General features: G+C 44.1%; 1 protein-coding gene across 1 annotated transcript; it reads left to right on the top strand.

Annotated features, from left to right (window-relative positions):
* Positions 1 to 3,856: 3,856 nt before the first annotated feature.
* On the top strand, positions 3,857 to 51,017 carry lrp5 (low density lipoprotein receptor-related protein 5). Its single transcript, XM_037452467.2, has 29 exons — positions 3,857 to 4,170; positions 13,562 to 13,762; positions 13,850 to 14,066; positions 16,132 to 16,200; positions 16,314 to 16,442; positions 19,443 to 19,639; positions 19,757 to 19,888; positions 23,247 to 23,335; positions 23,416 to 23,634; positions 24,224 to 24,312; positions 24,728 to 24,899; positions 34,963 to 35,179; positions 35,262 to 35,415; positions 36,168 to 36,303; positions 36,843 to 37,087; positions 38,074 to 38,258; positions 40,081 to 40,229; positions 40,352 to 40,529; positions 41,584 to 41,780; positions 43,090 to 43,295; positions 43,413 to 43,603; positions 45,259 to 45,468; positions 45,622 to 45,747; positions 45,877 to 46,113; positions 46,869 to 46,979; positions 47,060 to 47,299; positions 47,404 to 47,546; positions 47,886 to 47,983; positions 48,166 to 51,017. The coding sequence occupies exons 1-29, from the start codon at positions 4,074 to 4,076 to the stop codon at positions 48,488 to 48,490; spliced, it is 4,959 nt and encodes a 1,652-aa protein (XP_037308364.2). The 5' UTR covers positions 3,857 to 4,073; the 3' UTR covers positions 48,491 to 51,017.
* Positions 51,018 to 57,070: the final 6,053 nt, after the last annotated feature.

The following is a 57,070-nucleotide window of genomic DNA, read 5'->3' as shown; positions in this document are numbered from 1 at the left end:
CGGATAGAAGGGATGTGATGGGGCCCATCAGGAAACCAAATGCAACGTAGCTCAAATGAGTCATTCCCGCAAAAGGGAAAGTAGCAGCTGTAAACAGAAGTGGAGCATGAATTCAACAACATCAGTTAAAACATGTATTTGAATCAGCAAAGTGTTAAACATACCCCCCCCCCCCCCCCCGTGGACCTGTTGCTGGTCTGTTCCAAAGAAGACACATGCAGAGGTTTAAGGTCAATCTTTGCGTGGTACAACGTTTGTTGTCTCTTCATGCCTTATGGAAACAATAAAAAACCATGTGTCACGTTGAACGTTGATTTCCGTGATGCAGGACAATTCGTTCCTGCTCTATGAAGTGTCATTCTTGTAATCTAGCAGATGTTGATGGTGGTGATTCACGCAAACCTCTGAGCACACCAACAGCAGCGGGCTGAGCACACAGCCCTGGGGGACTCCACCAGGTAACTTAGAGACTTTGCTTTGGTGAACCACATGACCAGCCTCAAACCAACAGAAAGACTCCTGTGAGTAGGGACTTAATATTAAGGATTCACCCGACTAACGACTCACATGACAAACTGTTCATTCTTACTCATTACATACATTCAATGGGCCCATCAATGCTTTAATGTGTGGATAATTGAGTCTGACAGGACAGTCATCTATCCATGAAGTGCATGTTTTTACATTTGCTTGCCATACATTCTTCTTCTGATAATTCAGTAAAATATTTCTGGTAGGACCTAATAGTATTTTCACATGGTGGTATTTCTACTTTGAAAGAAACGTACTTCCCCTGACAATGAAGCGTCCTGAAAGGGCCTCTGCAGCCTCATCTACCGCCCCTTCTGCTGCCAAAAGAGTCCTACCTGGTCTGTGCTGCATATGCTACGCTGTGGAATAACTGGCTGCCTGTCTCACCGAGGAGGAGAACATGTGCTTTGACTTTACGCAGCCTTTGGAGTGGAGGCCAGTTGGAGCCGAGGAACAAGGCCTGAAGAAAGGAGAGGAGATGTGCCAAGGTTGGCTTGGCTTCAGGTGAGTGTGAAAAGCTTTGGGACCTTTCTTCTTTTTTCCATCAGTGTGTGTGTGTGTGTGTGTGTGTGTGTGTGTGTGTGTGTGCTGTTATGATGCCATAAAGTCTCTCCAACTATCCTTATTGTTCAGGGTGTTCTGTTCTTGTATATTCTCAGAATATGTAATGGAAGATCCATGGTTAAGTACTGCAGTAGTTTAGAATATACATTAAAGTATGTTGACTTAACGGCTGATAGCAGCTTCCTGTCTTCTGGTTCCACTCGATGGTGGAAGGCATATACTGAAGATACTCAAAACATTGTTCGAAACATTATATTGCATTTCTGAGAATAAATACCCCTTAATCTTACCTTAAGATTTGACACAAATAACTCAGACGTTGGAAATGATGTGCAATTGTGGATTTACATTTTCATATAAATCCCCACTGGGCATGAGTGAGGATTAGAAAGGCATGACATGAGACAAACACTAGTATCTGTACTTGAATCTGATATTCTTCTCCTTCCTCCTTAACGCCTTAGGGAGGAAGGAAACGAGAGTCGGTTCCAAACAGATCCTTTAATTGGACCTTAATAATAATAACTTTTATTTATTAATGGCAAAGTCCAAAACCGAAAGAAACAATCTCGTAGCTACCGAGGGATATTGTTCTGTTTTACACGTTATTTGGTAAGGTTCAAAGATGATTATGATCTTATAATCATGCTTTTATATTGATCTCGTATTAAATCAACATTATTATATTTTCTTATCATTAACACCAAAGTATTGTGACCTATAGGCCCATTGACCATAAAACACCAAAAAAAAGCATGTCTGGGGAGTGTTATCTGGTCACAGTAAAGGAAGACAAACATCACAAAAATAGATTTTGGATTCCCTTCAACCTCACACAAACAAAGTTTAAGCTGGTTGATGTGTGTGTTTAAACCTCAACACATAGAAGACAAGAGAACTCTCCAAAACCTACAGGTGGTGCAAATAAAGTTGGATAAGCAAGGCCTTGATCTTTCCTCTGGCCTTATCTGCACTGGGATTGGCGGTATGTGCTCGTACATCTGAAATTACTGCAATAAATGTGTCCAAAAATAGAAAACGGCCTCACATCATGTGCAGGCGGTTTCCACTGAGTAGCAACAAGTGTTTTGCCTTGAAGCTGCAACCGGATGGTGGGCTACAGAAAGCTCTGGTGTCTGACTTTCTATCCCCACTGTTAAGGCTGGAGGAATAAAAACGTGTTCAGCACTCGTGTGAGATGAGGTGAAGGGGCGGCTGGGCATCACTAAAGGACACCAGCTGCTGTACGGTGGAAGCCAATTCCTGCCTGTGAGATAAAAGAGGCTGTCAGACATCATAATGAGAAAAAACATCTCAAAATAGTGAACTAGGATTTCAAGATAAAGAGAAGCTTTCATCTGATTTGGGGAAATAGGTTGCAACCAAAGCAGTGGATCCAAGCCTATTTGTGGAAATATGATGTGTGATCCCTCTGATATACCAACTCACTTGGAATAATAAGTCGTCATTTTCAGAAACTATTTCATTATTTTTATTATACTAACTTATTATTTTGAGATACTAAATAATTATACAAAATTCAAAATTGTTAGTCGATATTTTTAGATTATTTTAATATACTAAATCATATTTTACGATGCAAAATGATTAATTTGAGATACCTAAATGTTATTTTGAGAATTTTTAAGACTATAAGACACTTTGAGATTATAAAACATTATTTGGAATTATTTTAAAATAATAACACGAGACTTTCTTCTTAGAACTCGAGACTTTTATTTTGGACTTAAATGAATAATATGTGCATCACTAAGCCGTGCAGGCAATGAAACATTTATGGTGCAAGTATAAATTGTCATACATTTTCATCTTTTGTTTACGCTGAGAAACAAACATTGTGCAATATCAAATGTCAAACATTGAGCTGTGAAGATTGTTTTCTTACTGTATTTGATTTAGTCTATGTTACATGTAATAAGGGATAATTACAAATGAATGAATGCTATTCTCTTACTCTTTTAAGGAAACATGTTTTAATAACTGGCCCCAAAATTCAACCATGTTATGAATTAATTAGCGCTACAAATAATGCAGGTGTTTTGAAGGAGCCCGCCCCCCCAGGGACGAACAATGCTAATAAAGTTTTTTCTGGTTAAATATACACTTTTACTTCTGTCAACTATATACACCTATATAGCAGGGGAAGTTTATCACTTTGTCTGTTGAGGGATCCGAGGAGAAGTTAGTTACACCTTTAACAGATGTTTTAATGTTAATAACTAGATACAAATGCATTCATGTACAAACACTAGAGTGCAAACAACAGTATGTTTCATGCACTGGTCAAAGTTTGGCCTATTTTGATTACTTTTCTTCTGTCAGACTAGTGAAAAGAACAAATCCAAATTACACATTTTTGTTTTCGTACTTTGTTTATTTGCGGGTGTAGATTTCTGCTACATTTACCAAAAGCTGCCATTACATAACATCTCATTTGCATATTCAAATATAACATTCCAGAGAAGTAGTTATACAAACATGAAGTTACCAACTGGGAAATGTCTCTGAGATTAATCAAAATGAGAGCATATGTAAAAAAAATAAAACCATAAATAAGTTTAATGCAACGCATTTTGGAAAAGAGTAGATTGCGTTGCAGTTTTACATGAAATACAGAGTTATAACAATAACACAGAGGTCACTCTACTGAAGTGAAAAATAAAATCTTGCTGCCTCGTGTCGGATGACGTCACACCACGTCCGCCTGCCCTTTTCATCCGTGCGCGAGCTCGACAGTCCAAAGTATAAAGCAAGTAGCGCGAGCCCCGTAGCTGTAGGGGGGAGGAAAGTGAGAGAGAGAGAGAGAGAGAGAAAGAGAGGGGGGAGCGCACACTCACGCGTGCACACATATTTAGTAGGCGAACGGAATACTGGCCGCGCGCACACGTACACGCAACAAAGCGGACGTCTTTACAACTTAGTTAAGGAGAAAACCTCCAGACGATGGAGCGGGAGTTATGGATTTAACGCGCAGAGGACGGGAAATGGGCGCTCGGCTGCTGCTCGCGCTGCGGCTCGCGCTGCTGTGGGGCTCCCTGCTGTCGGCGGTTGACGGTACGTTGGACTTTGTTCATAACATGGATCCTCAGGGAAGCGGAGCACCGGGAGAAAGCCCCCTTTAGACTTTCGGCCCGCGCTGAGTGCTCTGCGGAGATGTGTCTCCTTGTTGTGGAAGTCGCAGGTTTGTTTGTGTCCCGAGGGGCCGCGCGTACCACAAACTGTTAAGTCCGCGGTGGAAAGTCTCGAAACTTTTGCACCGACTCACCGGGCGGAGAAAGCCGAGTGTGGCCGGACAGCGTCAGGGGCGAGCTGACGGAGTTGTAAATGTGTCGGAGGACGAATGGAGTGTGAAGCCTCCGTGTAGAGCTCATAGCTAACTTGGAGGCTGTTCTTCTCGGAGGAAGCCTCCTCTGAAGCTCTCGTTGAGGCTGTTCTCGTCGGGCCTCGGCAGCGGGAGCCATTCCCTGCTCGGTGTTGGGTGTCACGCACACTTTCCGCTTTCATAGTGAAAAGAGAAACCAGGAATGTCTTATTTTTGCCGGAAGAAAATGCTAAAAAGAACGTTTTATCCACTCCAGATGTGGAGTGTTGTGTCCTTCATAAGTCCTTTTGTGGATTTGTGGCTTTATTATTTTACCTCGGTTAAGAGGCGGGGCTTAGCTCCCTCGCATATGGAAGCAAGCATTAGCTATGTTCTTTCTACCTGCATCTTAAAACTAAAGCTTGCTATTTCATGCTTTGATAATTCATTCATAAATAAGTATGTGTATACATAAATAACCCACACAGCCCTGTTAACTCACCCAGAAAAAGATTCATGCTGACCTGAAGTCCAGATCTGGTGATGACAATGACAAAGATTTCCACTAAATGCATGATCTGTGCTTTCTCTTCATTTACCTGTCAGCCTCTGTTTGGGATTATTTGACATAATGTGAACGTCACCAGTCTACCCGATTCACCCTCCACAGACTCACCCCATGAGTAACTATTGATTTTTGTAATAAAACGTCACTTTGACTGCCCTTCAGATACATTTTAAAGTCTCCTTTCGGATGATAACCCTCCTTAAATCAGTTTAAAACGTGTGTCAAAGAGTGCCAAAGCTCAAACCTCATCATTGTATTATGAGTACACTTCTCAAAAGATTAGGGGGTTGTTTAGGATCATATAGATAGTAGAAGTAAGCATAATAATGAAATTCAAGCGAAATATTCATTCAACTTGAGGTATGTTCTTAAAGATGGGGTGTGTTTTCTCTTGTGGCTTCTGCTGGGCATGATAAAGAACAAAGCAAATGTATATTTCTGGGTATGGAGTGGGGTGCTACTGGAAGAGAAATCCACAAAACAATATTAGATCTTCGTACTGCTTTCAGTACTCTCTTTTATTTTCAGGATTTTATTTTATGTGGTTTGGCCTTCTGAGTCCTCCATTACCCATTCTTCGTTCAGATATTCACTTACGTGGATTAACATTGTTCTTTGAGTTGTAAGGCTGTTTGCAATCAGATCATTTTGTATCATCTCTTACAGGGACAGCCCTACATTTCTTAATAGCGTGGATAACAAGTCTACTAACAAATGCATTTATTAGAGGACAGTACTACCGCTCAACTAAGACCTATAACAGCATTATAACAATACTTAGTGGCTTATTAGGGTCAAACAAACTTTTACTCCAGTCAAACCATGCCACTAAACATTCTACCTGCACGAGAGTCAAGATTCAATACCAAAAGAACTGAATTACAAAAGCAATTCTTTACAACAGCAGGAACTTTTTACAACCGTCTACCTGACAGTAACAACACAAGGACCTTTGGTCAAATCACCCTATTTATTTAAGCCAATTCCACCAGTAACTCTCTACAGCCAAAGACGCCCGCTGACCATGAAACCTTGATAGCAACACATTGGTTCCCTCGACAAAAATAAATTATTTTTTATGATTATATTGGAAACATCTATGACGTTTTGTTCAGTGACACGAACCACGAATCCATGAACATTATGCTCATAAAACTTCATGTCAGCACAACTAAGCAAAAGGTGCAGTCACCATGGCAACGTTTTGTAGTACCATCTAGCTATGTATTACTTACTGCCTTTTAAACTAACAAATGATGAGTGGGTCTCAACTGAATTATTTTATGTTATAGAACAAAGAACTAGGCTTTCTTCCGTTTAAGACCTACTAGGACTGTGATAAATGCAAATGAACACCCCACGGATCTCTTTCTTTTATTTTTCACCCAGCATGTGCTCAGTTTCACTAAAATTAGATTTAACAAAAGAAATTATTCAATTTCTTTGAACCATAACTTGTATTGTATAACTAGATTATTAGCAATACAACAATGTCAAAACACTGTAGACATCAGCAGGACTCATCACATTATTGTTAACATAATATGACAAAATGGATCCAGGACACGGAGCGGCTCCCAGGTGTTTGAAACACACATTCCTTATATTGCCATAACAACAGGCGGCCCAGCAGCACGGCTCCTTTTTTCTCATACGGGTCGTGAATATAAATATGTTTATTGCCAACACCATGCAGCAGACATGAACGCTGAATGTCCTTCTCGTTTGTCCTGAACAAATAACAGCAATGTCCCACGTTTGTGATGGAGGTGACCACGTGTGCGCACACTTTCACACCGCCCGGCCACAAACACCACAGAGGTGTCAAACCCACTGAGGCCACACGTCACAGCCTTGTGACGGTGCGTGTGTGTGTGTGTGTGTGTGTGTGTGTTTTACCAACTGGCCGAACACTCAGTGGACACTGCGCTGTGTCATAAATGATATTGAGGCCACGTCACTGCATCTAATCTTTAAGGCGTTGCTTTCTTGTGGGAACTGAAGTACCAACGTGTGTCGGCCACACTTCTCTCCACTGGGACACATGTTCCTGTTGTCAGACAGCGTGGATCATAAGTACTCGACTATGTCATTCCCAAACTGCTGCCCCGAGGTGATGACCGCTGAGGATCAAGGGGTTTTACTTAAGTGCCTAAGTGATAATTCATCTAGTGATGAGGGCTTCCTGTGGTGCGTTCAGAGTCCGGGACGCGACAGCTTTGCTTCGCTATGACGACTTTGATTACCCAGAAAACATTGACATTCATTAACAGTTTGGCAACAGCTGGGAATAACTGGCGTAATATTGAGGGCTTGGAATTGTTGTCTTTTATTTCAAAGGTAAATAATGAACGGATGTGTCAACTTGCTGACTGAGAAAACAGAGCGCAAAACACTGTTTTCAAATGATATTTTTGACAGAACTACTCCAACATCCTTAATACTTGTATTTGGTATTTGGCCTCAATGCTGAAATGCTGCCTGTGGCTTTGAGTTCGAAAGAGAAATTCCAAACCGGGGTGTGTCAAAGTCTCATTTAGTTCACAGACCCAATCTGCTTTCAAGTGGGCCGGACAAGTCTTCCTGATGCAGTGAGCAGCTTTGCATCTGGATCAAGGCATGAGGAGGCAAAACATTGTTTTAGTGTCATGAATTTGGGATATAACTCATAACTGTTCATTGGCAACAGTGTTGAAACATTTTATTACCATTTAAGCCATACTTCTCAATCCCACATCCGGCCCACCGGGTCGTCCGGTGAGTGTGGATGACTTTGGCGTACCGTCAGCGCCACCCCTCCCTATGATTTTAATTGCCTGGCCTGCGTTCGGTCCAGGTGGGCAGTATCTGGCACCTGAAATGAGTTTGACACCCCTGTTTCAAGCCCTTTGATAGCAATGCAAAAACATTCTTGACCTCTTGTTTTCTTTGATGATCAGCAAGTAGAATAAACGTTCACCCTTTACTGCCCTTTTTTTCCCAAATTTACAAGAATGTGTTCATGTTTGTCTTTCGTGTTTGCCGGCGTGCACGTGGATCGACCCGTTTGGGGGGGAGAGGACGGGATGCACTGCAACGCAATTGGTCTGAAACGATGCACGGTATACCGGTTCAAACGGTATTCTCACACCCCGTTCGTACCTGTGTTACCATAACAACGTCATCACTGAGGGCCCTGGCGGACAGAGCTTCTTGTCTTACGTGTGTTGAGAATGATTCATGGTTTTAACTTTATAACTACAATGAACAACCCACAACAAACTCTTTACAGGGTGAAACACCACAACACAACAGCTTGTGACACATGAACATTTTGTAATACTAATAATTGTACATTTCTAAAAAAAATCCCTGCCAAACTGCATGCTGGGTACAGCTCACAACCAGAAGTAACTCTGTTGCTACATGAAAACTCAGAAAAGAGCGACACAGGAGGAACAACGAGAGACCAGAGATGCACCAACACAACTTTAAAAAGCAATACGGTGATATACCGGGATACCGTAAGAATGTTTCTTAATACCGTGATATGGATTTTTGGTCATACCGTGCAGCCCTATTCACAATTCCTCTCGCTTGGTGAGGCTGCATCAGCTTTACTAGCTGCCAGTACAGAACAGTGTTTTGGTCTGTAGACTCTGGGGGGATTTCCGTTTCCATCTTTTGCCGTCGGTAAAACGCTGCCTTTATTACTTCATCACCTGCTGCAGCCGTGTTTCTACTTCTAACCGTGCAAAGAAGAAGTCCTGTTCCTATGACTTGATTCATACAATAATGCATTTAGGTTTTTACTGCAATAAAAGCTCAAATGTAAAGCAACAGGTTCTTTCAGCGAGGGTGCAACTTACCCTTTTTTCATAACATTACATTTTTAAATATTATTTGTCAAACGTCAGACAATTTTAAAGACGTCCTACAGGTTATGATGTCTCTACTGGGGTTTAGACGAACTGCATTTCACATATAAAAGGGAAAAGTTTGGTTCCTGTATTGTCTGTGTATATCTCAAAGTGTGAATCCCTGATTATCGTTAGCAACACTTAATGTATAACACTAATCAATAAGCAGTTTTTTCCCCCAGATTATATTTTTTATTCAATAAAAGACGCCAAACTTCTCATACGCTAATTGTTAAACACGAGCAGCTCTACTGGCGTGTGAACGTGTGAACAATCTTTCTTTAGAGTGGGGGCTGCTCTATTTGGGTGTGCCACTCGAAAAAAACACATTCTTTGCAAACCTGTGTGTTTTCTCTTTTCCCCACTGAGACCATCCAATAGGTGATTTCCACAGCGCTCTATGTGGAACGGCGCATTCACTGCATTCAGACGCAGTCCTTTGTCTACACCCAACCACACAGGCAAGATCTGACAGAGGTCCACGAGATGGAGGAGAGCCAGAAGCTTGCAAGCATTTCTATTTGTCCATCAGGAAATGAAACAAATAACCAATAGAACACAATCAATACTCTTTATTTTACAGTCAACAACCGTAACCGTTCAACCACTAATAAGATGTCTATATAGAATACTGTTGAGAATGGGCAACACTGTGACTCAAGTTAGGAGACGTCTGATTGGTCAGAACATAAAGGTCTTGAGGTTTGACGCTCAGCCCTGCAGATGGCAGCGAATGAGGTACAAAGTGGACAGAATGGAGGAGAGAGGGAGAGAGAGAGAGAGAGAGGCAGTGAGGAGGATACGGTTGAGACAAAGACAGGAGGAAAGGAGAAGAGAGGGAGAAATGGGACGAGGGAGCAGAGGTGGAAGGAGAGAGGAAGTCTGTGGCGGTTTACCTTGATTTCTCTAGGGTCCGTCCGCGCACACACACACACACACACACACACACACACACACACACACACACACACACACACACACACACACACACACAGCAAGGCTACACAAATATGCTCCCTGTGCTCGCCGCAAACATTTTTCTGGTCCCAGCTGGGGAGGTGTGAAGAAAATCCCTTCCTTCCTTGCATCCCTACCTACACACAAACACGCACACACACATGTATACACACACACACACACACAAACACACATCCTCACAGAGGGTTCTGTTAAGATGGCCTCTGATAAGATGTAAAGTTAAGGAGCCTGCTGGCTTTCTCCAAGCAGAACAAAGCGGGAGAGATGAGTAGTGTGTGTGTACGTGTGTGTGTGTGTGTGTGTATCCAGAATGGGGTGCAGCAGTGCATTGCCTACGCTTTAGAAACTTCTTTTGGGACCCTTGGTTCTTTTCGTTCTTTTCACACTGCCACGTCAGTATGACCTCCCTCCCCCAAACACCCCCCTCTCACCCTACTCTAAAGGCCCCCCATCGTACTTCAATTGCTAATCCCATAGACAGACTCAAATGTAGTTTTATGGTCTTCTTTTGTGTGTCACACCCATCCACGCACGCACATACGCTCACTCTCACACACACACATTCATGCAATGACGCGTGCAGTGATGTCATTGGTCTTCAGACACATCCTCAATTTGAAATTTAACAACATTATTAGCGTTTCACAGATGCAAAGAATGGGCAGATTTTGATTTTGATTCCGTTTTGGATGGAATAACGATCATGTATTTGAATGATTACTGTGTTAACAATGAGCATTGAGCTGGAAAGTTTGCCAGTGATCTTTTTCCATACGTTAATTAAGCAATAAGGTACGAGAAGCTGTACCCTATCGCCCATTATAATACGGGTAGATGAAATCCAGTGTTCTGATTGGTTGAGAGTGAGTCACGGGGGGGGGGGGGGGGGAGGGTCATTATTCAGCCATAATGTACAGTAAGTGTTCACATTGACCCATTGTTCCGCGCACTCACAGTAACATGTTTTTGTGCGACTGTGACATTTTAGCTTTTATGTCGGTGGCGATCGCCAGAAAAAAACCGGAAATCCCACAAATTATCATTTTGAGGCAATGCGAGGTTTCACGACCGGACATTAAGGTGGACGTCATGAGTGATGTGAATGAATGAGATGGTGAGGGACTCAATTATACATAGTTAGTAAATAGCTGCCTTTCACCACAAATTAACTGTAGCCACCAAACGTTGTGTCTTGCATTTCAGTAGCCTAGCCTGTACATTTGTATGTTGCTGTGCAACAGACCAACAGCAACAAAAAAGCAAGATTGATTGCGAAAGCTTGTATTGCCCGAAACCGAAAATTAGTGGGATATTTTCTGCTATCGCCATCGAGCTAAAAACTGAAATTACAACTGACGGTCACGCAAAATGATCAACATGAACAGCAACTGTACATTTCTGCTGATTAATACACACCCCGTGACTCACTCTCAACTAATCAGAACGCTGGATTTCATCTACCCATATTACATATGTAATAGATGTATGTATACATACGTATACATTACAATATAAATTTATGTTCACATTTTTGGAATTAACCTTAAATATATCCAGTTTGAAAGAGATGTTTTCACAGCATGGAAATATTAACATCATTTCTAGAAAAAGTCCTCTGCGTAAACAAGTGTGTGTTGTGCATGTGTGAGTATAATGGATCCAGCAGTCCTCTCAGTCACCAGGAAACCCCACGAGGCCCAAGGAGGTTAGGCAGCACTAATCCTCACCACAGCGTCTCTGTTAGGCCAGAGGTGACCGTAAGAGGCCCCCTGGTGTGCAGGCTGGTCATATTTATTTAGACGTGTAACTTCCTATGGACGGTCCTGTCTGTGTCCCTGATGAGCCTGTCAGTGTACGCTTCCATGATGTTGGGGGGGGTGCCCCGCCCTTGTCATCTTAGTAGATAGAAGGCATTTATTCGATTAGTTTGACGGCTCACTTTTCCCACAACTGCTGCAAGGGCTACAAAGACTTTTATAATCCAGGCTCTTCCTTAGTATGTGTTTTTTATCATATCATCTGATGCCCTAACGTATCACAGACCATTAAACAATAAAATAAACAGAGAAAACCTGTTAATGACGACTGACTTCACGTTGTGTCTCTGTGAAGGACACCTCTGTTTTGGCACAGTGTCCACACTGACGGAGGCGGTGTGTCTTAATGCTGTGGGATTACTGTAGGCACGCGGTGCCAAACCGCAGCGTAGCGGCGCTGCCGCCCTGCCAGGCCCAAACCACTAGCTTCCCCCAGAGGCACCGCGGCAGCTGCTGTGACAGCCATGGCCTCCGACAGTAGGAGGTCATCGTCCCCGAGTCACTGACACACACACAGTCATGGAATCTGGACCCCGACACACACACACACACACACACACACACAGTCATCCAACTTTAGTTTCTGGTATTCTGTGAACTGCCAAGAACAGAAAAGTAAAACTTGTTTGTGTCTTTCTTTGGGATGGACTAGATTGTTGCCAGATGGCAGTAATGTCTGCCATCTTTTTTTTGTGCATCGAAGAATCAGGCTTTGTTCCAATGAGGAGAACTCCTAATTTGTGGTATTTAGGTGTTCCTGTGGCACTCTGGTGTACAGGTAATAATGGAGATACACGTAGTCCAGGTGAAGTTATCAGGACAGGAGGGTGAATGTGTGTTGTTATCCAATTTGTGACGTAGCCCTGTGACATTCAGTGCACGTTAGCACTGCTAACTGCGCCTGATTGGTAAAGACTGAACTACTCAGCTTGATTTCTCCAACATTTCTCAAAAAAAGATCAAATAAAGATCAAACAACTAATGCTACAGTTCATGGTCATCGTTAATCTTCACGTATATTTATTGAGGCCAGACGGGTCACTTCTTTTTAGAAATAAAGTTGATGCTTCCAGTTCAAAATGGAAATGCAGCCTCACCTCAGGAGGCCATCAGATGGATTAGAAGTGGTCTAATTTGTATGTTTCCATTCTGCAAATGTTGTCATGTTTGTTTGGCAAATGCATGGGTGAACCCCTAATCAAAACAACTTGTAGCTGTCTGTCAAAACACACCTAACATATTGAAACACTCAAGTTCAAATTCAAATGATAACGATAATAGTTTGAGGATATAACAGTCCAAATAAACCATCAGTCATCTTATTCCTTATTGAATACTATCTTTGATAACCCATACAAGCTCAGAACTTCCCAGTACTTTTGCAGAAATTATTAGAAATAAATATCTAACTGTATGTATTTTTCATATAAATGTATATTCATGCAACATCTGTTGCTCTTTGGCAAGCAGCAAAATATATTGTTCACCGCTCCCCACTGAGCGCACAGCGGTCAGGCCTGTGCACTTTGTAAGATTCTGACGGTATCCCGATATATCACGGTATTTTTTCCCCGAAAAGTCGAAAAGGTTAGCGTTTGTAGCTGCTAGTGTTGCCAATTGAAATTCCAGCGGCTAAACTAACTTAGCCATAAATCATTTTCTGGTCTAACTTACGTTGGATTTTTTCTATTCCAAAGGCCCCTACGTGGACGGACTGTTCGGTGAACAGCTGTCCAGTTGGCTGGCGGTCCTTTATTCAATGAATAAATGTACTCAGCAAAAAAATACAGTGAATCCGTCCGAATCTTACAAAATACTGTGATATGAATTCATTGCCCTACTTGGTGGCCGTTTGTAATGTTTGAAATGTTCTCTTCTCCAGGCTCACCTCTGCTCCTGTTCGCCAACCGGCGCGATGTACGCCTGGTGGATGCCGAGGGCGTGCGGGGCGAGTCGGCCATCGTTGTCAGCGACCTGGAGGATGCGGCGGCGGTGGACTTCCTGTATTCTGAGGGTCTGATATTTTGGACTGATGTCAGCGAAGAGGCCATCAAACAGACCCACTGGAATCAGTCATCCAACTGTAAGGCGGTGTCCTGCTCCCAGCAAACAGTCGAGTGTAGATAACGCTGTGTTTCTCACACCGCGGACGTGTCTGTGCTCTTTGCAGCCCTTAGAGAGGCGCTGGGAACCGGACAGACCGTGGTCGTGTCGGGGCTGGACAGTCCCGACGGGCTTGCCTGCGACTGGCTCGGCAGAAAGCTCTACTGGACGGACTCGGAGACCAATCGGATCGAAGTGGCCAACCTGGATGGCACCTCCAGGAAGGTCCTGTTCTGGATGGACCTGGACCAGCCGAGGGCGATCGCCCTAAACCCCGCTCAAAGGTGTCACAGTGCTCCAGGACCTTAACGGTTCTTTTAATACTGATGTTCGCTGTTCATCCACGAGGTCTTTGGTTTTGTATTTTATGTGCCGTGAGCCTTTTAAATGCGACATTGTTTGGAGTTGGTTAAAAGGCTCTTTGATGTTCTGGTGGTTCGTCACATCCATTCAGGTGAACGCGACTCCTCAGCAACGTCTTGAGTTATTTTTGTTAATATTTGGTACAACTATCATCCTGGACTCAAAGAAGAGTTTAGATTTTTAATGACAAATGAGAGATTTTCTGTGACCTTGTTAACCCTGTTCTCATGACTCCCCAGACCGCCCTGAGGGAATTTCTAAACTGCTTCCATTAAAGGTTGAACTGATCGTGAACTGAGCATTGGTCAGAGATGAGTGGGACCTCATGACAACACGTTTTGGGCCTTAACTCAATTAAAATTTGATTCTAATAATGAAGTTCACACAGAAAGTCTATGAGGATAAAATGTGTTTTAAGATGTAAGAATAGTAACAGGCCAACCACAGGGTTTGCCCTTCCATTATATCAGGGGGGCGCCCTGCTTTCTTTAATTGAACATGTATAGATAAACAGTTGTGGTAATCTTCTTCCTCTCTTGTCAGGGCAACTGTAAACAAATGGCACAAGCTCATTCTAGTTAACAGTTCAGTAGCTAATAGTTAGCCTGATCGCTCTCATTTAAGCAACCTTGATACTGATGGACAAATTCCTCATGGAAAAATGTGTACCATTTATTTATTTTGTTATTTTTGTTCTTTGGAGTTTTCCTCCACCAGTTTTGCAACGTCAGCAAATGTAATTGTAGGTAAATCTGTGAGCAAAGTTGTGAAGACTCCATTGTCTCCTAATGTGTTGACGCTTGACAGGAAGTCAACTTCCACGTTGATTACGCATTTCCGGTTTTTGTGAAAAAAGTCTATGGGCAAGCAAAGTAACCCGGGAGTAAACCCCTTCTGAGGGTCACCGAGGGTCCCTCATTGTCTCTGGAGCAGCCTGAGCACCACGTCATCCCCCGGCCCATTTGTCCGGCTTACATTGACACAGGTGGAGGCAAGGGCTGCAGTGGAAGCACGGAAACTATGAAGTTCAACCAATTCAGTTAAAGATTGAGTCCTTTGATAAAAAAACAGGGATTAACAGAGTGAAACTGCTAGTCTGGATTCTATATTTAAACGGATCCCATTCATTTATTCATTTTGAAACTATAGGTACACACACATTCTGTACCTGACACACACACACACACACACACACACGCACACACACACACACACAGGTAGCATTCAAACCAGTAAGTATCGGTTGTCTGACAGGCCGATTTATAGTGCAGCGTATTTTTCTTTTTTCATATAATTGATGGTGTCTTTTGGTGCTGCACTTATTTACCGGTTTATCCACTGCCTTTCCTATTGTTTCATCCTCAATCTTTTGTGTCAAGTGACTATAGATTTATGGACTAATTATAAAATAGAGGCAGTAAAATGATGTGTGCCTGAGAAACAGATGGCGTGAGAAACATTGCGAAAGCAAAACAAAAGCATTTAAGATATGGAGATATCTCACAAGGGAATAACTACACAACATAACTGCACAATTTAAGATTTGTGTATCATTAGCAGAGGCATTAGGCTCTTCCACATGAGAAAGGAATCAGGATAGGGCGTGTAATCAAATAGTTTATTACTTTGATTAATCAAAGGATAATCTGCTAAAAATGTAATGTATTCCTCATGTTTACTACACTTTCCATTCAAATATTTGTAATATAAGCAGTATATAATATATATATATACTCCCAAACACACTTGTGCACATGCTCTAAATACAGATTATTATCACCTGACTATTTTCATAACAATAATAATCCATTCAAAGGATTCATTGTTGCTGTTTCATAATGTGTTTTGGAGGAATTTTATTGTGAAGAATTTGTAGGAAACCAAATTAGCTTTGCGCTGTTAGCAGATATTCATCAATAGAACAAGTACACTCATACTGTAGGGTGCAGGAGTGAGCGTTCCACTGACATCTATCTTCCCCTCCAGCTACATGTACTGGACCGACTGGGGAGAGGAGCCCAGGATAGAGCGTGCTGGGATGGACGGCAGCAACAGGTACTGTAGAACTGCACGACCTTCCGTAGCCACGGTGATTGAGAGCGCAGCCGCATGTGCAGAAGCTGAAAGCTGCCATTGTAAAAGCATGTTGTGGTCTCTGTCTCCAACAGGAAAGTCATAGTGGTGGTGGACATCTACTGGCCCAACGGTCTGACCATAGACCTGCTGGAGCAGAAGTTGTACTGGGCAGACGCCAAACTCAGCTTCATCCACAGGGCCAACCTGGACGGATCAGCACGGTACGGCTCTTTTTCTGTGAATTTATACAAATATTCAGAAGAATAAAAGCTTAAGTTAATCGTAAATACCTGTAATCATAAATAAACTTAAATGAAGGGATAGGATTTCAACTGGTACAGTTCAGTTAAACAAGGGCACTGTTATGAGAACATTGCTTCGCTGTCCTCGACCCTTCAGCAGCACTCACTGAGGCCAGAGGCAGACAGATGAAATATCTCCCCCTCCAGCCCGGTGCAGGCGGGAGGCCGTAGCAGTAATGATGCTAGCAGAGAGCGGCAAGGCTCCGGCAAAACGCTTGGGTGACGCTTGGGAAATGTGTCAAGAGCAACAAGCGCATGTAATTGGAAGAGAATCGGGTCATTTAAAAAAACAAAGACATTTTTCTTCAAAAAAATGTGAAACAAATTCAAGTCAGTTTATTTTTTCTCTGCGCCTCGCACCAGCTTGCAGCCCAGTGGTTGGGGACCGGTGCCATAAACTACTTGAGTGGACTGTCTGAACCCCCTTCATGGCGTGTTTCTCAAAAACTCTTGGCTGTGGAAAGAATCTTTGAAAAAATGCAAAGAAAACATTTCCTGGAGGATGAATTAAGACTTGGCGGTCACTCATCATCAACATTTAATGTTCTTCTACACAGATTACTTTAGATAGGACGTCATTTAAAAATGAACATCCTGCTGTTTGGAAGAATACTTGACTAGTGATTGAGACCATGAACTAATTAAATCAAGAAATAAATTCTTTCTCATACACTCCTATACATTCAGACTTATGTTTACTAACCTGATGGCTGGTAGAGCCATCAGGTTAGACAAAGGGTTTAAAAATGACATCATTAGATGTGGCCATTAGATGTGACAAATGACATCATTAGATGTGGTCATCTCATTGATTGACACATTTACATTGTGTGTTGGATTAAGGTGGAAATAATTTTGAAATATAACCTCAATCTGCAGGAATTTCTTTCGAGTTTTTGCCTCATCTTGACTTCTTCCTACCAGAGAAAGGGGAGGAGGGGAAGAGAAAAATAACTGCACAGACTGAGTAAAAGACAAATAGAGAGAGTATGAGAGAGTTGTGCAACACAAACAGAGACTTGGAATGGAGGCCCCAGTAAAAACACAGAGGCTCTCTCACACACACACACACACACACACACACACACACACACACACACACACACACACACACACACACACACACACACACACACACACACACACACACACACACACACACACACACACACACATTGCTTGTGCATCCCTCTCACAGCTCAATCGGTCTCCTTTAGTCCGCTATTGTTTTGGCTCATTACTTAAAAGCAACATATCAATGTCATTTCCAGGCTCAAACTCATATTTTAGGTTTCTACTCAAATATTTAAACAAACGTTTCTATTTGTCTCACACTGTCTTAATAAACATGTATTCAGCTAAAGAGAAAGAGTGCAGAAGTCGACACATTTACAATTCATTCTTGACACCACCAATGTAGCGTTTAAGCGTCACAGAATTAACAAACTAGTTAGCAAACTAGTTAGCCACCTTGTGGAGCGCTAGCTAGTTAGCCTGGCAGCGGACTGGTGGTTTGCGGCTTGGCTAGGTCCAAGCTAGCTGCCCAGTTAACCATCACGCCACGGCGGCGTTTTCATTTTTGCGTACGCAAACAAACTAGCTGAACCTAAAGGAAACGCTGAAATCTGGGGCTGGTTAAATTGGTTCCTTCTGTTTCTGCCCTTTAACTACTGCTTGCAGACTTACAGAGTGCTCATCCATGCACACACACACACACACACACACACACACACACACACACACACACACACACACACACACACACACACACACACACACACACACACACACACACACACACACACACTAAAGACTAAAAATGATGATTAATGGAAGCCAGTTTTTGGTGTGTTGATATTCTAAATAAAAGGCTCCTTTGATCTGGTGCCTAAGTATATGCAAGTGTCCTGTAAGTGATTTCTAAAGTGTTCTTAGAAAAAATCCCCTCTCTCCTGATCAAATCTAACACACGCTACTCGGGTGTCAAGCTCTTTGTAATTCTTTGACGGAGAAAGTATCGCTAAATGTGTCTCAATGTGTATATTGCTGTGGAATGTGGTGTACATATTTGAGGTGAAATAGACATGACTGGCCTTAGTTCTAGGGCCAACATGAGGTACTTTACAAAATCAATCTAATAATCAGATTATAATATGTTGTCACAAAAATGTGTCCACCACATTTAAATGAACACTTTTTAAATCCATCCTCATGCTAAAATAAAATGCTGCTGGGATTTGAATGGTTTTGCCATGCTGGTCACACATTTAACACTCACATTTAAACTGTAATGAGCCCAAATCCTCTCTCATTGTTTTGTGTTGTTTAATGAACGTTCTCGGGGTTAATTGACGGTCTTCAGACTTTTAGGCCTTTGTTTTTCTTACAGTAACATGGCTAATGTAGTCACAAGGTGGTTTTGTTGCAAGTTCCTCAAATAGCTCATTGAGGCTGGATCCAAAATTGAGTCAATTCTTATGGACCCTTATTTTAAAAGGCCCAACTTTACAGCGGAAATAGACATCTTTACAGCCTGTTTGTTCTTATGACTTTCATTTCAATACAAATATTTGGGCATTGCAACAAGACGTGCAATGTCCTTCCATTGCACACGTCTAATAAGAAAGGAAAACCTTGCTGTTTATTCTGGCACCATGTCAGCTACAGCGCGTTTATTCTGACACTGGCTCTGGCATAATAACGCTGTCTTGTCCTAAAAAACGCAGCGCAGAATGCAAATTTTATGGATTAACCAAACAACAGCGTCTGGTTTTCCAAATTGTGAACACGGTTTGCTCACAATCATGTGCGTTTGACTGACTCAAGATCTGCTAAAGTATTAATAGCAGATGAGTAGCATTTAATAATATGTAAAAAAAAAAAACAAGATTCTCAAGACCATGTGACTGTGTCCTGCAGCGAGACCGTGGTGGAGGGCACCTTGACCCATCCCTTTGCACTAACGCTGTCCCAGGAGACCTTGTACTGGACCGACTGGCAGACCCGCTCCATCCACGCCTGTAACAAACACAGCGGAGACAAAACCCGAGAGATCCTCAGTGGGATTTACTCCCCCATGGACATCCAGGTCCTGGAGTCCTACCGGCAGCCTTACAGTAAGTCCATCGCCGTGTTTGTGTTTAATGCACTGTGCCTCTTACACGCATAAGGCTGATTTCCTCCTTCCCTCGTCTCCTCTCCTGTCTCTCTCTTTCTGCTCGATGTCCTTGCAGTCCAGACTCCCTGCAGTGACAACAACGGAGGCTGCAGTCATCTGTGCCTACTGTCTCCAGTCCAGCCCTTCTACAGCTGCGCCTGTCCCACTGGAGTCCAGCTGAAACCAGACGGAAAGACATGCAAACCAGGTACGGATCCCGTTCCCTCGAGTATGTGTGCTAATAAAACAAACCCTCTAGGGAACAGTACTTTTGAACCTGTTGTAAGTGTCAGAAGCCCAGGAGAGTTTGCTAAGCGTGCAAGATGATGGAGTCTATCAAGGACACTTTTCTCAAGTAAACAATGTAATCATCCTGACAGCCAGCCACACCCAGATAGCTTACTTTACAAGACAGGGCTCTATTTGTTCAGAGATTAGGACGGTGGACGCCCCCGCACCGAGAGAGAGAGGGTAAGCACTCTAGGATCAGGTACAAGGCAGTGGGGAGTTGGGGCCTCTGACTGCTTTCACCACGTGCCCAAAAATATATAAAACGTTTCATTATGAAACTACGGCAGATCTATCAAGCCTGTGGGTAACTAACACTGGACCGCTCGTGGGAGTTTCTTTTTTTTAATTCAAGGGAGAAAACGTTCCGAAAGAGTGTAAAGATACATTTATCTGGATCGACGAGTATCTAGTGCGTGGCCATTGTCTACGTAATGTAGTGTCCCAGCGTCGCTTGCTGCGAGCAGAGTCGGACACCGTCTGACTGATGGGCCCGCCATCTTAATTCCCACGGTGCTAAAACAATAGCGCCTTCTTCTGCACCGCTGTGTCCGAGCGCGTCTGTGTCTGTGAGGCTGCGTTATGTGAACATATTCAATTTGAGCGAAGCATGCCAACCAATCGCTTAGCCACTGTTGACAATAAAATACTACAATGCTCTATTGTAACAGCCTGCAGTCCGGGGGTGTGTGTGTGTGTGTGTGTGTGTGTGTATGTGTGTCTTTGTGTCCGTGCTTCTAATTTGTTTTGCTTGGGTGGTTAAATTGAAGCCGTTTGTTATTATGCTGGCAGCAGAGCGTGTGTGTGTGTGTGTGTGAGACTGTTTGTCAGAGGTCGTGTCTCAGAATGAAGTGGAGCGAGGAGAAGACTGGAGTCACAGATGCTTTCATTCCTTCCCTTTTCATTCTTTCCCCTCGTTTGCCAAGCAAAGTGATGGAGAGCAGCACAGCTCGGCTCCTGCTTCTAATCTTTTTCACTGCACACAGAGAGATGTTTTTTGGATTGGTGTCGATGACTTCATTCGTCTGCCGCTATTCACTGGCGGCCCTCCATGTAAATACTCATAGCTCTGCTAGTGCAATTGCTATAGTTTGCATTGTAAGCACCGATAACACCGCTAGCGGCTTAGCAGACCCCACATGGTGATGGGAATCCCTTGATCGTACGTAAGCTCTGAATTTCAACTTCACCACCTTTCGAAGTCCCAGTGAAAGGGACGTCAGATGTTTCCCCGAGGAAACGGAAAGTGTGAGCAGTGTACAGTACCGAGCGATTTACATCTAATCTGTGGCATTTGATTGGTAATTTACAAAGTGGGAGGGGTTAGCGCGATACCGAGGACTCGGGGCTCCACTTTTCCACTGAACCTCTTTTCGGCCCAAAAACATCCAATTATCCTACATTTAACATAAATATAGAAGCAGAGATTAGAGGAAAGTCGTCATGAAATAGACCTTTGTTTTATTTGGAAACGGATTGTTATTGGGCCGTGGGGTTTGGCTTGAATCCAGAGACCTCGACTCAGTCGTGGCTCTGCTCGGATGGGGCCTTGACATCTATACTTTAATGGCACGAGCTTTGGAAGAATGAACAATTTGACCTAACGGGAGGAAAAATGTCTGCTGTTCGTTAGGTTCACAACGTACTGATTGAACTGCAGAGGAGTCTTAGATGTGCACAACTTTCTTCTCCCCTCTATTAATAATCCTTCAGATTCACGGTGGGACTCCTTTGCAGTGGGCCCCTGGACTGAACTAGCTAACTGGGTATAAAGTAGTTAAATGTCCAAAAGCTCCAACAGTAGCATGTAGATACATCAGTATTAACAATCTGTTGAAGTCTATTATTCCAGTCACCGGGGATATTTTACTGCACAAACACTGCTTTTAGGCTGATGCTAAGTGCAGGGCTTAAAACGCTGTCACTTGTGGAGGAATATTGTCGATTCTAAAATCCACTTCTTTCATTCATACTCCACAAACTGCAAAGAACGGTACATTTGCAGAATATTTTTCACATGCTAACACACTGCTTTTAAAACTGATAAAAGCACATTCAAATCAGACAGATGACAAATTACAAACATTGCTGTAGTAATTATTTTGAAACATATAAAATCTTAGCAGAAAATCACAGTATTATCAGGCTAATTGCAATTTCAGCTCGAAGCTTAACAGCTACATAAATGGTACAAAGGTAGTACAGGTGAGATGGTACATAGTATAGTACCATTTTACAGTACAGTGATTGTTATAGGCACCGTTAACACTGCAAGCTGCAACGTTTACTGACTGATTGAACCAAAAAGTGTTTCTATTTGTTCCAAGATGAAAAGAAAATCATCAACATTGATTTTGAAGACTTTTGTCTCATCAAACTGATGGATTTGTATGTTCATGCCTCTTATCTATTTGCATTGCACCATTGAGAGCCTGTGGTATTTCTGTTGGTTCTGAAAGGTCGATCTTCCTGGAATTCTCCTGCTGACTGGCCTCAACCCAGACCATTTTTCTCCAACCACAGTGTACAAATGTGGGGAATTATAAGATGCTCTAATCCAAGACCTTTCTATGTATTTTCAAGCTATCATTATAAAACAATAACATATTGATTGAAATAATGTATTATGCAGGGACAGCCTGTTCATTGTATTGGCACTAAAAGTTGGGATATCTCAGTGTCTGCAGACTTGGACATACAAAACGGCATCGTCGTGTGTACGGAAATCAATCCTTTGCACTGCACGAAGTATATGGAATACACAGAGCAATATTTAAGCAATAAGCTACTTGAGGCTGTACTTTATTGTTCAATGATGTAACAGTTTGGGGGTGTTGTTAGGCCTGACACGCAATTATAAATAGTAAGTAAATAGCTGCCTTTCAACACAAAATGGTCGTAGCCATCAAACGTTGTGTATCACATTTCATCCGTCTAGAGGAAAATTAGTCCCCTACGTGCATGTAAACAGCATTGGGTCAATCACTTTCTCATTCATTCACATCTCTCATGGCGTCCACCTTAATGTCCGGTTGTGAAAGCTCGCATTGCCGCAAAATGATCATTTGGGGGTTTTGTGGGTTTTTTCCGGAGATCGCCACCAAGCTAAAAGCTAAAATGGTCGCACAATATGTGTTAGGTGTTACAGTGAGTGCGCAGTGATATAGAACAATGGGGTCAATGTGTTATGTTAGTGGTCTACATCGTTTTGTCCAGTGGGACAGAGTTTTAGTCTTAAAGTTTTTAGCAATTATCAACAAAAGGTATCTGTCTTTTAGGAGCGGAGCAGGTTTTGCTGCTGGCTCGGCGGACTGACCTGAGGAGAATCTCATTGGACCTGCCAGACTTCACCGACATAGTCCTCCAGGTAAATACACGCCCACACGGAGACGTGCCTGACAGCCCTGTCTCGTTGTACTCCACGCCATTGTTCCTCTGCTCATGCAGGTTGAGGACATTCGCCATGCCATAGCCATAGACTACGACCCGGTCGAGGGTTACGTCTATTGGACGGACGATGAGGTTCGGGCCATCCGGCGATCCCACATTGATGGCAGCAATGCCATGGTGCTGGTTACCACGGAGATCAACCACCCGGATGGTATAGCGGTGGACTGGGTGGCCAGAAACCTGTACTGGACCGATACCGGCACTGACCGGATTGAGGTAGATCTTTGTTATTAGGATTCTTCTACTAACTGCTGCTAGCACTATTGTCTTAGTATACTTTAATATTGTTGGATGAGTCAGTCACTCACTGATTTATGCTGTGCAATTTAAAACAGAATAATACCATCATGTGGGGATTCCCCATCACGGCATCATGAGTGAATTAGAAAACACAATATATGAATAAAAAAGCTAATTGCGACTATTTCAACAATTTGACAAGATTGCTTTTATTGGTGGGAATGATCATTTTTTTAATAATTATTCTCATTTTCATAGTAAAACAAGTTCAAATGAATAGAGCAGGGCATCTGTGCTACACGGAAATATTCCATGTACAATTGTATTTTGGCACAAATTTAATTTTAAAGTTTGTAATCTTGACAAATGTTGCAAGAATAATGATAAATATAAATAATGATCCCACATAAATTCCCTGTCACATTTGTTAACTCTTTTCCAAAGAAAATGGCATTTGAAGGAATTTTTGATTGCTGGTGGAATCTGGAGTGACCAGTTTGATGGTTATTACAATATTTTGCTGCAAATGTGTTGTATTTTAATACTGTATGACATGGTTTTCCAGGTCACCAGGCTGAATGGAACCTCTCGGAAAATTTTGATATCTGATAACCTGGATGAACCCAGAGCCATCGTCCTGGACCCCATTAATGGGTAGGTGTTAGCGTGTGTGTATGTGTTTGTAATGTCAAATTGTCGGATTGAAGCTGTAAAAAAAACAGTAAATAAAAAATTATATATACAAATTATTGTGCAAATTCTGACCAACAAATGCTAATAAATACATGCTAACTTTGGGGCACCTTCTATGGTGGCTCCACAGTCATTTGGTCAACCAATCAGAGCGCATCGACTGTTTAGTCTGGACCTCAGTTAGTTGTGCACAGCGTGCGGCTACGATCCGGACCATTTCTCTAATTCAGGTGGAAATTCGAATCATCCCTTGAGAATTTTCCCTCCTTGAAATTCATCAACTCAAACATCTAAAGTGCTCGGCAGAAGTTTATAATGTATGACTGGATGTCTGGAGGTAAGTTCCATATGGTCTTATCCACTTGGCCTTTTTCAGGTACATGTACTGGACCGACTGGGGCGAGCATCCCAAGATCGAGCGGGCCCACCTGGATGGAACGGAGCGGCTGGTTCTGATCAACAGCTCCTTGGGCTGGCCCAACGGACTGGCCATCGACTACGCGGCAGGAAAGCTCTACTGGGGGGACGCCAAGACCGACAAAATAGAGGTACGTCCACCTGTGGGGCGGCCACAGCTGGTAGAAATGTGATGCGGCCTGGGGAGAAATTGGATGTGTGTGCGTGCATGTGATATTTAATGGTGACCCAGTGGAATGTGGAGTTATGCAATAGCTGGAAACCCTTGCGCACCATTGTGTAAGACCGTTGTCATCTGGCCCGGTCTCTACTGGTCCGTTGTGATCCGGCCTGTCAGGTCTGGTTTGCTAGGGGCACTACAGGTCTAGTTTGACTGGTTGCACATTTGGCTCCCGAAAAGATACGCTGGATTTTTTGAAGGGTTGCTTCCAATTTGTTGATTCAACGAAGCGAAGACGAATTAGGGACTAGAGTAGAAAAATGGGTTATCTTTTAAAAACAATGTCAGCTACTCAGACAGACAATCCTGTTGACTTTTTCACACAACAGTCATCAACACCCTCTCCCCCAAAAAACAAACAAAAACAAAAATGATGATAAAAAAATGTTTCTTCTTCTGTAGTTCTTAAAGTTCTTAAATTTGAATTAACGTCGTTAAATTTGCATTTGCATTCATTAATAACGCGTTTAACTGACAGCACTAATAACAATATATATATATATATATATATATATATTTGTATTTATGTGCTTGTGTGGGAGAAAAGCAGACCTTCTGGTCTACCTACATATTTGTAACCCTGTGTACATACTTCTCAGCTGTGTCAGTGAGGTCATGAAGCAACAGTCCCATTCCAGATCAGGAGCCCCAGAGGAGGAGGAAGTAATGTGCGTGTGGGGGTTGGGGGGCTTCTGGAGGCCCTTCCCCCTCTTCTCGACCTCTCCAGTTCCTTTTAAGCAGGTGTCCTCCATTCCTTCCTTCACAAACTGTCCCTTGTTTTGGACATTACAATAACCAGATGTCCCGCTCCTCTGTTTTTCTTCTCTTTCTTCAAGCAAACTTTCAGCTCGTTCCCTCATCACTTTTTGGTACTCTTTCCATTTCTGTCTGCTCAGTATTTGTCTCTGATTTCTGTCAGTGCAGCGTTGTTGTCGCTGCCGTCTTGTGGTTGCTGCGGCGCCCGCAGAATGGAGCTCCACATATTTTCATAGCAGCAGAGAGGAGAAGGGTTAACGCTGGGGCAAAGTAGTGAATGCGTGAGCTTTCTGGCTGAATGCTCACCAATTGAAAAAGGGGTGGCTGCCCCCCTCCCCCCGTGTCAGGGTGAAAGGACCTACCTCAAAGCCCCCCCTCCCCTCCCGGTTGCAGACTTGTTTTTATCCCATTGAAAAGGAATCGCTGGGTGTGAAGACATTACCATTGTATGTCTGCCTTCATCTCTCTATCTGTGTGTTTAGTCTGATTTCCTTCAGTGTTTGTCGTGACACTCGCTCAGATGTTGAATTTACACCTCAGTCACGTACTGTACATTTAATGTGAGTTCAATCTATCATCAAATGAATCGCTGAGATCTTCAGAACATGCTGACACTGTTGGGGGGGGAACGCATTCAGACGATGTTTAAATGACTATTCACTATAAGGACTTGCTGCAAGGAATTGTTGATTAGTTGATTGAAAGACTATTTAGATAATCCCTTGCTTTCAATTAATCTCAAATGGGACTATTTGTTGTTGTTTACTTGGTCTCACATTCCCGTGTCACCTGACACTCATGTTACTGGATCTGTGGCGTGTGCCTGCCAAAATGCCAAAACATGAACAGCGGCCAGCATCTTACCTTTGGAAAGAAAGAAGAGAGAGAATGATAAATGACTGATCCAGGCCCAAGACTTTGTCCAAGAACTGGAGGAATGCTCTCTCTCTCCCCCACCCTCTCTCTCTCTCTCCATCTTTGTTTTCATGTCTTTTTAAAGAAATCTGACTCCCCTCTGGAACCTCCCACCCCTCCCCCTCCTGTGGAAAAAAGAACCCTCTGAAGTTACCGCACACCCCCGCCAACCCTCTAAAAAGGAGTGTGTGTGTGTGTGTGTGCATGAATGTGTTTGAGAGCGTTAGCCTCTTTGACTGATGTGTTGCTTTTGCCGAACACACACACACATAAAAACGGCTGCTTTGTTGTGATTATGCAGATTGCCTGTGTGTAGCGCCATTCAATCACTCTGCTGAGCCATATGGTAACGTCTTGTGTGTGTGTATGAGGTGGGGCTCAGGGAGGTGTATATGCTGGAATTTCCCCTGCTTAAGGCCCTGCACCTTGATACATTTGCTACTCTTCGTGCCTGTTTCTTGTTTCTGTCACTAACCAGCGACATTTACTCAAGAACGCTATCCAAGTATCATTTTGGGGAACTTGTTCTTTATTGAATGCTTCCATTTAATGGTATTTTAATTAACCCTATTTCTTTATATTGTACTTTTTGCTCTTTTTATCTGACAGTTTTTTAATATGGTGTTAAATGCACAACCACAAAAATGGGGCGCCCCCCTGTTATAATGGTAGGGGAAACACTACATGAGACAGCTGCTTTAAGCCCATATTCTACGTCCATATTGGTGCTGTAGGTGACACTTATTACAGACAGCAGAGATGAGCCAGTACCAGCAACAAATAATGCTCCGACGTCACAACAATCCAGCACCGCAAATACCACACATTGGTCCAACAAATAATGAAAGACAAAGAAAATTAAGGCACCAGGCCCAAAGCACCGCTTCAAGATAGAAATGCATACAAACATTCAACTTACTGAAAAGAAGCAACAAGCCGACACATTTTCTACCAGCTGAAAAACATCAGAAAAGAATCAAATGTCTTTAAGCAAAAATACCAGGAAAAAAGATGAGGAAAAGCAGTTTGAAGCTCTGCGTATTTTTCAGTAATAACGAAACATTTGGAAAGACCACACACAGATGGAATCAGCTTGTGTGTCCAGCAGCAGGTGAAGACCTTCAGAGGCAAAGGACGAGCTTCACCAAAAGAAGAGTCCAAGAGACCAGTGCGATAAAATATAAAGTACCTTCATGGAGATGAAGCACAGGCCTTGAAACTTAAAATTCAGAAATTGGACAAAACCACAGCGGTTCAGGACGAGGTGGTGCGCCAGGAAAGGATCCCGGACCTGAGCGAGTAGCTCACTTCTTTAACAGCAACTGCTCACCGCTCCAAGTTCTTACATCTGAAGATCACAGAGGACAATGCCCACTCCAGATCCAAATCCTTGAAATGAAAGGTAAACCTTCCCCACTCCCCAGAAGATCAATGCAAAAAAGTCATCAGAATAAAAAAAAAAGACATTGTGTTTTTTAGAAATGGTGAGGACTTGGTGAGATCATCAGAATAGCCAAAATAAATGGTGAGACAAGTCTTCGAAGGTCGGTACGAACTGTGGAAAATGGCCACAGAGGTGGAGGCTGAGCCGCAACCATCCAGTGTCCTGTTTTCAACAGGGACCATAGACACGAGACCCAGAAGGAAGCCCTCACTGCTGAAAACCAAAAGACATCAAAGGAACCAGTGGTGTTTGCCAACAAGCACCGAGACACACATAAATCCTTCTTGGCTGGACAGACCAAAGACAAAATATATATTTTTTGGCAATGCAGACCAGTTTTTAGAAGAGCAAATAAAGCCTACGACTGAAAGAAGGCGAAGGAATCTTTCAAAACAGGGTTACCAACGGATTTCAGAGCAAAATGTGCTCACTGGCGTAAGAAAACTGTGTTTAGGTCAAAAACCATGGGTCCCATTGCACGATACACACCCAAAGTGCACATACAAAAGCACACGAGTGATTGAAAAGGAAACAAATGTACCGGTTTAAACTGGCCAGCATGAGTCCGAATCTCAATCCCATTGAAAATCTTTGAGAAATCTGTAATCTGCCACCGGAGAAAGTAATCCTGTAACATGGCAAAGGAACACTGGGAATCTAACAGGCGGCCTTTATTACTGGCCATATTACTTTTTTTAAATGAATTCATTTTATTGCGAGGGGTCGGAATCTGGTAACAGAATTGTGAAGTATTGCGTTAGCTATGAATCAGATGTATGACAGTAGGACCACATGACTCTGCATCACAGTAAAATGGTGAATAAGAGAAAGGGAAGGAAGGATGAGTCCTTTGGACATGTGAGGGGGACGTTGACTTTTGTCCCTCATTGCGTTCCTTGAAACCACAGCAAGGCGATGCGGGGTTTGGCGAGCGGCGCGTAGCTGAATGGATCAATTGGAGAAGAGATGGGAGATGGTGAAGGACATCGGCCTCCGAGTGGGTCGTGCTGCCCTGGTGCTTTGTCCTCTGTGAATGGCCGTGAAAGACCCTTTGAGGCGGCTTTGTGAAACGGTGGGGCGTCTCTTTAAAACACTGGCAGCGGTAATAATCGCGCGTGCACACACTCTCACACACACACACACACACACACACACACACACACACGCACACACGCTCCCTGACAGCCGCAAACAAAATAAGTTGTCTGTTCAATGGTTTGACCAACCACCCGGAATGGCTTGGTGGACATATTAATAGATACCAGCCCTGCTATGCTGAGATATAGTTCACTCTATTGGCTATTTGGATATACGACACAATAAGCTTATAAGATGCTTGTGCATCATAGCAATTTGATTTAAGTCTCTTTCCAAGGTCGAGCTTGTTGTGGTTGTGTGTTGCCTTCAACCACTTTCTGAGTCAAATTCACTTCCACTGTCTCCTATGGGATACTTACTGTCTTAAACTTCATTTACGACTTTTAGATCGAAAATCATCATATGGTTAATTTAAAATGATTTGCCATTGTATTTTGAAATGAGGTCCCATAACTAATGGAAAGAACTTCCCCTCTTATATGAAAGTAAATAAATCCTTCTTACATAAAATGGAGTTCCATTATTTAACATAATAACATTGTATTATATGTTACATTTAAAGTTGGAAAGCCACATAAATACTGTGTGTTAATAACTAACTGTAACTAATTGATCGTTTCGTATTGCACATGAGATCCTACAAATAGAACATGACCAACTCCTTTATGTATGCAGCGGTGTAGTATCACACACTCCATCAGAATCCCATAGTCATCCACCTGCAGGTCTGTTCTTAAATCCAATCGGCTCCCGACAAATATCAGAAACACCTGCTGTCTCCAGGCCGTCCCGCCAGCTCTCCGTCCCCCCGGTTTCTTCCTTCCTGTTTCCCCGCTGTCCCTCGCTGTTCGCCACAGTGTGGCTGCGTGTCACATTTCCTCTGTGTGTGTCTGTATTAGGGTGCTAATACTGTGTGTCATGTAAGCACTGTTGTGGTGAGCACATGCATCAACGGCTAGTAGCTTACAAATGCGTATGTTTACTTATTTTCTATACAACAATAGCTTAAAGCAGCCTCACTAATATTTGACGTTATTTTTATTTAACAACCTGTACTACACTCTGATTGCTGTTCATCCTAAAGTCATCCTAAAGCTGCCACAAGTCCTGGTTTTGTCTTCTTCCAGGGTTAAGTCCCGGCCAGGAGAGGACATGTTTCCCCTCTACACCTCATGATTTATCCTTGAAAGACTGAACTTGGAAGACAGGACAGGGATGTCTTGGCATTATTAGCATTCAAATGTAAGATATAGATTCATGTGCAACCACAGCCAACACGCCAGGGGAACTGGTGGTGGCTGTTCGGGTCGGCTATGGGTTGTTCCTGGGTGTCCTGAGCGCGTCAGACGTTGGTGACTCTCCGGTTACACATTCCTGAGACATTCCTCCATTATTAAACACCCACACACTTGAGTAAACACTCCGAGGGTGTCTTTACGTTCTCTGTTTGCTTGTGTAGGAAACGGATAGCAGCGCTGTGTGTTGATGGGCGTGTGTTGTTGATGTGAGTCTTCTCACCACGGACCAGCGCGCTCAGGTTACTGAGTCGCCTCAAGTTCCATTGCTGTTCTATCAACTGAAGGGTTTTCATTTGCCCCATTGAGGATATTTCAATATTTTGATAGAGCACATTTCCCTTCCACTAACATGAAAGAGTTATAAGTGTGAGCAGCTAGATGCAATACATTGGAAAGTTAACGTCACATTTACTGTCTAACAGGATTTGCTAGGAGCTAATGGAGCATAAAGGCAAAGACATTCCACAGATGTTTATTGCTGGAATAATGTCAATGCATCTAATACTTGACTGGAAATTAATATGCAACAATTTATGTATTTGGCTGGAAAGACTGATGGATGCATTGATGGAAGCAGGGATGTCAGGTTGCATGGTTGGATGAATGGATGGATGTACAGGCTTTTGTCAGCAGGCTATTCACACATTAGATATTCATAATAATATTAGAGTTACATCAATAATAGATTAGACCAATGAAAGATTTAGGAACCAGTCAAAAGTTTGGACTCTTTTTCTCTTAGAGAGTAAATAAGTGTGAGGTGTGTCCAAGCTTTTGAAAGTGCCATATTACATTAGACGTAAGTGTGTGAATGTGTTCAGTTCAGGTTGTGGAAGGGTGTTTCCATGGATCTGAAGACGTTAGATAGGAGGGAAGTCCTTCTGTGGTTGTAGCTCCTGTTGTTTAGGGGTTTGCTGCTTTAGATCCCTGTAAACCTGGAATGTTTGTGTTTAGCTCAGTGGGACCTTTTTATTTACATTTTGTTTTCTTTCTCTATTTCACCACGTTTTAACGACTCAACCAATCTAAAGCCTAGTTGTGGGATGTAAAACAGTCAGAACCCTGCACCGGTGCCCAGTAAGCCTCTCAGAGGGGGACCTGTTGTGCTTCATCACCGCTGAAGTCAGCTGACAACGGAGAAAAAGGAGAATGAGCTGAGCTTAGCATACGGACGCACAGTGAGCAGTCCGAGATGTCGGGTCCTCTGCGAGGCCTCCAGGGGTTTCCTGTGATGAAACCCTGTCCAGCGTCCTGTGGGACTCCATTCATCCCCCCTGTTTCGTCGTGTCCATCAGAGGACAGCGTATGTGAACTGTCCCGCGACGGTCTTGACTTCTGCCTGCATGTCCAATGGGACCTTTTGTCTTTTAATTTTCCTTGTCCCGTTTTTTTCTTCTTTTTGGCCCCTGTATCCATCAAGAAATGAGACGTTCTAACACCCAAAATGGGAAAAAGACTGGGGGGGGGATAAACACATGAAAAAAATCACACTCCCAGTGCATAATTCTTCCTGAAAAAAAGCCAGCGCAGAGAAAGAGAGGAGAGAAAGGGAGTCTCTGCCATCTTTTCACTGGGATGGCCATGTCTAATTGTGTCACAGTGATAAATGAATGGGTTTTTTGTGGAGGGGTCAGGAACCTCCCTCGGATCAGAGGCCCATCAAAGTGAATGGTTTATTTTGATTTTTTTCCCTCTGTTTGCCGGCCCCCTGAATAGATATTTAAATGAGCATTCACTCGACAAATAGCTGCAAACACTGCTCCTCATCACAGCACGTCTCATCCTGCCCGTTTTAGGTTTATACCTGGTGATGAAATGAAACCAAGAGGCGTGTTTGCTGCACGCTCATAAACACTTTGTATGTGGTAGCTGGAGCAACCGCGTCACTACACTGGCCTCCTTTTTGTTTTCTGTGGGAGCACTTTGGTGTGTTTTCAGGTGTTTGGGCTCTGGTTTGAGGGAAATGGTCTCAACTTGAGACACCTCGTGGGTGTGTGTGTGTGTCTCGACAAAAGACGTTGTTCATATACGTGCAATACCAAAGATTTTTTAGATCCGATTCCAATACCTGGATTGGAAGTATTGATCGTTTAGCACACAGATCGAGTCCTCTGCGCGTAGGCGTCCATGAAAGTCACAAACAGGCCCGGGGATCAAGGGAAGCCCTGGCGGATGTCTAATGTCCCAGAGGATGGGGAACTTTCTTTTAATGATTAGTTCAACAGGAAAATAACTTAAATATTTGACATTTTCCAGCGTCAGCCCCGTCTGCACTGCAGATGTTAGCTACTACTACGCTGTATCAAGAAACGCTCTTTCTGGTTTCCCCCTGGCTCACTGCTTGGTACATTATCTATTCTCACAACCTGCAACTGTGGTGTGATATGTGCAGCTCGTCTGTGGCTCTGGGATCACAGCGGGAACCACTGAGTGCGTTGCCGTGTCACTGGGAGTCTGAACCCTTGCAGCACGGGGCCGACCACAGTAAGAAACACAAACGTTAGAGTTTCAGAGATGGGCCTGTGGTCTCACCCTGTGTGGGAGTCACTTTGTCATTCCTCATGCTTTAACATGGGAGAAAAGCAGCCGGTTTTAATGCTCAGCTCATGAAACCATCTCCTTTCAGCCGCTGCACATCACCGAGCATTCGCTTTTTAATGTCTCCGTTTAAGTGTGTTGCAAACCGGCAGGATTCCTTTTCCCCCATTTGTGAAATCTCTGGCATGGCACGCTGAAGAATTTCAGGCAGCGCGTGGCAGACACACACACACACACTGGCGGCAGATGACTGTAGCGCGTCTAAAATAAAGGCGCGCGTCTATTTCAGTCGCCGGCGGTCCAGTAATAGCGCAGGCGGTGAGGAGGAGGGCTGGACACCAGGTCTAATTGCAGCCTTGTCAATTGCAGCTCTCACTTTCGGCCCGCAGAAACACACGCACACAAAAATACACACACACACACACACACAGCGGGGGGTTTGCTGGCAGGGCGGGCTGTATCAGTTTTCAAGGGCCTAGTAATAGATGCCTTATGACTGATATTCACACACACACACACACACACACACACACACACACACACACACACACACACACACACACACACACACACATACACAGAACAGAGAGACGGCCTGTGAGGAATTGTGGGTTATGCATTTGTGTGTGTGTGTGTGTGTGTGCGTGTGTGTAATCAATGTTGGATTGAAAATTGGATGAAACAGAATTTAACACCCACTTTATGTGTTTTTGTATTTGTTGAAGAATGAATAGGATAGGATACAATAGGATACATATATATAATCGTCTATGTCTCCAGGCAGCATGAATCATTGAAGGACAATTGAAACCAATTCCTGACCAATTCCCAATTCCATCTTTTCTAATGGCTGTTAGACCAGACTGGTTTTTCATTTTAATTCCAGCCGTGTTCAAACGTGCATGATGCATTTCACATGGCTATCAATTGTTGATTGTTACTAAAATCTCTCCGTTACGTTTCCCTGGAACTTCTTTTCTTGTGATCAGTTGACATCAGAGTTTCTGTTGAAGCTACAACGAGGAACTTGACCTGCCCCTGTGGATGATAAGACGTTTCTGAGTTCCTTTGTAAACCAGGGTTTAGCCTTTGTTGCTTTATTATTGCTGTCCATTCACTCCACACTAGCAGCAGCTGCAGCGTTCACCCCTACAGTACATTCTCAGTTGGCAGATTGGGTGTTTTTTCCGCTACTTATTGAGGCGCGTTTATGGTGTGTTTTCTATAGAAATCTTGCACCCCATTGAAAGATGTTAACTTGAAAGAACGTGCCGTTCATAGACACCAGAATGAACGAGTTCACAGTAACGTTCATCGGGCATTAATACAGTACGTTCAGTTCACGTTCGCCCAAAATATGAACGAGTTCATGAACTATCGTTCAATGAACGCGTTCAGGCACAACACTGGATATGCTTATATAAATTAAAATTATATAAATTATATAAAAAATATATAAATTATCAAGTTCTCAATTTGATCAACATTTCACTCAGTCTGCTTGTAATCTGATGCAGACTTCCTGCTAAAAAAAAATCACTTTTCATCTGGCGTTTCAATTATTTTGTCCTGCTCTGTGGAGGACACTTTTGGCCACATAACTGCCCGGGGACATTCCCATTTTGTAACCTTTTCTCCCTCATCCGGTTTGCTCTGCCTCTCCTCGTCCCTTTCAAATGCTTCTTAACCTAACAACCCCTGAATCATATGTGCTGAATGGAAATACGTGCCCCTGCCCTGGAGGTCAACTGTCAGGGTCACTCACAGAATACCAACCAAGGACATTTCAGTGACGTTGTCACTTTTCCAGTTTTGCCTTTTCCTCCAACAGTTCTAAAATTGAACTACGATATTCGCTCACAACTTTGATCATGACAAATGTATTGAACAAGCACTGTAGCTCTGAAAGGGTCCCCTTGTCTCAGGTGATCAACGTGGACGGCAGCAACAGGCAGACTCTGCTGGAGGACAAGCTGCCCCACATCTTCGGCTTCACGCTGCTGGGGGACTACATCTACTGGACGGACTGGCAGAGGCGAAGCATCGAGAGGGTCCACAAAGCCACGGCCGTGCGAGAGATCATCATTGACCAGCTGCCGGATTTGATGGGGCTGAAGGCCACCAAAGTGACAGAGACGCACGGTAAGGGGCATAGGTCTCACTTGACAGCCGTAAACGCAAAAACAACAGTGATATTTGTGAAATAACCGCGATCCGCTCCCAGGTACGAACAGCTGCGCTGGAGACAACGGTGGATGCAGCCACCTGTGCTTCTGGTGCCGGCAGGCGGTCAGCTGCGCCTGCCCCATGGGGATGGAGCTCCTCTCAGACCTGCAGACCTGTGTGGTGCCCGAGGCCTTCCTGCTCTTCACCAACAGGTACGCCCACCTGTCCACCCGCAGTACAAAAGCACCTCTGCTTGGTGTTCTACTATTGGCAATAATCACAGGAACAACATCCAGAACACCAGTAAATGTTCTTTGCACTGCACAAGGCTACTTTTCCATCAAATGGTACAAGCAGTGGGACCAATCCGGATTCAACAACAACACAAAAGCTGTTGAGTCCAGACGTGTGGGGTGTTGTTTATGTTTTTGTATGAGTTTAGTTAATAATGAATGGGACAGTATGTATTACATATTGTATATATTTATATCTATGTTAATTGTGTTGTAAACAGGATAGTTTTTCTACAGATCATTGTTGGGACTCTAATTTGGGAAAGTCCCGGACCAGGACGTGTGGTCACTGCAATCTGTAGTCCACGGTCTTGTGTTTTTGGCACGTACATGCAGTGACCCACACTCAGCAATGCACCTGAACTCTTCCTGTGTAGACACACACGGACTGAAGCTCTGCTAACGTGCTCCCACGCTCTTCTGTTTCATTGTTCCATCACAGCTAACTCAACAAAATACGTCAACAGTATGAAGGATGTTGAACACCCACTGATTTATTTTATCTTTTCTTTCTCATTCTTGACTTTTCTTCACGCCTGTTTCAACTTTTTTTTCAGCTGAACCTTTTCATGACCCTGAACGGCTATAAATCTGTGTTAGTAATGAATGGATTGGTTTCAGTGAGTTCTTAACTGGCATTTAATGTGTAAAATGCTTTGTTTTGGCCTCAGGGACAACATCAGGAGTATCTCCCTGGGTACCAACAGCAACGACGTTCCCATTCCTCTGACCGGAGTCAAAGAGGCCTCCGCTCTCGACTTTGATGTCTCTGAAAGGAGGATTTATTGGACAGACATACAGGCCAAGGTGAGGTGGAGGAATTTGGGTTGAACACAAATCACAAGTTTAAAAGTCCAGTGTGGAAAATGTAATATCTCTTCGTCCATTTGCTGACTAATAGGTTGTTTTACTCTCAGACTTCTTAAGTTTGTTTATCCTTTTTTTCATGATGAGTGACCTATTTCTAAGATAATTATGAAGACAAGATTTAAAGTGGTGCTTTTGTGGGACTCTTTGTGGACAAACTCAGTTGATTAAATCTATCTGATCAAATCAAAATGATTAGTGTTAGTCGACGAAGGCCCGATACGCTTTCCACACTGTATAATCACCTGAATATTGGATTTATCCGCATGAGCCGTTTATATCTACATCATAGACATCAAACACTCTAAAAAGAGACATTTTTCTGTCGGCCATCATACCATCTCTACACACTTCCACACATTTTTGTATGCTTAACATGTGTATTTCTTTTAAATTTCTATTTAAATGCCTGTTTTCTTCAGCTGATTTAGCATTTCATGACTTGGCACTGAACCACCCCGTCTTCCTCTTCCTCTCAGACAATCAGCAGAGCGTACATGAACGGCAGCTCTGTAGAACATGTCATAGAGTTCGGGCTGGACTACCCAGAAGGCATGGCGGTGGACTGGATGGGACGCAACATCTACTGGGCCGACACAGGCACGAACCGCATCGAGGTGGCCCGGCTGGATGGCCAGTACCGGCAGGTTCTGGTCTGCAAGGACTTGGACAACCCGCGCTCGCTGGACAACCCCCGATCGCTGGCGCTGGACCCGGCCAATGGGTAAGAAAGAGAAGTGCAACTCTCAGGAGCCATGTTGTGCCCTCATGCGCGTGACCACATAAAAAGTGGTCCGATCATTTTAACGCTGCAGTGTGCAACACATGTCACATGGCCTGGAACAAACAATCACAGCTGGCAGATGTCTAAGGTGAATGAACGTACAAGTCAATCATTTCATCACAGGACTAACCTGGTGCTCTACAATCTGTCCCCTGCACTGTTCTACTTGCTTCACCTTTGAAGTAGTACAATGACATCCTGCAACATGAGGTCAAATTTCCTAAATTATGTGAAAATCTGCAGCCTGGTCTTTCGGCTTCCCATGTGAATTTTTATTACACTCTTCTACCTCCAACATGAACAAGTGTATGACGTGCGGTGTGTTCAGCTGTGGGATATAAACATTTGATTGAGAGTTTGTTGTGCCGCCCCGGGGAAGTGAGTCACCGCAAGACACCTGAATCACCGCACGAGTCGGTGCCAATGACTTCACGTAGCGTGCCTCTGCACTCCGTCTGAGGCAGTGATGTAACACCGTGGGTATGTAGGTACAACAGCACCCAACCCCCCAAACCTCCAGCAGAGAGAGGGATGATGCTATTCAACCTGTCTGTTATAATCAATGTTCATCTTTGGCCAAACCACCTTCAGACACTGTCATTGGCCTACGTGTGTGTGTGTACCTGGGCCATGTTGAATTCCTTGGCACATGTCACTCACTCGGTTGTATCTCGATGATGTCATTGGCGCTGGGCTGTCAACACGCGGGCCCAAGGGCCATCTGATGTCATTTTATGATCACATACTTGCACGTTAATGAAGAGTTGTGTCCTTTTATAGAAGTTAACAAAACAAATATCACAAAGTGGAAACACTCTGGCATGATGATCTAATTGGATATTGTAGCAAGAATGAAAGAAGATTTTTTGGAGAGTTACCTCTTTGTGCATTCATCCCAGACTGAAATGTGTAATTTTTCGCCGCAGGTACATGTACTGGACGGAGTGGGGGGGTCGACCTCGTATAGCCAGAGCCTACATGGACGGCAGCACCGTCACCACCCTGGTGGACAAAGTGGGCCGAGCCAACGGACTGACCATCGACTACTTGGACCATCGACTGTACTGGACGGACCTGGACACGTGCATGATCGAAAGCACCAACATGCAAGGTGGGGACACACGGCTGGATGGTCGCACAAAATAATCTACATAAACAATAAACAGCACTTATTGTGATATTGGAAGCATGAGATGCTGGAGATAAAAAGTCAAGCTCTAATGAAGCTACATCACAGGGACATGACTCCACGTCTGCACCACCAAACTGAAGGAGAACTGTCGCTCTCACAAGGACGTTTCATTTGCTCAGTTAGCTACTCTGCCTTGTTTAAAACATGTCAAAAGGGTCAAAATTTGCCAAAGGAGTATTTCTTTTTACGTCATGAAGAAAATGTTAATAGAAGAAAATGTTAATATTTCTTCAGCCTTTGTTGAACAAAGACACAGTACAGAATGTTCCTTTGCAGATTTTAGGACTCATATTAAACACACACATCACTGCACACCACGACTCACACTTTGAACGAACAACAGTCTCCTGGAGATCTTGAAAAACCTTTCAAGAATATTTTCAAAATATTAGGTCATGAAAAGCCTTCTTGTATATGATGTGATATTAAATTTGGTGGGCATGCATAAGTTTGATTGGATCACTTGGAAGTGGGTGTGGCTTACTAATGTCCTCCATCCCCCGCTTTGTGAGCTGATAGTAAAGCAATAAGGTACGAGAGGCTGTACTTTACCGTCCAATAATGTAACAGTTCAAGGGTGTTTTTCGGCCCGACGTGCACCAGAGGACCGGCAACCCTTAAAGTACTGCCACTCGTACCTTGTTGCTTTTATAACACGGTCACCAGCGACATTATAAATACTAGGTAAATAGTTGCCTTTCAACACAAAATAGTTGTAGCCACCAAACATTGTGTATCACATGTCATAAGTTTAGAGGAAAAATAGTCCCTGTACGTGCATGTAAACAGCATTGGGTCCCTCACGATCTCATTCATCCACATCGCTCATGACCTCCACCTTAATTGTAAAACGTCAAAATGATCATTTCTAGATCACCATTGAGATCGTCACCGAGCTAAAAGCTAAAATGTCAACTAACAGTCGCACAACATTACTTTGAGTGCGCAGTAATATAGAACAATGGGTCAATGTGAACAGCAAATGTACATTATCACTGAATAATGCACCCCCCTCTCAACCAATTAGAACGCTGGATTTTATCTGCCCGTGTTCTAATAATGAATAATAACTCAACCATGGTCAGTCTCTGATACCTACTATCATATCCAAACACCTCTGAAGCACGATGAGAAGTTAGTGCACCAGAACACGGACCTGGTTACTGATGATATCTCTGAAATGAGGGGGAAAGTATATTTGAGACCTTGAACAAGGCTTAAGGTTCCAGTCCGTAGCTTTCATGTCTCACCGCCTTGTAAGTCAACCTCCAAACCTCCAAACAAATAATTTGTGATAGACACCCAGAGGGGATTCATTAATCAGACACATGATGTAGTCAGCAGTATTAGCATGAATACTACCCATCGAATGGCTTGTAGATTTTACACAACCACTTCCTGAATAGTTACTGTGTATTACTTGAGGTTATTTACTTCCTCTGTCTTTTTATTTATTTATCTGACAAAACCCCAAAACCACTAGCTGCATATGAAGGAGAACTTTGTTGACATTGTAACAGCAGAATAAAAGGGAAATGGGCTGATTCAGGAGACATACTGACCTTTCCTCTAGTGCCACCATCAGGCCAGCTCTGTCATTTCAGTGAATGTACACACGCCTAATCTCCGTTTACTCGGATGCTGACCTGCAATGATGAGGAGATGGGAGGCTTGATGCTGGCATGATGACATGGCTGTGGGTGGATGACAGGATGACGGATGTTGTCATGTCTGCTTGCAGGCCTTCAGAGGGAGATCATAGTGGACGACCTCCCTCACCCCTTCGGCCTGACTCAGTACCGGGACTTCATCTACTGGACCGATTTTAACCTGCGCAGCATCGAGCGGGCAGACAAACGCAGCGGACTCAACCGCACGGTGGTGCTGCAGGTATGGAGCGTGTTCTCTATGTGATCCTGATGTCTTCTTAAAGAGATATTCATGGCTTAGAATATCAGTGAGTCAATTCACAGACACTGAGCTTCACTGCCGCCCCACCGCTGTTTCCTCAGGGCCAGCTGGAGCTGATGCTGGACATCCTGGTGTTCCACTCCTCCCGCCAGGAGGGAACCAACGAGTGCTCCCACAACAACGGCAACTGCGCCCATCTGTGCCTGGCTACGCCCGCCGGGGCCCAGTGCCGCTGCGCCTCCCACTACACTCTGAACCCGGATGGACGTAACTGTAGCTGTAAGTACCCAGCTGCTGTGAGGAGGTACGGGGATGTCCAGGAACAAAAAGGCCACCGGGCTGAATCCTACAACCAGACCCTTGCTTTAATATGAGCACAAAATAAAGTACAGCTGCTCATAAACAAAAATAAAGTAAAACGTTAAAGATGAAAACACTGAACACACGTGTCACACTCTGAGTCTTTCCCCAGCGAAAGTTGAGCGGCACTAAACAGAAGTGTAAGAATTCTGAAATTAGGCACAAGGAGGAAGATCACTGCACTTTGACTAACAAAGTGACTTGTATTATGTAATCTTGAGGAAAGAGCTGGTTTATCTTTACATCTTACATCTTTACCTAGCTGTATGTGACGCAACATGGACAGGACAGGTTTGTCCAATGGACATGTTTGCATAGGTAGGTGAAAGGATCAACCTTATTTGCTTCAGCATGCTTGTGTTCCTGCTTTTGTGTGTGTTGGTCTATGCATTCTGTATTTTCAACCCGCGTCTTTATTAATTCACAACAGGCATTTCAATCCGGAGAGACTTGTTGAAGTTTGAACACTGCTTTATTATAACAGGCATAAATATTGATATTGCAATGTGTTTGGGACTTGGACTCCATCCTGCCGTAGGATAGACCAGGGACCGGGAGCAGAGCTATATCCCCCCCTTCGGGAGTCCAGACACTGGTGATGATGGTAGAGAATAAGTTGCTCCAATTTCCTGATGTGCCAGGTTCTGCTGTAGATTGGAGGTGTCAGGGGTGGTGGCGGGTCGCCTTTGGTGCGCGCTGAAATGACAACTGACAGCAGAGAGAGAGAACAGTCTTTTAACGTTTGCCACCACTGATGCAATTGGTTTACGGTAACATCACCATGTCTGGTTGGCTGGTACAAACTGACCCCGCCCCTCATCAGCTGGCCGTGCGCCCCCATGGAGAGAGGAAGCTTCCCGGGAACGGCAAATCCTCTCCAGTCTTCCTGACTGAATTTTCGCCTAAGCTTCATTGTGTATATTCTTCAGCCTTCCCCTCATGGCGCTCTCTCCTCCTCTGCCTCTGTCTGCAGCTCCCTCCAGCTTCCTGCTCTTCAGCCAGAAGGCGAGCATCAGCCGGATGGTGCTGGGAGAGCAGAGTCCCGACATCATCCTGCCCATCCACGTTCTCAGGAATGTCCGAGCGGTCAGCTACGACCCGCTGGACCGGCTGGTCTACTGGCTGGACGGAAGGCAGAACATCCGCAGGGCCAGAGACAACGGAGCCATGGTAGGAAACACACAACGACACCAGAGGGAGCAGGTTTAATCCTGATTCTCCTCCCAAACAAAGTGGTTGACAGAGGATTCTCTTCTCCAGAAACAAAACTAGCAATGTGATCAGCAGGTTGCAACCAGTTTGCCAGATTCATGCCGTGATAGACATTCAGCAAACTGTCTGACTTTAAACACATAAATACAACTTGTTATCATGTTTATTATTGATCGATCGGCAAAACGCATCACATGGGTTGCTGTGAGCGATCACACTGTGAAGCATCTGCAGTGTTCAACCTCAGCACTGGACCAATTACTCAAAATGTTGTCCCCATGAGACACAAAAACATTTCAATCCGGAGACACTTGTTGAAACAATGCTTTATTATAACAGGCATAAATATTTATATTGTGTTGTTTGGGGCTTGGACTCCTTCCTGCCGTAGGATAGAACAGAGGCTTTGCAAGTCCAGACACTGGTGGTGGTGGTAGAGAATAGTTTGCTCCAATCTCCTGATTGACAGGTTCTGCTGTAGACTGGAGGTGTCAGGGGTGGTGCTGGTTGCCTTTGGTGCGCGCTGAAATGACAACTGACAGCAAAGGAGAGGAGAACAGTTTGGTTTACGGTGACCGCACCCACGCACGATCCTACCGTGTGCTCACAGGGTGAGAGGAGGCACAGCCTCTCCAGTCTTCCTGACGGAATTTTTGCCTTTATTAAAATCAAGCCTTGAAAAATATGAATTTCACTTTTTAACAAGAGCTGACTGTGGCGTTTATATCCGGCTTACATCGGGTAAAAAATGATTCACGTCAATGTGGTGATGGTCGATACTAGATAATGAGGTAATTCAAACATAAACCGAAAATGCCCTTTTCTTCATCTCAATCTCAGTGTTTTGAATATGCAGGGAATAGATGACCGTCTTATATGTATTAATTACTCTCTTTTTATTTCCCGTGTTGCAGTCAGTAACTGGCATCAAGATGTGCTTGATTATTCTTAGACTACATACAGTACATTCATTTATGTAAACTAGTTCCCAGAAACTAAATATTGAATGTATGGAGACTCATAACTGTTTGTTATACATGTTTGACCGCTCCGGAGTTCTGACGTGCTCTCCTTTGATTGATAGGTGAGCAGGAATACTTGTGTAAACGAGTTCAAGTTCACACCTACGTTCTGTCTCTTTGTTCTCAGGCTGCCTGAACAAGGCTATTTAAAAGTGTTCTTTTTCTCATGTTTTGGGGCGAGTAAGGATTTTCTGAATCTCAAGTAAAATGTTTGACTCCTTTGACCTTGATGCGTTTGTTCACAGTCGTCCATGATGGTGAGCAGCAGCTCTCAGCCGGTGGACAACCAGCTCCACGACCTGAGCCTCGACCCCTACAGCCGCCACATATACTGGACCTGCGAGACCACCAACACCATCAACGTGCAGAGGATGGACGGAGTCATCGTGGGCGTGGTCCTGAAGGACGACACCGACAAGCCGCGCGCCATCGTGGTCAACGCTGAGAAAGGGTGCGCTTGCTTTTATTACCACAGCAAAAGATGCGCTGTGAACTCAGCAGGCTGTCTACACACGCAGTGAGCAATGTCCCATATGAACGTGTCTTTGTCCCCCCGCCCCTCTTGCAGGTATATGTATTTCACCACCGTGCAGGAGCGCTCAGCTAAGATTGAGGGAGCCAGTCTGGACGGGACGGAGAGGGAGTCTCTGTTTACCACCGGTCTGATCAGACCAGTCGCTCTGGCTCTGGACAACAAACTGGGGAAACTGTTCTGGGTCGACGCCGACCTGAAGCGCATCGAGAGCAGTGACCTGACGGGTGAGTCAGACGAATCAGAACAAAATGAAAATAATTCATTACAACACCCAATGAAGCCTAACCTCAATCTTTTGTATTAATATAGTTCATTTAAACCGTTCTACAGAGAGAGAGAGAGAGAGAGAGAGGGAGTGTGTGCAAGCGAGCGAGAGAACAAGGTCTGCGATCTTGGCCATTAGTTCATTTACTTACTTTTACGCAGGTAATATGTTTAATAAATGTTTAAACTTAAAAGAAATTACCTATAGAAGTAGTTATGTCTCGTTGTATTCATTTGTCCTGTTATTGACATGCTTAATGCACAACCTATGGACTTCCTCGAATATAGTTTTTTTAAAGCGAATATTTGAAAGTTATTTTTAAACAATTTCAACAGCTCTATAACGCACCTTTAAACCGTCTGAACCGAATCAGTTTCAGCGTGTTTCTCTGGTCTCATTCTACTCTGTGGCCTCGTTTTTCACTGCGATCTGTAGGTCCTGCTCCTTTATGGAAAAGGCACAACCGTGGAAAGAAGTAGAGGAAATTAGAAAAAAACAAGCAGACATTTGATGAATGAAGAACTACCAGACATAACAGGAATATAGGATAAATACACACAGCATGGCAAGAAACGACAAATGACTCCGATGTTTAACGGGACACCAAGCAGTGATGATGTATGGTCACTGCTTGTCAATGTTTGAACCAGTGGTTCCCACACTAGGGGGAACCACTGGTTTAATGTTCCCACAGCATCAGTAAATCATTAGTTGCACACAGTCAAGCACGCGATTCTTTACAAACTCATACGTGGAGAATTATGCAGAATACAGTTACATATTTACTGGAGCCAGCCCCCACACACTTTACAATATACACCTTCACTGCGGCACATGTCTGTCAGCTCTTTGTTGACAGGGAGGGAACAGATTGTTACAGCGTCCATGTATACAAACAAAACCTCTGTATTTATTTACTTTGGCTCAATCAGCCACAGCCATAGGAATCCAAACAGCATCCAAACAATGTCAACACAAAGATGTCAAAGATAAGTTTGAGGTTGGAATCGTTGGGCCTCACGCCTTAAACGTGTAACCTTTTCTCTAAACACAGGATCTTGTAAATATGTGGGCATGAGCCACACTCCTAAACATGCCGTACATCTACATATGAGGGCCAGTTAGATTCAGAATACTGTCACCAAAGAACAAAAGGAAGAAGTCTATATCGCCTTGAAGAAAGATTATAAAACATATTACAATGAAGCCGAAGCCAAAGCACTCTGTTCTCAGACAGGATAAATAAACAAGAACTTATATGGTAAAAACAGACCAGACACCATCGCAGCAACGTTAGGGGACAGGGGACGGTCCTACAGACCTTCAGGGTCTTCCAGACATAATGATACTGTTTTTAGATTTTTAATAGTCTTCTCCTGACTCATATGTGACTCAGGCTGGAAAGGTTTTTTTTCAAGATAAGTTCTATTAATCACATGCCAAATAATAAAAGGGTGGTTTTTCTCCTTTGTCTCATTATCGTTAATCTAAAAGCTTTACATTTAAATTTAAAGGATATTTTTCATTTATTTCCAAATGACTGGCAGATAAACGTTTGGACTGAACTAGTTGGGACATACAGTTAATTTGTCTGATCTTATGACATTTCCACAGGAGCCAATCGCATCGTCCTCCAGGACTCCAACATTCTGCAGCCGACGGGGCTGACGGTGCTGGGAGATCACCTGTACTGGATCGACCGGCAACAGCAGATGATCGAGAGGGTGGACAAGCTGAGTGGAGACGGACGCACGCGCATACAGGGACGGATCTCCTACCTGACCTCCATCCACGCTGTGGAGGAGATGGACCCACAGGAGTTTGGTATGAAGCCACAGCATCAGAGTGTCCATTACAACAGGGATGGAGTTAGGCTTCATCGGGTGATGTAATGGTTGAAGTCAGGCTTCATCGGGTGGTGTAATGATGAGGTTAGGCTTTGTTGGGGGTGTGTAGTGATTTGTGTTCTCTCCCCAGCATCCAACCCTTGTTCCCGTGACAACGGGGGCTGCTCCCACATCTGCATCGCTAAGGGGGACGGAACCCCTCGATGCTCATGTCCCATGCACCTGGTGTTACTGCAGGACTTGCTGCACTGTGGAGGTGAGCAACAAAACCATGGCAACAGGATAACGTTGCTCCCCATTCATTTCCTGATGGTCAAGTCCAGGTTACTCCCCCCACGCTGAACGCTTACCACCTGCCCTCTTTCTCTCTCCCTCTCCTCATCAGAGCCTCCCACCTGCTCCACGGAGCAGTTCACCTGCTCCACGGGGGAGATTGATTGCATCCCAATGGCCTGGCGCTGCGACGGCATCCCCGAGTGCGCCGACAGCAGCGACGAGGAGAACTGCCCCGTCTGCTCGGCCTTTCAGTTCCAGTGTGACAAAGGCGGCTGCATCGATGCCCAGCGGCGCTGCAACGGCGAACCGGACTGCGCCGACCACTCTGATGAGCAGGACTGCGAAAGTAGGTTCACACACACAGAAACTGTGATTACTCGCTTTAAGATGATACGCTAATAGTGTAGAAATGAGTCCAGTTCAGTGCTTTCAAAGAAACAACGCTGTGATGGATCAGGATTTTACCATTTGATTTATAATTAACCATACACAGCAGCTACATTATTTAAAATGACTATAAAGTTACACAGCACAACGGATCATCAGAGGAAGGGGAATTTGTAAATACAGTAAACCACGTAAATAACAATAACAGCCTGCAGAGAGAGAGATGTGAGTACTAACTCTGCATTTCTCTCCTTCTGTCCCCACCATCGAGGGTCTGGTAGGGTGCCCAAGTTATAATAATACAGTCATTGCGGATAATCACAATGCAGCACAAATAGATGTTCATATCTCCAATATCTTGTTTCCATAATCGTTGATTTAAAAAGAAAACTTAATAGTTAACCCAGCCCTATTATAAATACATTTATGATCAACACCCCCACAGAATAAACATTACCCTAACGTGATGGGTCAGGGTGTTGGGAGAGTGGAAATAGTGTAAATTGATTCATGTCCAGATAGTTAGTACTAACGTGTGTTTAAAATAAGACCGCCAGCAGCCTTTTGACCGTTGATCTTTAGATATGAGGATAAATGATCAAATAAAAATCTCACTTACTATATAGGTGCACGGAGTTATGGGTAATTGGCTTGTCTTCTTACATATCGCCATACGAGACCAAAAAATGACCTTCTGTGTCTTGTGTCCTCCAGCCATCTGCCCTCCAAACCAGTTTCGCTGTGGTGACAACCAGTGTATCACCAAGAAACAGCAGTGTGACAACTACTCTGACTGTCCAGACGGATCGGATGAGCTCTCCTGTGGTAAAAACACAAAACATACTGTAAGCACAGGTGGTGTATTACCGGCCCCCTGACCCCACCCCCATTGCTCCTGCTTCTAGAGTATGTGTCTCCTCCTTCGGGCGGCATCCCCAGCGCCGGGACCAACACGATCGGCCCGGTCATCGCCATCATAATGCTGGTCTTTGTGATGGGAGGAGCTTACTTTGTCTGCCAGCGCATGGTGTGTCGGCGCTACAAAGGCCCCAGTGGAACGTTTCCCCACGAGTACATCAGCGGCACGCCCCACGTGCCCCTCAACTTCATCGCTCCCAGCAGCTCGCAGCACGCCACCTTCCAAGGTAAGAGCACAGACATCTAGTATGAAAGTATGAAGATATTGAGATTCCATATAGTGACTGTTTTCCCAGCGTACTGTAGCAGAGTGTGAATTGATGTTTTGCAGGTATTTCCTGTGGGAAGTCCATAATGAGCTCCGTCAGCCTGATGGGCAGCAGCAGCAGTGGAGCGCCTCTCTATGACAGGAACCATGTGACCGGAGCCTCGTCCAGCAGCTCTTCATCTACCAAGGGAGCCTTCTACCCCCAGGTCCACACACACACACACACACATTGCCTTGTACTTCAATGTTGATGAGGACCCTCATTAATACAAAGTTTTCAAAATTTTACAAAATTCCCTAATCACTTACCTTAACTGTGACCACCATCATGACTTACCTGACCCCCACCTTATTCTAAACTTACGTCCAAGCTGAACCATAACACAAAGTCTTAACCCTCTAACAGGCTTTTAAAAAAGGAAAACCAAATAAATTAAAATATGTGTTTGTTCAAAATGTTTGGTCCTCACTATGTAGCAAGTAAATGTACACACACACAGTTTCCTGTTCACAGTCAGATAACACAAGTTAATGTCTGTCTGTAGATCCTGAACCCTCCTCCGTCCCCGGCCACTGACCGCTCACTCTACAACGCAGAGATCTTCTACTCCTCCAACAGCCCGTCCACCACCAGATCATACAGGTAACACACTCTCACAGGTAACACACACACACACAGGTAACACACACTCACAGGTAACACACACTCACAGGTAACACACAGTCACAGCCACAGGTAACACACACTCACAGGTAACACACAGTCACAGCCACAGGTAACACACCTGAACCCGATCTAATCAAACTGTGTCTCCTCCCCATCAGACCATACCACCCGGTGCGCGGTGCCGCCCCCCCCACCACCCCCTGCAGCACCGATGTCTGCGACAGCGACTACACCCCCCACCACCCGGCGGCCGGGCCAGCGTCCTCGGTGGGGCGCTGGAAGGCCGCGGGCCACGGCGGCCACGGCAAACACAACAAGTACTACATGGACCTGAACTCCGACTCGGACCCCTACCCTCCGCCCCCCACCCCCCGCTCCCAGTACCTGTCGGCCGAGGAGAGCTGCCCCCCGTCCCCGTCCACAGAGCGCTCCTACTTCCACCTGTGCCCGCCACCCCCCTCGCCCTGCACCGACTCCTCGTGACCCCTCCCAAAGGCGCCCACTTTGCGCTCGCCACAGAAGGGACGGCCTCCTCCGGCCCCCACCACTTCACCAGGGAAAGAACTTGCGTGCCAACGGCCGGCCCTGAGCGCCACTTGTTTCAGCTGCTAGGCTCACGAGCCTCGCTCAAGGTCCCCCGCGTCCCCGCATCCGCCGTCTCATCATTCCAGTCCCCACGGAGCCCCCTGGGCGAGCAGCACGGGTCCTTTACACCCCCCCTTCACTCCCCCTTCTCCCCCGCCGCAGGGCTCAAAGGAGGAGACGAGGTGTGAATACGGCCAGCAGCTCCCTCTCACATGTTCATTCCTTCAAAAGAGGGAACCCCCTTTTCCCCGCCCACTTCCCACACCTCCACCTGTCCACACCCGCAGTGACGCCGCACGCTGCTCCTGGCTGCCACTCAAAGTCATCAGCATCCAGCTCTCCAAGCGAGTGGGTTGGCGCCGTCCTCATTGGGACTGTATATAGTGTTTAAAAATGAATCAAAGGAGGAATTATTTTGAGCGAGTCACGGGCTGGCGAATAGATGATGACCACATTAAGGTGTGGAGGCGTGAAGGAACGAGCGCCTGGAATATTATTATTTCTGGAATACTGTCCCTCACATTTCAAATTGTGAATGATTTGTTTTATTTGGGGGGGGGGTTGAAGCGATGGAACTTTCCCCCCTGAATCAACAAAGAGACTAATCTGCCAGCAGACCTTCCTTTTAATTTCCGACACAAGCACCGTGTTACACCAACATACCAAATGAACATGGACGTGTTAAGCTATTGTGCAAACGTGTAATGAAGTCAATGATGAGTCGTGAGAAGTCAAAGCGGGTCGAAGCGAGTCTGAACCTCGGCCGTCGCCTCTTCTTCACCCTCATCATCCCTTTTACCAAAAGTATGTTTGCTGCTATCGTGTACATACCCTCATCAGTTATTATTATGACCTATAATTAGACCGAAAGGCCCACGCTAACACTCTCATAATGACAGTAAATCATGAAGCTATTTTACAGTTAAAACAAATTATTCTTATTAGCGACTTTTGTTATTCGTATTTCTGTTTTTGTGTAGATAAATGAGTTGTGTGTTTGTGTCGGTCGCCAGATTTGGGTTTGAAGGAGTCATTTTTTTCTTCTTTTCCTCTAATTGTCAAAGAGAGAGTTTGTGCTGAGACATTTAGTGCACAGCTTTGACATGAATCAAACCGAAGGGCTTCGTGTGCTCCGGATGCATCTGTGTTGGTTCCGGTTTGGACACACCTGGACACATCTGCCGGATCACGTGAGTTGGATCTGGATTTCGTGATCAGACGGGAGGAGCTTGGCCGGTGGAACTCGCGAGGCACAATGCGCTCATGTTTGGTTCCCAGGAACAAAAAGCGCTTTTTCATTTATTTATTTTTTGATGTAATTTTTTTGGAATTTCCCTCTCTTTATGAATGAGTGCTAACGTTAGCTTAGCACAAACCGTGAACTGCATGCGACAGCTCTACACAGGTTCCATATCCGCTTGTTGCAGGAATCCGGTCTTCGTCTAAACAGGAAACAAGATTTTAGGCTGAGGGAACTTACCACTGAGTAAGATTAGGGAAAAGATGGTAGTTTGGGTTCAAATAACAACGTGTCAAATAACAGCGGCCTCCTGTCTGATCCGGATCTCACTCAGTACGACGTGCACACGGGGCCCGGGTACAGTGGACCTCTGTAGAACACTGCTATGGAGTTTAATTCCATCCCAAACCTGAAGTGAAAGGTTTGCTAGGGGGTGCTTTAGGTCTTTTTTCAAATATTGTGATTCCCTTGTCCCCCCCCCCCCAATATTCTCTATGTAGAGACAAACAGTGTCTCCGTGGTTAATCCAGCACTTAATGTCATTACTTTATAATATTATCTGCACAAGACCCGGTATCAAAAAGTGAGAAGACCTTTTATGCACTTACAGAAAAAGAAAAGAGATCTCATTGTTTCCCAGGAAATTAAGGAAGCAGGAGAGCGTTTGAGCGGAGGAGTTACTCCCATCTAAAGAAATGGAACACAGCGAGCTTCCTGTCAGCCGGCCCTGCTGCCGCCTTCGTCTGAGCCCACAGGAAGCTCCAGTGCCAAAGCCTTTCTGCAGAGGGATCCATGTGTGTCAGGGGGACTCCTTTATCTACTACGGGCTTTAGGCCTCACCTCAAACCACTGTCAACAACAACCCCTTAAAACCTGTATTTGTTGTTTCAGTTAAAAATGCTTTGTGTAATGTACACCTGTGACATTTTTTTTGTATCAAAAGCATTTTTATATAATAAAGGTTTTATTTTAAGGAATTTTGTCGTGTGTCTGCGTTCACCTTGAGTTTAAGGATCGATGTTTCGATGATATCACAGAGTTGTTAGCAGACAAGTTGTGCATCAATGTTTATGGATATTTAGATATTTTAATATTCAGTTACTGCGCCTCATTTAGATAACATAGTAGTGAGATACGGACCTCTGCTGGTTTTAAACTGCTACTGCAACCCCACTGAAACACTTTTTTTAAAAATAAATAAAGCCTCGTGTCGTCTCTATGTTTAATCAAATTAGAAACCATTAAACACATTCAGAAGTAGAATTATTTTCAGTTTCAATACAACAAAGACCACTTGCGTTGTAAGCCACACCATGATTTTTAAAACCAGTGAAGGTAATAACGATAGTCGGACAATAGTTGTTTTGCATTTAAATGCATTAAATAAAACAATTTGTAAACTAATAATATATAGATGTACATATGCCATAGGGTGATGTGTATATATTTATATATATATATAAAAAGAAAACATGGGCTCGTCCGGGATTTGAACCCGGGACCTCTCGCACCCAAAGCGAGAATCATACCCCTAGACCAACGAGCCACCGTGCCTACACAATGGTGATCTTATAATTTATACAACTCTACTGTTGTATACTTGATAAGTCCATGCATTTGTTTCTTCTAGACTAGATTACTGCAATTCTTTTGGATTAAGAATGCTGCAGCACTAACATTAAGAAAAGTGATCCTATAAGGTTACGGTATTTATTTCTCTACAGTAGCTCCCTTAAATCAAGAATACATTTTAGGGTACTTCTCACCTACCGGGCACTTCCGTGTGAGGCACCGCCGTATCCTAAGGAACTTACTATACACTATTATTACTACCATTCAACATGAATGCAACTCACTGACTTGGTTTGCTTCTTTACTAAAGTGTTTGTGCTTTCCCTCCCAACAGGCTTCTGTGGATGGTGGTTCAACCTGATGGTGTTGTCCCTGCAGTGGTCCTGCTGTACACCTGGCTTATAGCTCGCAATATTTAAATAATTTCGGTCTGATGTTCTCACTGAGGGTTCTTCCCTTTTTTCTTCCCGCTGACGAGTTTTTTCATTTTTTTGGTGTCGATGAGGGTTTCAGGGCAGAGGATGTCACATGTTTACTGACTGCAAAGTCCTCTGAGGCTAATGTGGGATTTGGGATATATTTATATATTATATATATTTTTATTTACAAAAAATAAGTAATTGAAATCATTTTACTGGTAATATCCGTTGTGGAACATGTAATTGCACTGTTTGTTGGATTTTTGCATTTCAGTTGTTTGATATACTGCACTTATGTATGTATATTTCCTGTAAATATAGCAGTCTTCCTCAAGAGATTCACTTTTATAATACTTGGATCTGTTGCTTGGCCGACTTGTTTTACTTTATTCCTATGGAAATATTTGTTTATACATGTTTATGCATTTGAAGGAACTACATTGGAAGCTATAATCCTGTGTTGCATGACGCTGATGAAGTTGTATCATTGACACAAGATCAAATTTCATAAGCGATGGCAGCTCATAGTCCAGAGTGCAACACAAACAAAACTAAAACAAACATTCAATTGGTTAAGGAAGCCTTCTGTTGCATAGAGCAAACTTATCCAGGTGAAGCGTCAAACATCCCAGTGCAGGTTGTCCAGCTGGTGGACAGGTGCCGAGGGCAGAACAGAGGCAGAGGAGAGGTGGAGAGGTGGAGAGGTGGAGACCGGCTCCACAACTTCTATAACTTTTTGTTTTTTCTTCCCCTTCATGCTCTGCCGCTCTGTAATTACACCAGCTGCCTCCTGTGGGTGTTTTCCTCTCTCTCTGCCTCCCCTCTCACCTGTTTTATCTCTTTCTCTTCTCCTGAAGTTCTCCCCCCCGCCCCACATACAATGGAGTTGGATTGCAGCTGGACCGGTAATATCTGCTGTGCGTGGTCTCTACATCTGTATCAGTATTGCTTTGGAGTAAACAACTTTACATACATTTTGTGACATTGTGAAATGATTAATTCCCTGAATTGTTCTGTTGATGGTTTGATATGTTACCCATTCACAAGCCTACGTTGCTTAAAGCATCTCCCCACGAGAGTCTATTGTTGGCATACATGCCCCTTAAACGTGCCTTACCTGGAACTTGTCAGGGAGGGAGTGGCTGACTTCTATCCGGTCAAAGCAGAGAGGGAGGATGAAGGCAGATAACATGTTTCACACAGAACCAGGACATATGGTGGGAACTATCTGAAACTCATCATTAGGACTTAGGGACACAGGGCTACTCTCATGTTTCCCTCCTGACCAGACCAGGTGATTTACATACAATGTGCTCAAGTTTCCCGCAAGGAATGTTTAAATGGGGAGGAAAAGCAGGGCCAAAACATGACCTTCTGTTAAGTAGATTACTCCTTTGTAGTAAGTAAAACAACTTTAAAGAAGCTATGAACAAAATTCAGATTCCATTTCGCAGTCGCCTGCACGCGGCTTTCACTTCGGACGTCTTCTGCTAACACGGAGGTGGCCAAACCTAAATTACTATTACTATTTGGTCAATAAATGATGAGGCAATTTCAGAAAAAGCCAAGTAAAAAAAAATTTTCATTTTCAGTCGCCGACTTTGTCTGGAATGTGAGAATTGCCCCTTTTATAAAGAATATTGGATTGAAGGCCAGTTGCAAAATGATCCTAGGTCAAACTAATTTTAACTCAATATACATTGTAACCATCAGTTTATGGTTTCGTGGTAGTTTCAAGTCTTCTTCAATGGAGCGGGATGTATCTTTACTCTTAGTGAAGATTCTTAGTGCATCCGAGTGTTAATTGTAGCCCAAAGTATCATTCTCTTACATATTAGTAGATGACTACCACCTGGAATCTACAGCAGCCAACCAGACAGACCTGGATGCATGAGAGCTGAGCTGTGTGAGCTCTTCCTGCAGGATGCTCACATTTATTATGCAGCACGTTGAAGAGACACATTTGGAAGGAGTGCAATCAACAGTTTTTCAGTCTTGTTTCTCTTTTTAAAATTTTGGACTATTTTACTTGATATTGTTGAGTAATAATCAAATGTACACAATTACCACACTTTGTCTGAACAATTATTAAAACATCTGAATAATGTTGAATTTGCTGTATTCGTTCGTTCAGGTTTTGAAGAGCGGCACAAAAGTGGTGGGAGGTTTGTCCAGGTTAGTCCAGCTGTCATTGGGTGATGTCATTACGCTCCTTACATGCCATCTAAGGCCTCTCTAAAAGATGCTGGCTCTGCTCGAGACTGATGTGATGTCATGAATGACATTTGCGTGTGAAGCTGATGACTTTTGCTGTGTTCCAATTAGAAGTAGTAGTCTCGCTACAAAACCTTGCTCCCAGGTTAGATGTTGTTGATAACAATATATTGTATATTGCGCATAAAAATACAGAAGCAACATGTCGACGGAGAGGAAGTGCACTATTGACGGCAAACGGAACGCAGGTTTTGAATAGATCTCCACTTGTGCACAACCTCTTACTATCATTACCTACTTCCCTCACATACAAACTGGATGTGTGAAGGAGGACGTGGAGACGCAGGTGGAAGCTCTAGTAGCAGCCATTGGCTGGTGGCTGTGTTGAGAGGATGTTGACAGCTGGCAGTCCACTGTGCGTGACATTTTGAGTTGATCCTAACCAGCATCTGCCATCCACAGACCTCTACTGGCTGATAAAGATCAGATCTAGATCAGTGAAAGATTCTTTTTCCAATCCACATCAGTATTTTTGGTAAATTAATGAAAATGTGACAATTTGAATTATTACAGAGTAAGGATTTCTTACGTGTATCACTGTATAACAGGATGTGCGAACTATGTTTTGTACCGTATACATTCTGTAAGCATAAAGCCATCCTCTCCATGTCAAGCTTGGGGACCCTTGAAGCCGCTGTGTGTGACAGCGCTCGTCCTTCACACCGTCTGTGGACACTTCACCTCTCCAGCGTTGATGCCTGAAGCCAAGGGGAAGGGAGGTGGTCAATGAACCCCCATCAGTCCAGACAAAAGAACACTGCGCCAACTCGCTAGGGTGGACTTCGTCCCCTAGACTCACTGTTGTATCTGCTGTTTCTAGATTGCCAGTTATGACAGTTTCTGTTCTTACAAGGATTTGTATGAGCTTGGATATTTGATTTTGTTTTAATTCAATCATTTTGGGGACTAAGCTCTATTTTACTTTCTACCTTTTGCGGTCAATGCACTTTGACCATAATCAGTCTGGGCATAGTGTGAGATTTTAGGTTTCTATTGCTGGCCGTCCAGGGGGTGAACACAGCTGTAGCCAACCATCATCAACCCTGGTGCAAGATTGAGGGGGCCCTTGAAGCGCCAGCTTCAGCGTCTGCTTTGACTCATGGGGTGAAGACTCGGCCAATAAAGACAAAGGAGTATTTTGTTGGAGTTGGGGACGCTGAGTGTGACGCTGCTGTAACCCTATCTATTATCTATCGATCCCACCTGCTCTACACACCTTGCCAGTCGGCGACCCACAAAGCAGGCTTTCCTTTCTGACTTTGTATTTGGAAAAATACTAAAGAGGTAAAACTGTAGCAACGACTGCCAGACAGCAGAGCAGTTGAGAGAGAGGATGGTGGTGGTCACCAGCAGATAGAGACAGGGACATGAAACTAGTGGTGGTATGGAGAATGAAAATAAGCGTAGTACAGACTATCAAGCGAGAAGAAGGATGTAGCAACTACGATTCATTAAATCACCGGGGAAACAAAATCACCAATCTGCCAAAACGTCTGACTGGTACTGAGCTTCTAAACTGTAGTTGGAGGCACTGTGGCTGCGAACTATGTTGAAGAAGGGGGTAAATGGACTGTCCTTGTATTCCGCTTTTCTAGTCTTCCGACCGCTAATCTTTAACCAAACAAACATCCACAGTTTTGAGCTTGTTCAGCTCCAAGTGTTCTGATTCCACCAGAGGAGCTCAGGAGTTCAACAGTTAGCTCCTGCTGCAGTTGTTGGTGTAGAGGGAGAAGAGCGGTGGGGAGAGCACACAGCCCTGGGGAGCGCCACAGTGGATAGCCGAGGTGCTGGAGGTATTTTTCCCAGCCTCAGCTGCTGCGTCCTGTCTGTCATCCACTGACAGGTAGAGGCTAGCACAGTGGCAGAGTTTGGTTTCAAGTAACCCCTGGATGATGGTGTTGAACAGGATATGTCCCTGGTGAGTGGAGGTGATGCAGCATGTGGTGCAGTCCCATGTTGACTGCATCATCTACCGGCCTGTTTACCTGGTGGAGAAACTGCAGGGGGTCCAACAGGAGCTGCTGATGTTCTTCAGGTGAGCTAACCCCAGCTCTCCAAGGACTTCATGACCATAGACAACAGGCCTGTAGTCAACCCTGTAATGGAAGATTCCTTGGGAATGATGGTGCATTTTGTCACAGTTCAGCTTCGCCTCTCCCCTGCCACTCTCCATTTCACTCACCCAATAAGTTTATTCAGTGAACCTGCTAGTCACACTGTCTACCTCACTGTACTTACTCCCTTCAGTATTTAAAGCCCAGTCACTCACTTCCTCGATGCCAGAATGATCCCCGCAGTGTGCCAGGATTTTCCCTCACCTGTTTTCCTGTTGCCAACCCTTCCTGTAGGCACTTCCCCGGCTTTCCTCCACCCAAGAAAAACGCCCAAGCCTTCTGTCTCCCAACCACAAGCTTTGCCTCACCCCTCGCCCCTCACCCTTGTTCCCGGACTGCTTTGTGTGTAAGAGATCTGTCGAATAAAGCTTGTCTACACAATGTACTGCCTAGATTGTCGTCTCCACACCACCCGATATATACGTCTGAAGCAGGAGGGGACTTCACACAGCTGCAGTCATCGGTTGGAGGTGGGGGCCAGCTGGTCCACGAAGTGCACACCGTCTGGGCTTGGTGCCTTCCTGATCTGTTGTCTTTTTGACTCGTACCTTCGCAGATCCTCAGCAATGCGCTAAATCTCTGGTTTAACACTTTATATTGAACTGCTTAAAATGTGTGTACATAACAAGTTAGGAGAAAAACTGTAACATGACAACAATAGCTGCTGGTTGTGTTGATAATGTTGTGTTGTTGTCTTAATCCGCGCAAGTACTGATAAAGGTATAGTTCATGTATTTAGCTTATAAGGAATGAAACAATGTTGACCTCCAACCTGTTGTGATGGAGCGAGGCGAGGAGTCATCCCACAGCTTGTGGTGAGTGCCACACTAAACACACTAAACACACTAAACACATATCC

This window comes from Pungitius pungitius, chromosome 6 (assembly GCF_949316345.1).
Source record: "Pungitius pungitius chromosome 6, fPunPun2.1, whole genome shotgun sequence".
Lineage (NCBI taxonomy): Eukaryota > Metazoa > Chordata > Actinopteri > Perciformes > Gasterosteidae > Pungitius > Pungitius pungitius.
The sequence above is the reverse complement of the archived record's forward strand: the minus strand, read 5'-3'. Positions and strand labels throughout refer to the sequence as shown.

Bases quoted from the DNA above. Each gene is read 5' to 3' on its own strand.
- lrp5 (XM_037452467.2), top strand. From the start codon at position 4,074: ATGGATTTAACGCGCAGAGGACGGGAAATGGGCGCTCGGCTGCTGCTC. The intron at 13,763-13,849 runs GTAAGGCGGTGT...TGCTCTTTGCAG, and splicing joins CTGGAATCAGTCATCCAACT to CCCTTAGAGAGGCGCTGGGA. The intron at 24,313-24,727 runs GTAGGTGTTAGC...GGCCTTTTTCAG, and splicing joins GTCCTGGACCCCATTAATGG to GTACATGTACTGGACCGACT.